General features: G+C 48.9%; 1 protein-coding gene and 2 long non-coding RNA genes across 10 annotated transcripts in view; 2 read left to right on the top strand and 1 right to left on the bottom strand.

Annotated features, from left to right (window-relative positions):
* Positions 1–21,924, top strand: part of RGS9 (regulator of G protein signaling 9) — an 88,005-nt gene extending 66,081 nt beyond the window's left edge. For 4 of the 5 annotated variants that reach the window (XM_031685634.2, XM_072939461.1, XM_072939460.1 and 1 more), the window contains 6 exons: positions 3,277–3,364; positions 5,345–5,483; positions 8,627–8,712; positions 11,029–11,146; positions 19,672–20,141; positions 21,497–21,924. In XM_031685634.2, coding sequence (XP_031541494.1) covers positions 3,277–3,364; positions 5,345–5,483; positions 8,627–8,712; positions 11,029–11,146; positions 19,672–20,141; positions 21,497–21,644 — 1,049 coding nt within the window. In that variant the 3' untranslated portion in view covers positions 21,645–21,924. Of the gene's footprint in view, positions 1–3,276; positions 3,365–5,344; positions 5,484–8,626; positions 8,713–11,028; positions 11,147–11,354; positions 11,537–19,671; positions 20,142–21,496 lie in introns of those variants that run through there. The other variant, XM_072939462.1, reaches the window with a different exon arrangement.
* Positions 21,925–52,373: 30,449 nt separating this feature from the next.
* On the bottom strand, positions 52,374–61,131 carry LOC140686341 (uncharacterized). The gene is made up of 4 exons (XR_012060083.1): positions 60,940–61,131; positions 59,298–59,426; positions 57,026–57,082; positions 52,374–52,614 (listed from the first exon to the last, which is right to left on the bottom strand). It is a non-coding gene; the product is annotated as an uncharacterized lncRNA (long non-coding RNA).
* Positions 61,132–68,480: 7,349 nt separating this feature from the next.
* Positions 68,481–70,794, top strand: part of LOC140686340 (uncharacterized) — a 3,587-nt gene continuing 1,273 nt past the window's right edge. Inside the window, exons 1-3 of one of the 4 annotated variants that reach the window (XR_012060080.1) lie at positions 68,481–68,612; positions 68,685–70,043; positions 70,213–70,268. This is a non-coding gene — a long non-coding RNA (uncharacterized lncRNA). Of the gene's footprint in view, positions 68,613–68,684; positions 70,044–70,212; positions 70,287–70,794 lie in introns of all 4 variants that reach the window. The other 3 variants (XR_012060079.1, XR_012060082.1, XR_012060081.1) reach the window with 3 other exon arrangements.

Genomic DNA, 70,794 nt, shown 5'->3' with positions numbered 1-70,794 from the left:
TTCTGCTCACAGAATCCACGTTAGCGTTACTCACGTTTCCAAGGCTCTATGCCCTCCACGGGCCTCACTCGCTCACTCTCACCCCTGGGTCACCTGCCCACAGGCTTCTGTGTCCCCTGCGCTTGGGGCAGATCCTCAGGGTTAACTGACAAGAGCTCAGGCCAGAGCTCACAGCCTGGGGCTGTTTTAAAACATGTTTGCCTGGATCCCATCCCCAGAGGTTCCTTTTTCAATTGGTTTGGGGTGGAATCTCTGAAGTTTTGAGAACTCACCGAGATGATTCTAACGTGTGGCCGTGATGGAGAGCCGCTGTCTCAGCTCCGGGTCTGCCTCCTTAGAGGGTGAGGATTTGATTGGAAGGGGTGGGGTCACACTTATAGCCCAGCTCGGGACGTCTTATGATTGCGAGCACCTGCAGCTTCTTAAATATGCTGCCCCGTGGAAACATCTGGGAAAGGCAAAGACCAAATTAGAACCGATTTTGTTACGATGGGCATCCCACTGGCTCCACCACCTTCCCTGAAATATTTATTTTTATGGGATTCTGTTGCTCGTGTACCGAGTGCCCAGCCACGGAGAGCATCGCATTGGAGCCCTGACACTTGCTCTCCAAGACTACTTGTCTGTGAGGTTGCACCTGAAAACTAACCCACGGGACATCCCATTATCCTGTTTGACTGCTTGATGCAGCGCATTACATTATAATAGGGATTCTTGAAAATCCCCTTTTTCCAATTAAGCCTAATTGCCGTGTGATACATTAAAACCCGGAACAGATGGGTGGGAGAAGGGACGTGCACAGGCCAGAAGCAACTGGTGAATAAGTGGATAGGGTGCCATCTCGTGGCCAGACGACAAACTACACCCTGAGCTTGTCTCACCCACGCATTTCTTAGCGAGAATCCATCTGAAAGATTTCCCTGCGTCATTCAAATATTACTACTGGGGATCTCCTGACAGGATTCCAGGGACTTCAGGGATGAACAGAACCCGCAAACAATCAGTTCACTTAATTAAGGTTTTTTTTTAAAAAAATTGAGAAATACTTCCCATGCCATAAATTCACATACCATATAATTCACAAACCATAATCTGCATACCCTTTAAAGTGTACAGTTCAGTGGTTTTTTAGTGTATTCACCGAGTTGCCCAACAGTCACCACTATGTAATTCCAGGACATTTTCACCACCTCAGAAACTCCTAGTCCACAGAAGTCATTTCCTTTTCCTCTGCTCCCTGCTCCCCCCACCCCCACCCCCAGCCCCAGGCAACGTTCTGTTTTCATAGATTTGCCTGTTCTGGACATTTCATATAAATGGAGTCACACAAAATGTGGCTTTCTGTCTTCTTTCACTTGGCGTAGTATTTTCAAGTCCATTCCTGTCGGAGCATGTAACATTCCTTCTTTTTATGGCCAAATAACGCTCCAGTGTGCGGATGGATATACCCCATTTTGTTCATCCACTCCTCAGGTGGTGGACATTTGGATTGCTTCAACTTTTTGGCTATCATGAGTAGTGCTGCCGTGAACATTCCCGTACACATTTTTGTGCGCTCATTTAATTTTTTTTTTTACGACAGTGAAACACTCATAACATAAAACATAATTGTTTTAACCATTCAGTGAAATTGACATTGTTGTGCAACCATCACCACCATCCATCTCCAGAACTTTTGAAAAATCATCCCAAACTGAAACTCTGTCCCCATGGAACGCTAACTCCCCAGCCCCTGGAAACCACCATCCCACTTTCTGTTTTTGTGAATTTGACTACACTAGGGACCCCTGTAAGTGGAATCTTACTTTTCTGTCCGGCTTATTATTCACTTAGCACGATGTCTTCAGGGTTCGCCTGCCTTGTAGCCTCTGCGAGAACTTCAGTCCTTCTTAAGGCTGAGTAATACTCATTGTGTGTATGCACCACATTTTGTTTATCCATTCATCTGCTGATGAGCATTGTGGTTGTTTCCACCTTTTGACTATTGTGAATAATTACTCATTTAATTTTACGCCTAAGTAAGTAACTGCCTTTTTGCCCTGGGCAAGCTGGTTTATATGGTGTGTGATGTAAGACCAGTGGCTGGCACTTAAGAGCATCGCTGGCCTGGTTACTCATGCCTGTGGTCTCAGTCCTAAGAAGACCTTGAATTTTATGCTGGCAAGGAAGGATCTCTATGGAGTTATGGGGAAGGGTCACCTAGCTTGGAGTTGTGCAGACTTTTCTAGTCTGAAGTGCCTGGGAGCCTTTCAAAGAATACTCTGAATGGAGAGGGGGCGTGGTCTTGTCCATTTCCCCACACAGTGGCATTCTGTGGTTCACCCACACATGTGCACACACATGCACACACGTACACACACACACACATGCATGCACACATGCACACACACGCACACATAGGCTCTTGCTCTCCCACTGCTGTGACTATGTTTTCTCAGGCAAAAATTGCCACCTGGGATGCCTGTAGCTAGGTGTTCACACTACTTCCGGGTGCTGGGGAGAACTGGTTAGAGAAATTCAAGTTGGAAAGAAATGAGGGACCTGGAGACATCTGGCTTTCTTCTGGGCCCAGAGGAACAGAGCCTCTCTGGCTCAGGTGACCCTCTGTTAAGTCCCGCACTGGCCAGGCCTTCCCGGAGAGTCAGTCCGTCAGCATTGCTGCTTGAGCGGCATCTCTGTAAGGACCTTTGGCTGGAATATGCCCAGCGAGGGGCTCTAAAAGATGGGGTCTCTGCACACAAAGGAGGCAGAAGTCACGTGTGGTCACTGAACATGAGCAAAGTCAGCAGGGCCCTTCATGAAGGAAACCTGGAGTGAAGCAATGCCTGCTTCCAGGTCGAGTCCTGCATGAACTTGCTTGCGCCGAACCTGCTGCAGCCACATTCTAGGGCAGAAAAAGAATGTGGCAGCCCCCCGGGGTGGACGTGAGCTCTGGTTCGTGTGCCGTTGGGGGAAGGCGCAGGTTCACAGCAGACACATACGGCTGCGGAGGCCGCAGACCAGGTGTGCCGGCCGGGTTCACTGCAGAGAACACGGAGGTGCCCTTGCTCAGTTAACAACCCTCTCCCGGGCCCTGGAAGGAAGATGGGGCTCATTCTCCCAGGAGTGTCTTGTCCAGCCTTGCCTCGTGCCTCAGCTCGTTGTGCAGAGGGAAGACAGTCACTGCGCCGGGAATGGCGTCTGTCCCAGCTGACCCGTTTCTCTTCTTTCTTCTTTTCTTGTGCCACCCGTTTCCCATCTGGCTTTCATCGGCGTGGACCTCCCCTCCCCGCGCAGGGGAGAACCTGGGATTCTGGGAAGCCTGTGAGGATCTGAAGTATGGAGATCAGTCCAAAGTCAAGGAGAAAGCAGAGGAGATTTACAAGTGAGGACCAGCCAGCTTGTGGGAGAAGCCTCCCCTGGGGCCTGGGGCTCCCGGGACCCCGACCATGAGTTTGAGGTCGGAGACTGAACCGGAGGCACCACCCGCCTCGTGTCCGCATGTCTGCATCAGTCACTGCACCTCGTGCTGGAAAAACCTCCCCACTGCATTGGGAGGTGGGGGGAGGGGGTTCCTCAGAAGAAAGCCTGGTGAGGCATGAGTGATTCCCTGGCTCTGAGGGGAATGTGCTTAGGAGTTAAAAAAGCAAGTGGCCCTGAATTACAGTGTGAAGGGCTTTGTCTTTGACTGAAGTTTCTTAGGTCTGTGTGTGTGTGTGTGTGTGTGTGTGTGTGTGTGTGTGTGTGTGTGTGTGTTAGAGAGAGAAAGAGAGAGAAAGGGGATAATAGGTGAGATGGGAACCCGATTCCCAGGTCATCTTAGAGAAGTGAGGACCATGATGGGAAGGTAGGGTCCCCGGAGGGTCTGGGACAGGGAGCCCGGCTGGTGCACAAGTGTGGCACATCTTTTATTCTGCACTTAATGGCTCTATAAGTCTGTTCCTCTCCAGGTCTGCATCTCCTCCCAAAACCCCAAGAACCGAGGGTTCCCGTCCAACAGGGCTTGTCCTGGCCAGGCGGAGCGGGGAGGAGAGGTGTGATAAGACTGCCAGGGCTGCTGCGAGAATCGGCATCCGTCCCCTCCTCCCCCCGGCGTGGAGGGTGCCTTGTCTGATGTGATCGCATCCCTGCTGGTGCTCCTCTCTGCGCTGGCCAGAGTGGACGCTAGTCTTGGGCTCTGCGGGCCCAGCGTGTTTCGTTCTTACTCACCAGCTGAGCTGTGGTTCCCAGTCCCCAGGCTGAGTTGGAGCCGGCCCTCCTCAGCCATCAGACTGTGGTGCTGAGCTGGGGCAGCTGGCCAGACGGGCCCTCCCCTTTGAGTGCTTATCCATTTGAATGAATGGACTCATACCATCCCAGTTTTCAGAGAGATGCTAACAACGTGGAAGGGATGATCTTGGGGCCCCACTCCTCAAACCAAGAGGCTCCTGGACTTTCTTTAAATGTACCCACCTCGTCCCACGGCAGGGGGACTCTGCACACTAGGAGAAATGGGGGTGAGGGAGGGATGGTCCGTCCACGAAGTTCCTGTGACATCGTTCCCCAGAACAGTGGTGCCCAGCGGCCTCACACACAGCCACACCCTCATCGCTCCAGAACTCCAGAATTTCAGAACTCTTCTGCAGGAAAGTTCGCCCTCCAACTTTGTGTCAGCTTCCTTCCTCCTGGGCTCCCCTGCCACGCAAATCTTAGTCTGAATTCCAGACTCTTAATGCAGAGCCTGGGATTGTGGCAAAATATCCACATAAGGGTTTCTGGCCCCTCAATGAGTCAGAGTGGGCTTCCAGGGCTGGAAATTCCAGGTGGAGCCGCAGGACACACAAAGTGTGGCCGAGTTTGGATTCTCGCTGGGGTCCCTGGTGAGGGTGCCCGAGTTGTCGGATCCGGGTGCTGGGAATGCGGGCTGCCTCCTCTCTCAGCATTTAAGACTCATCCCCAGACACGCCTAGCCAGGGCCAGGGGAGAGCAGAATGGAACGCCTGTCTGAAGGTGTCTTAGCCTGGTTCCAGGTGAGCCCTGGACCCTAGCAAATAAGGAGGCAGAATTTACGAAGTTGGAGGCTGGATTTGTCGTTCTAGAGGCTAGGGCATCACCCAGCTTGGGGCTACCCCACCCACTCTTTGCTCTCTCCCCCAGAGGCTGGGAACACCGACATTAAATACGTATTCACGTTTTCTTGCTTCTGGGAAATGTTGCTTGACAACCAGTGCAAATTCTTTACTGTCTCCTAAAAAAGGGCCGCGTTCCTCCTGGGTGGCCCGAGTCATGTCCGTCACTCACTCACTCCCCAGCAGCTGTGAAGTCTTTGTTAACTGCCTTGGTTTGGCTACTTGTGCTAACATCCCCCACCCACCCCCCGTCTCAGGCTGTTCCTGGCCCCGGGAGCAAGACGGTGGATAAACATAGACGGCAAGACCATGGACATCACAGTCAAGGGGCTGAAGCACCCTCACCGCTACGTGCTCGATGCGGCGCAGACCCACATTTACATGCTCATGAAGAAGGTGGGTGGCGTCTGTGCTGAGCACACATGGGGGTCGGGAAGCCCTTCCCTGCCTGGATACCTGGACGGTTCTTTAGATATGGGGAAAAGGGAGCTCATACATGGTTACTGCTTTGCTGGTGTTGGGAATGCAGAATTGTTGCCGCCGTCTTCCTGTCCACGGCTCTGGCCCCTCCTCATGCTCTCAAGCTCTCTGGCCGGGGAGGACCATCTGCAAGGGCTGTGTGTCTTCGTGTGGTTTCTCATCTGCCGTGGGGGTGCAGGCAGTAATGACATTGGTAATGGTAGGATTGCCATAATGGTTGTTCTTGATTAGGGACTTGGAGGTGCAGTCCCTGTGCAAAGTGCAGAACTTTGTACCCAAGGACGACACAGTGGACCCCAGGTCTCTAGAGTCTAAAAGTTTGCCCAAGGTCTCACCAGAAGTGGAGCTGGGGTTTCAACTCGGGTCTACGTGAGTCCAAAGGCCAAGCTTTTAGTCTCTGCTGTAGATCGGTGGTACTTCTGGTGGCCTTGGCCCTAAGCACCTGTAACACAGGGTGGGGGGTGTGAGGATTTAGTATCTGAAAGAGACAGACTAGGTGTGGTTATGGTAAAAGCCTTCGAGAATTCAGATTGCCTTCTGGATTATTAATAAAAAGCAAACATGTTGGAATTTTCAGGGAGTTGCTAAAAAAAGGTAAAGGGAACATGGAAGAGAATCAGTCACTTTCTTAAGAAATTAGAATTTGGGGCTGAGAGGTGGCCTAGGAGAAGCTGTCTGGTTTGGTTGCGAGGGGGTGCCATGCCCAGCAAGACTTCCCTGGGTAGCTTCACGTTCTTGTGATGGTAATTATTTCTTTGATGGTACAACATCTCTAGGAACTTCATTATATGATGTAGGCTTATGTAAGTGACAGACTTTTATTAGCTTCCCTCATTTATGTATTTTTGTTTAGTCTTTTATGTGGGTTATGTTATAAAATTTTTTAAACTTTGCTTTTAAAATATGTAATAGTTTCTGATTATTACCAAGCTAGAACAGCCTTTTTTTTTTTTTTCATCATTTGTTTTTCATCAGTGGGGTTTCTCTGTGTTTATCCTACAAGAAAATTCACAGCGGGGCTTCTTTAATAATGAATTTTAAAATGCATTTTGATTCTTAAACATGGAGCTTTCATACAGCCTTGCAGGGAGACCCCCCCAGGGAGGCCAGCTACTAGCCAGAACAGAACAGAGTTGTGGGTAACTTTAGAAAAGAATACTGTCTATGCCCATTGGGCCTTGTGTCACTGCAGGTAAACTCAACATGACCCGTGTTTCCATAATCCCTACTCCTCTGCTGTCTCCTAGTTCTCCTTGCATTTTTTTCTTTTCTTACTCTTTTTTTTAAATTGAACTATAGTTGATTTACAATATTGTGTTAATTTTAGGTGTACAGTAAAGTGAGTCAGTTTTATGTTCATATATCTGTGTGTGTGTCTGTGAATTCTTTTCCATTATAGAATATTTCAAGATACTGAATATAGTTCCCTGTTCTACATAGTAGGAATTTGTTGTTTATCTATTTGATGTATAGTGGCGTGTATCTATTAATCCCATACTCCTAATTTATCCCTCTGCCCCACTTTTGCCCTTTGGTAACTGTAAGTTTGTTTTCTGTGTCTGTGAATCTGTCTCTGTTTCGTAAATGAGTTCATTTGTATTATTTTTTAGATTCCACATGTGAGTGATATCATATAGTATTTGTCTTTCTCTGTGTGACTTATTTCACTTGGTATGATAATCTTTAGGTCCATCCATGTTGCTGCAAAGGGCAATGCTTCATTCTTTTTTATGGCTGAGTAATATTCCACTGTGTGTGTATATCTATATATCTATATATATCTCCTCTTTATCCAGTCATCTGTCGATGGACATTTAGGTTGCTTCCATGTCTTAGCTATTGTAAATAGAGCTGCTATGAACATTAGGATGCATGTATCTTTTCAACTTAGAGTTTACATCTTTTCCAGATAAATGCCCTGGAGTGGGATTACTGGATCATGTGGTAACTCTATTTTTAGTTTTTTTAAGGGACCTCCATACTACTCTTCATTGTGGCTGCACAAAATTGCATTTCTGCCAACAGTGTAGGAGGGTTCTCTTTTCTCCACACCCTCTCCAGTATTTGTTATCATAGATTATATATAATTACTATATATGGATTATTATATTTCTATACAGATTGTATAGGCTTTTTGATGATGGCCATTCTGACCAGTGTGAGGTGGCACCTCATTGTAGTTTTGATTTGCATTTCTCTGATAATTAGTGATTTGAGCATCTTTTCAGTGTCCGTTGGCCATCTATGTGTCTTCTTTGAAATGCTGTGTATTTAGATCTTCTGCCCATAGTTCTCATAGCTTTTACTACTACAACTTAGTCTTTAGAATGGTGCTGTTTCAATAAATTTAAAAAAAAATCTTAATTGGTTGTTGAGAAATTTTCACGTTTGTTTCTGTGGGCTTTGTCCCATATTTGTTGTCACTAGAGTTTCCAGTTGGCTTGGAGGTTGCAGGCATTTAGAAAGCAACTTCTCTGAATCTGACCAGGGTCCTGGGAAATAGACACACAAGTGGAGTCTGAGACTGTTTTGTTTTTTTTTTTTGGTTTGGTTTGGTTTTTGTATTTTCTTGCCTTTATGCTCAAATTCAGGGCAGAAGGGGTTGTTTGTGGGCTTGGAGTGGGCGGTGCTGGGCGGGAGAGAGGTTGGGGGCAGGTGCCCTCTGTTTCATGTGCACTTGACTGGAGAAGCCCCGAGATTCTGTGTGGGCGGCTGCAGACCGCGGTTCTCCAGCAGCAAGTGTGGCGCCGTCACCTAGAGGCTTGTTAAGACTCGGCGTATCCCACCGCCAGGGTTTCCGGTTCAGCAGGACTGGGGTGCCTGAGAATGTGCATGGCCAGCAGGTGGCCAGGTGAAATGGATGCTGCTGGCCTGGGGACCACACTAGGGAACCGTTCGTTGCTTGAGACCCACACACTGGAATGCCTTTCACACAAGGATGCAGATTCTCTTAACCTTGCCACCTCACTGCCGAGGGAAGGCTGGAAAACCAGCCAATTTATTCGTTTGATTTGACACTTCCTCTCTCATAATTTCTGTTTTTCCCTTGTTCCCGCTAGGACTCTTACGCTCGCTATTTAAAATCCCCAATCTATAAGGAAATGCTGGCCAAAGCGATTGAGCCTCAGGAAACCACCAAGAAGAGGCAAGTGGAATGGGCTGCAACTGCTCACTGCCTGCTGTTCTGTTTACAGAGAAATGAGGGTCTCCTTCAGCCAAATGGCTATGATCAGGGTACTCGCTGGATGAAAATACTGGGCACTGGGAAGTATTTCTTAGGGTATGATTTGCCTCATTGGCTCCATAATGCCCTGAAATTAGGCTTGCAAGATGTACATAGTAATTACCGCCAGTAAGTTTTGTTTCCCTAATACTAGTTTGAAAGAGTTTTGATTAGCAGATGGGATAGTTACCTTTATCACAAATGAAAGCATCTCACTGAGTTGTTTTTTTGGGGTTTTTTTTTTTGCGGCGAGAGGAGGTAATTAGATTTATTTACTTATTTATTTTCAGTGGAGGTCCTGGGGATTGAACCCAGGACCCTGTGCATGCTAGGCTTGCGCTCTACCACTGAGCTGTACCCTCCCCTCCCCCATTGGCCTTTTAATTGCTGCAATTCGTTTAGCAATGCCCTGATATCCTTGTAATGGCCTAAGACCTTGGAGACTGCACCCCAAGAAAAATGGTGCACTACTACGGGAAGTGAACAGGGACACTTGAAGCATTCTTACTGTGTCCAGGGGGGACTGTCCTTTATCAAGTCCCTCAGTTACTGGGTTCATTCTCATCTTCCTCACCTGAAGAGCCCTCGGGCAAAGGACGAAGTGTTCGGAGGGGGCAGTTTGAACTCTTTTTATTGAAGGAGGGGGAAGAAAACTCTACAGGGACTGAAGATCCAAAAGAGTAACCAACTGACAGCTTGAACAAAGACTTGGGACTTCGGCTGAGGCTTTCCCAGTGCCAGTGCGTGTCCTGTCCGCTCCCCACCTCCGCCCCGTTAGTAGACGTTCCCCTGTTTGCTGGCTCAGCCCACGCTGGGCTCTTTTCCAGCGTCTCCAGTCAATTCAAAAGAGGGGTGGTTGGACCAGAGCCTTTATCAAAGGAGCTTAAAAAAAAAAAAACACCCAACTTGGTTCCATTCTTGAGGATAATGGCCGTGTTATGAAAGGAGAGAAAGGAGGCCTTTGTGGTGCTATTCTTCTAGGTTTACGGGGTAAGGAAGGAGTTGGGGGTCCCTGGGGACTTGAAAGTGTCTTCTTTCAGCCACAAGGAAGGCCCGTAATAGTTCCAGAAGTCCTGCCAGAAAGTAGTGGGGAAAGGAGGGGAGTCTCGTACGTCTCTCTCCAGAGACCTTTTTTGGTTGGCACTGACCTGAGGAATCAGCTGGGGTCTTTTGCGGGGCACCCCGGGCGCTCTGAGAGCCGGGGTGGCACGGGACCGCAGGCGCAGAGCTTGGCTGTGGGGTGGGGTGACGCTGTCACCGCTGCTGGGAGGGAGAGCGCACGTGGAACTGCTTCTGGAACGTGGGATGCTCGGCCTGTGACTCTGCACGGGTGGCAGAGGGTGTGAATTTGTCCCGTGACGCGCAGGCATGAGACGATGTACAAAGCTTATTTTTTCCAGAACAAGTTAGATCTAGACTCAAGCAGGCAGGGCTGGTGGGAGACCCAGTCTCAGGCACGGCTTGCTGATAGGGGAGCCCTCTTCCTCGCTAGGGTAGACACGTAAGTTCCAGGGGCTTATGTGGTCCTGAAATTTGGGGACGTCCTGGGGTTGAAGTCTACCCTTGGGGCTGAGATGCTTATTTTCCAAGCCTGCTCACCATCGCCGGCATCGCCTGGAGCTTTGTCCTGGCCCCCAAGGCCGTGACAGAGAGAGTTTGGTGTCGGGAAGCCATGTTTGGCTTTGGTAGAGGGTTCCGACTTGTCCAGTGCCTGCGCACAGTACCGCCAGCTCACCCACCCTCCCCAGGCCCCTTCCCCTTTTCTGTGCCTGCCCAGCCTAGCTCGTGGGCAGCCCAGCTCTTTCCTTCCTTCCCAGAACCTTGGCTTTTGCAAGCAAATGCTCCAATTCTCCCTTGAGGCAAGAACCCTTGGGCTTCCAGCAGCCAAAGCCTCCTTGTCCCTTTCACGAAGAGCCTCCAGGAAGTTAAGCTGTCACACTGATTTCTAAACACTGTAGAAGGTAGTCTGTGCTCGGTCCCATCTGAGCAGTCTTCCTTGCGCCTAAGCCTGAAATTTGATGGCACCGGGTACTCACTCTGGTCCCATCCTCCCAGAGGGGAGAAAAGAGCTCAGGTCTGAAGGTCCCCCTTGAGGCTCCCCGGGAGGATGAGGGAACAAGTCTAGAGTTTGATCCCCCAGCCCCGGCCTCACCTCCCACCGAGTGGGCTGTACCAGGTCACTGTTGAGCAAGCAAGCATGTGGCTTTCTGCTAATGCCAGGCCTGTCCTTCCTTTCAGCTCGAGCCTCCTGTTCATGCGGCGTCACCTGCGCTCTAGCCCCAGCCCAGTCATCCTCAGGCAGCTGGAAGAGGAGGCAAAGGCTCGAGAAGCAGCCAACACGGTGGACATCACCCAGGTCATGAGCAAGCTGGACCGCAGGAGCCAGCTCAGAAAAGAGCTGCCTCACAAATAAATCCATACTTGGTCTCCCCAGGGGGTGAGGGTGGGGGCGGGGCATGGGGCGAGGCCAGCAGAGAGAGGCGGAGTCTGGAGGGCTTGTTCCTTTTCTGTGGGGTGGTGGACTAGCCAGGCCACCCTCTGATTCCTCTGACTTCCATTCCCAGGCTTCCTCCTCCCACCACAACCCCCCACAGGGCCTGGTCGCATGGTAGGGGAGGGCCCCGACTCAGTGGCTGTGAGATGGCCTGTCGCACCCTAGGGAGTTCCTGGGGTGAGAACCAGAGAGAATAGGCTGCTTTGTGTACAACCATTGGCTTTGGAAAATTAATGAGAAGGTCTCTCTTCACCTCCAGGGCATAGTTCTTTCAGGCACGTTTGTTTCCAGTAGCTTAATGGTGCTCCTCATCCTGTCTCCCCAGTTCAGACTCTGCTTCTAAAGCAGCCAGGGGTCCCTCCGAGGGGCTGGCTGCAGGCCCCCTCTGCAGCCGCACTTCCCAGGCTCCGCTGTCACACCTGCCTGGGAATTCCTGTTGAGCGTGTTCTTAGTCCCAATTATCGGGGGTTGGTGGCCTCTCTCCTTCCCTCTTGCCTCCCCACCCCGTTTTTACATGATGCTAGGAGAATTCATAGCTTGTAGTAATGAAAGACTCAGGTCACAGGCGTCCAGAGTATTCAAGGTGAAATGGCCTGCTGGGAGCATCTTTTTGGATAAAGGACAAAGGTGCTGATGTCTTCATTCATGGCAGAAGGGATGGTAGAGGTCTGTGACATTTCCAAAATGAATCAGAGTCAAAGATAATACTCTTTGGGATATTGTCTAGATGTGGTGCTTCCTCCTCTGTAGTTTTAGATCAGGCCAGCCTGTGGTCAGGGTGGGTGGGGATGGGGTGGGGGTGGTCAGGACAGTTCCAAATCTGACTTTGGAGGCCTAGAAGGTAATTCTAGAAATTGGGTTTGCCCCTGTATGTCTGTGTAGTAAAGCAAAGGAGATAAAACAAGTGGCCCCTGCCTCATGGAGCTTAGATCTAGGACTGACAAAAAATAATGAAGCCAAGCATATCAGGCAGCCATTGCTGTGTAACAAACAACCACAAACTAGAATGGTATACAAGAATAAGTGTTTCTGGCTTATAAACATAGGGTCATCTCTGTGGCTCTGTGGCTCTTGGTGGGGCTCCCTCCTACACCTGGTAGGGGTTGACCCAGGCCAGGATGAGTGAAATGATTCTGTTCACATGTCTCTTTTCCTTCAACATCCCTAGGCTGATCCTGTGATGGTAGTAGAATTGCAAGGGAGTAAATGGAAACACATAAGGTTCTTGAGATGAAGGTTTGGAACTGGTGCCTCATCTTATTAACCAAAGCAAGTCACAAGTCCAGCCTAGAATCATGGATAGAGAAATTGATTCTACCTCTTCAGTGAGGGAAATTTCAAAGTCTTGTGGCAAAAGACAAGGAGTCAGGGAAGGCTGAAGAACTGAGACCATCACTGCAATCAGCAGGTCAAACAAATAGATGATAGAATCTGGAGAAGGTGCTTTAAAGGAAATGGATATGGTGCTGTGATAGGGAAGATGAGGGGTGTGTAGACTAAGGAGGGCTCTCTGAGGTGATGACAGATGAGCAGAGGATGAGAAAGAGCTGACCATACAAGGAGTTTGGGCTGGGCAGGAAGAGCTTTCCAGGCAGAGGGAGCTGCATGAGCCAAAGCCCAGAAGTGGGAAATGGCTCAGAGTGGACTGAAAGGCCAGATGAATGGAGCCTGGTGGACCAGGGTGGGGAAGTGGTACAAGATGAGCTTAGAGAAGTGGGCAGGCCAGGCCAAGGAGGACTTTCTAGGCTGTTGTAAGGAGTTTGAGGCTCTTGGTTTCATGTTAGCAAAATGATTTTATTACTCTCCCCGTTTTCCCTAGTCATAGACTAGTTTACACTCTGAAAGAGTAACTAGAGAGTTCATCTCACTTTTGAACAATGTTGGACTTCTCCAACTCAGGGAGGGAACCCCAAGCAGAAATTCCAGGTAATGAACCCTTGTAAACTGAGTATCTCACTCACCATTTGGAGTCTAATGCCTGAGATCTAGATCTGTAGAAACAAGTATTACGTGGATGGATGGATGAATGGATGGATGGATGGATAGATGGGTGGGTGGATGAGTGGAAAGGGCCCTGGATTTGGAGAATGCCTCCTAGGCTCTGGTCCTCATTCTACCATGAACCATATGGTCTTGACCAAGTCACTTCACCTCTCTGCTTTCTGATTTGTGAAATGAGGGGTTGGGACCAGATTCATGCTTCTCAAACCAGACTCAGTGAATTTCAGGAAGATACCCAGCCTGGAGCATAAGTTTGAAGATTTGGAATGGGAGGAAAGTTAGATAATTCTTGAAATTTCACATAAAAACAATCATGAATATATTATGAATTAGACCGCAAGATGTACATGAATTTTTTAAGATAAAATTTGAGACATCAAAGACATCTCTTGCTTGGCTGTGGCAGATTGAGGCTTTGCCCTCAGACTCCCAGGAGAACATAGTTCCATGGCTCTCCTGCTGTTTGGCCTACTTCCATGGGAAACTTTGAGAAACATGAAACTAGAGGTATTTGCCATCCCTCCTAGTTACCCTACGTGAGCTGAGATTACACACCTAGCAAAATGGGGATGGGGATGGTGGGAGTGTCGAAGTAAGTCATGAATTCTTCAGGGCACAAACTACGTCTTGTTCAGTTTTGATTTAACCCATCCCGTCCTCCAACAGACTTCCAGGTGCTCTGTGTCAGACACATAGTAGGTATACCAAACTTATTGATGGAAGCCTTCTCAACGTCAGACACACAAGGATCCCACAATCTAAGGAGAGGCACAGGCATGTCAAGTAGGTTATCATTCTTTATTAGATGGATGAATAATTAAGTGCTTCAACATTACTCATCTAAAGGCAGGGAGGTGATAAATGGCTTCCCTTCTAGATAGCAGGAGCTACAGTCTACAAATGTATTTTATTTTATTTATTTTTCATTATTGAAGTATAATGGATTTGCAATATTACATTAGTTGCAGGTGCACAACATAGTGGTTCAATATTTTTATAGATTATACTCCATTTATAGTTATTGTAAAATATGGGCCGCATTCCCTGTGCTGTATACTACGTCCTTGTATCTTATTTATTGTATATCTAGTAATGCGTGCCTCTTAATCCCCTCCACAGATGTATTTTAAATCCCTGTTTTGTGTGAGAGCAAGTGGTGGTACTCAGTGGTTCTAGGACAGAGATGCAAAAATGGACAAGATGTTCTCTTGTCCCTCAACCCTCAAGGGGCTGACAAGGGTGCATAGATGCCAACAGCCACAACATGAGATGGAACGTGATGGAGGCTGGATGGTGTAGAGCATATGCAACATGCTAGGAGAGCACAGAGATGGGGCAGTTTTGTTTGACCTGGGGGATTGAGGGAGAATCTGCCAGAAAATTCTCATGTTTTGTAGGAAAGGAGCCACAGGTCCCTGCCCCGTTTTGAGGTTTTGTGAAAGTGTCTGCTTCTAGACTCCAGCCTGTGGCCCCTGCGCTCCTGCTAGCTTTGTTTCTAGGCATCAGACATAATAGTAGCCCCACAGGGCCCATTTGAATCTCAAATAGCATAAAAAATAGTATTTATTTGGACAATGTTATTGTTACATTGAAATCATGATATTCTCTTGTTATGCTATGTACTGAGGCACATCTTAATTCCTTACTGCTATGCGTTAAACAGCTTGAGTTTCTCTCGCCATGGTGGTGTATATCTTATGCTAGAATATAAGGTATGCTATAAGGTACCGGGATTCCCTTGGTAGAATTTCATTTTCAAGCTTGGCTTTTAGAGAAAATACTGCTTTTGTTTTGAGGGTTGCGTGGAAGTACAAGGACTCAGGACGAGAAAATGCAAGTAGAGTGCTTAGGAAAATGCCTGGCGTACAAGTGTTCAGTAATGCTAGCTGCTGTGATCATCATCATAACCATTGTTATTACCATCACCATCACTGCCATCCTACCATCCTCACCATCACCATCACCATCCGTACCACCGTCACCGTCATCATCACCACCATCATCACCATCACCACCATCATCCTCACCATCCTCATCAGTATCACCATCACCATCATCATCACCGTCATCATCACCACTACCCACCATCATCACCATCATCCTCACCATCACCCTCCTCATCAGTATCACCATCATCACCACTATCATCACCATCACCACCATCATCCTCACCATCACCATCATCATCATCGTCATCATCACCGCTACCATCATCATCACCACCATCATCCTCACCATCACCCTCACCATCCCTAGTAGCTTCCTGATCTTAAAGTAAGCTTGTGTTTTCTTGCATCTGTCAGTGTTGCCCAGAACAGTGATTCATTATTCTTTATTATTCAGGGCATTTCCTGAGGTGCGTTTAAAGCATCATTGACCCAAACCATCTTACTTCTCTTCTCTCTCAGAGTTGGACTCCCCAGGGACCATTAGGATATATTTGAGGGGAGGGAAGCAGGGTGTTGATGTCATGTCATCTGTCTGCATCTCCCATGAGAGGGCTGAGCAGTAACAGTACAGTGACTGGTCAGTCCATTGGTCCCAAGTTTCACGGCTGAAGTGAGGGTCCGTTCAAAATGGGAAGGTCTCATGCTGGGCTGTGACAGATGAGACGACTGGTAGGAGAGATGGTGTGTTCACCCATGTGGATTTTTTCTCCAAGGGGCCAACTTCGCTCTTTTGCTTTTGGGGGCAGTGGGGCAGTGGGGAGAGGAAGTGGGGGCTGGAAGCGGGGATGGTTCACTGCATGCTGAGCCGGAATGCAGCCATCTGCTCCTGCCTGCTCCCAGGAAGTGGGAGTTCAGGGGTCCACAAGGTCTCCTTCAAATTCTCAGCCAGTTTCTGGACAGGAAGTGAATTGCATCTCTGTGCCACGTGCTTTGCCTTTCATTAAAAAGCCTTGATTGTCCTCTCACGGCCACAACCCTGCTCCATTTCAAGCTCCTTCCCCAGCTCTCCTGGTTCCCTTGCATAATAAAGCAGCAGCACAGAGCCAAGCCGGGCTCTCCTTCACTGTGTCTGTGTGTGTCATTTCTTTGTGCCATGTGCCTTGCATGCCACTGCTTCGCTGCCACACGCTGATAGTGGGCGTGGCCTGGGCTGGGGGCGGGGTCTCCAAGCACAAGCCCCACGCCCCTGTGGGAGGGGCCAGGGTCATGGTGGGAGGGGGTAGAAAAGGCCTTTTGCTTGGAGTGTCCAGGGCCATTTGGGCTAACAGGCTATTTGCCCAGAAGAAAGGACCTTCTCGGGCCAGGTAAGTGAAGCAGGATGGTGGCCGCCTTCCCTACCTGTCCTGTCATTCATCCTGGAAAAAAGAAGGTGCTGGGGGAGGCGTGAGGTGGGGAGGAGGGCACTGAATTTGGTGGGGGATACGGGTGGCTCATCCTGTCATAAAGCTGTATAATCTTGATCAAGTGGCATCATTTCCATGAGCTTCTGTTTTCTCATCTGTAAAGTGTGGATTAGAACAGGCGTTTATCACATGCTCTGAGTAAGTGGGCTTTAAGTTAATGAGCTGGGGCTGGGGGTGTCCTCAGTCAACTTGTTGAGGGAGGAGAACTTTGATGCCTCCTGTCTCTCTTCCCTAGTTTGCTGTTTCAGCCCACTCCCCAGGACCCCAAGTCCTGTCCAGACCCCCCAGGCAACGGGAGAGCCACGTGAATCAGTAGAAAAAGCAAGGGCTTTGGGGTGACTCGCACCTGGGATCAGATTCTTATTTGGCCACTGTATTCGTTTTCGATTGCCATGTGACAAATCAGCACAAACATCTATTAAGTTCACGGTTGGCCAGGTGAGACCTGGCTGGGTTCTCTGCTCAGGGCACACAGTCAAGGGGTCACCGGGCTGTCTGTGTTCTTACCTGGAGGCTCCTGGAAATAATCTGTTTCCAGCCTTCTGCAAGTTGTTGGAAGGATTCAGTTTCTTGCTATAGGACCGAGCCCTCCCCCCTTTTCTTTTTTCAGTTGGTTGGTAGCCGAGGGCTGCTCTCAGCTTCTCGAAGCTGCCCGAATTCTTTGCCACATGCTCCTACCCTCCATCTTGAAAGTCAACAATGGAGAACTTCTCCCTCATTGAATTTTTATCATGCTTCAAACCTGACTTCTGTCTCTGGCCTCTAGACTCAGTTTTAAAGGGATCATGTGATGCGGTCAAGCTCACCCAGATAATCCCTTTTGAAAGTTACCTAACGCCGTGTCACATAGCCTGACCATGGGGGTGACTCTCCCTGACGTTTACAGTGCACACCCATCCTGAAGGAATAGGACAGGAATTTTGGTGGCCACATTAGAGTTCTACATTCCACAGTCACTGGTTTCTTGGGAGAGCCTGGGGGATGGTAATGAACCTCTCTGGGTCTCAATATTCGGTTCTCTAAAATGGGGTGATTATAGATTCAAAGAACATAGCACGTAGTAGATCTTAATAAATTATAGGGCCATACTCTTTCACCTAAACATCGACTCCCAAATCCTTAACCAGGGCCCAACCTCCCCCACTACTGGTATTATTGTTCTTTGCAGACTTTGTCCTAAATGGGGGACACGTGTCCCTGGAGGTGTTAGAAGCACAGTGCTGAGCTCCTCAAACTTACTGGGCAGAAGAACCAAGCAGTGCCCTCGGGTGTCTGTGAGAAGATGCTTTCCTGAGTCGCACCCCCTGCGATTCTCCTTCAGTGGGGCTGGGGTGCGGCTGGGATCTACACTTATAACAGGCACCCTGGGTGCTTCTCACCTGCAGGCGCCCTGAGCCATCCAGGTAGCGTTACACATGCAAACTATGGAGCCAGCGAGCCTGGTTTCAAAGCCTGCCCAGCGTTCCCAGCAGTCCTGGGGCTTGGCTCCTGGAAGCATTAGTTTTCTCATCTGTGAAATGGCCATAATAATAGTTAGCCGCCTCACTGAGTGGCTCTGGGAGGTAAATGCAATAATCCTCACAAAGGGCTCAGCCCAGAACCTCACGTGGGTTTGCTAAATTCCCGGTGCATGTTACCAATAATAGTGACGATACTATGAAACCCTGTGGCCTCAGGTGTGGGCCTCAGCTCGGGTGTGGCAGCCCGTCTGAGCAGTGGAGCAGAATCAGTGGCTCCGAGCTGCTGTTTCAGAACAGGATCTTACTTGAACTTCAAGGAGCTGGTGGGAGAGAATGGAGGCCACCCCCCTGTCCCCCACAACAAAGCCCTCTGTGGCCGCCTGGCCTTGCTTTTCCTCCCAGGGATGCTCTTGGATGTGCCCGCCCTTCCCTCTTTGGGTCGGGACTGGCCGCACTCCTCTGAAGCTAGCTGCCCCCAGCTCCGCGCCCAGAGCTGCCCTCCTTTGACCCCAGGGCGGTGCCCAGGCCCCGGCGGCAGGCAGCTCCCTCTGAGCGGGATGTCCGGGTGGCTGTGGCATTTCAAAGAGGGTTTGTTTTGCCCTGAAGTCATTTCCGAGTCTCTTGGAGACAGTGTTGGTCCAACAGTCCCGGGGGGTCCCCCGCCCCACCAGGACCAGCACATCCTCCAGTTCTGTTCACACGGGGCTTTGATGTGGCATGTGGCCACGGCAGGCCTTCGGGAGGAGACAAGAAACCAGGTCCAAGAGAGGTGAGGGCGGAGAGCCTCCCTTTAAATTCCAATTTTAAGTTCCTCTGTCAGCCCAGACCTAGCTCTCTCAGGCTCCTGCAGCTGAAACACACCTGGTCCCACACTCCTTCCGCAGCGCACCAGGACACGGGCCACCGTGGCCCGGAGACGTTGACGTATGTCCTCTTTCTCCACCAAGTAACCTCCTCACCCCCTGTTTCCTGCCTGCTTCTCCGTGGCTAGTCCAGGTTCCGCGGCTGTGCCTGCGGGAGGCACTGAAAAGTGCGGGGCTGGGCCATCCCCGAGGTGTGGTCAGTGTGGACGTGGTCAGGGTCCAGGACGAGGCGGGTGGTCTCAGGCCTGGGAGTCAGCGCAAGCATGGCGAGGGCTCCTTCTGCTCTGTTAAAAGAGTTTTAAAGGCCTCCAGCCCTTAGGTGGCACCAAGGACAAGGACAGACGGGTGAGATGGGGTGGGGTGGGCACTCAGCATGGCTCCCTTGGGGCACAGTTGGTGGGCGATTGGGAGTTCAGCCTGGCCACACCCCAGCAGCCCAGGCCTGGAAGAAGGCCAGTCGGTGCTCTGGGATGCAACCGCCCGGCTCTGGGGACGTGGCCAAGGCTTGAGACAGGCTGAGCCCTTAGCAGGACGGCTGTGTATGACTGTGCCGTTGTCTTGGGTGGCATGGGGCACCCTTCTCACATCCCTGGGAAGCAGCTATACCTGGCCTGTGCTCCGGGCACTGGAAGGGGCTAAGTTAGCCGAGGGCAGCTGACGGATGGGGGACCAGCCACGCACTCACCCTGAACTCTCTTTCCTTCTCTGCAGCCGGGCCAGCACACGGCTCCCAGCCCCCACCTGGCCGTGTACACCGGGACCTGCGTGCCCCCCTCCCCTTCCAGCCCCTTCTCGCCTCAGTGCCGCTCCCCCAGGAGGCCCTTCCCCTCGCCCTGCCGCTTCATCCGCCGGCCCAGCACCATCTGCCCCTCACCCATCAGAGTGGCATTGGAGAGCTCCTCGGGCTTGGAGCAGAAGGGGGAAGCCAGCGGATCCGGTGCCGGCCACGGGTCCTCGGATGCTGAGACCAGCGAGACCTCCAGGGACCGGCCCCGGCCCCGGGCCCCTCCCCAGGCCCGCATGGCTCTGTCCTTCAGCAGGTTTCTGAGACGAGGCTGTTTGGCCTCGCCAGTCTTTGCCAGGCTGTCACCCAAGTGCCCTGCTGTGTCCCATGGGAAGGTGCAGCCCCTGGGGGATGTGGGCCAGCAGCTGCCACGGCTGAAATCCAGGAGGGTAACAAAGTAAGAAGAGAGGAGAGAGAGAGAGAGAGAGTGTGTGTGTGTGTGTGTGTGTGTGTGTGCATGTGCGCACGTGCACGGATGTCTGTTGAAGACTGAGGCTCTGTGATGCAAACGTGGTGATCTAGAGCCGGGCGCTGGGTAATGAGGATTCTGGGAGAGCAGACGCCTCTGATGGGCCATTGAAACCCCTTGGCCACTGGAGGGTTTCCAAAAACTCAGTGCTGCCCTCCTCTGTCTTCCTGAGGAAAAGAAGGGTATCTTTCTTTTCCATCTTTTTTCCCTCTTCAATGCATTTCCACCCACCCTGCCCCCGCCAAGAACGTTAGTCTAATGAATCCATCGCATTTTTAAAGGTCAGCCGTGGAACCACAGGAGGTGGATGCAGCGGGGGTGGTACTGGGGCTCCAGCACCCTCTCCCCTGCCTTAGGCGCCCTCGCCTCCCCCACCCGCTCCTGCACACACCTGCACAGTTGCTCAGAAGGGCTGGCAGCTATCCTGACAGTGCCCAGTCTCTGTCCAGGGGTGGCCTCTCTAAGCTCCGCTGTGGGTGACGCTGTCAGCCTGACCTCCGAGACCCCCAGTGTCCCGAGGCAGCTCTCTGGGTGCAGAACAGAGGCTCTAAGGGGCACTTGATTACTCCTGGACCAGTGGCAGAAAGAAAAGTTGTAGTCAATGCAAAACAAAGAGTCAGCCCCCACCTTTATTTTGTTTAAGGGGAAACAGTGGGGGGGGGCACCCCTGCACCAACCAACATGTGCCTGTGTTTGGCCCTGCCTGGTCTTGGAGAAAGAAGGCGCCTTGCTGAGGTCTTGGGTTGCCATGGATACCCAAGTCCACGGCCTCTGCTGTGCAGATGGGGACAGCCGGGAGGGAGCGCAGGTTACTGCTCCTCTCCTGTCTGTGGCAGCTGGGGAAGGGAGTAGGGTGTCGGGATCCAGGGTGAACTGGCCTTGCTGAGGGAATGTTCTAGCTCTGTGGCCACAACTGTGCTGCACATACAGGCTTGGGGCTTTTTAAAAGCTCTTTCCTCAGCAGCCACCACTTCATCAGAAGGCAGTTTAAAGGGCAGAGGATTAAGTCTCAGTATGTTTTCTCGGGACATCCTGAATTCATCAAAACCGTGAAAGCTCAAGTCCCTTGAAAATGAAAATAAACCATTTTCTGAATTACCCATAACTCAGCAGGAAAATAAGAGTCTCCATCCCCAATGAAAAGGATTGGCCGAGCCCATGGCTGCACCCATGGCTTTTGGCAAATCACACCTGTGTTCACTTCTCTTTAGGGATGTCAGGGTGGGCTGGGGATGAGGTGACCCTCCTGTCCCCACACACTTGCTTTCCTCTTCTGCCTGAAGCTTTTTCCAGATCAAAATGGATGTGCCGACGGGGAGCGGGACCTGCCTGATGGACTCGGAGGACGCCGGGACAGGAGAACGGGGTGACCAGGCCATAAAGGAGGTCATCTGCCCCTGGGAGAGCCTGGCCGAGGGGAAAGCGGGCTGAGCCCTGGACCTTGGGCCGGGAATTTGTTCCCACAGACTTGGCTGGATGGGGCCACGGGGCATGCTTACTTGGGAACCAATGTGTATTAAGATCACTTTTGAGGGTTGGGGAGACACAATGGGGTGGATTATGGAAAAGAGGGCTCTGGCTGGGCTCCCAATGGCCAAGTCCTTCTCTTTCCCCCGACCTCTCCTCCCTTGGTCAGAAGAAAGTCATGTGAACCAGAGGACTTTACTTACTGCCTTAACTCCAATGAAAGGTTAACTTGTAAAAGTGTTTTTGGATTGGAATGTGAGTGTTTGTCTGGTTTTATTAGCTATTTATGAGATCAACTCATGTCTCCTTGGTTTTTTCTGGACAAAGGAACTGAATCTCTTCCAAGAACTCCCTCCCTGTCTAAATTGGTTTGTGCATGATGCTTTCATCAACAGAGATCCCCAGGGGGAAGCCCCAGGGTGTGGCATCCCACAAGAAGAGAGGACTGGGGAAAGGCATCTTTCTAGAATGCCAGGTGTGTTTTTCAGATCCACCAAGAAGCAGAGGCCAGGATGGGATTAGGGGGAACACCTGTGAAGAATCAAGGGTGGGAACTGGAGAAGGAGGTCAGTGAGGGCTTTCAGACCATGGCACGGTGGGCACGTCTGAGACCAAGAAGGTTTTGTCCAGGCTGCCGGGGTGTCCTTGAGCCTGTATCTTGGGAGAATGGATCTGCATAGTACTCCCACCGTGCAAGGTCACTGGCTGGGAGCACCTGTGGGCAGCCTGGCCCTGGCGTGCACGTGCTGGGGGCCTCAGTCCATTGCCCCCCGAGCACACATTTTCACATCTGCCGCACCAGTGCAGTAGGTGCTTCTGGAGGTTTGGGCCTTGGTGTGCCCCTCCCACCTCCTCTTCTGTTATTCACTCAACAAGCGTTTATTGAGCCCCTCCTAAGTGCCAGGCACTGTGCTGGGTCCTGGAGATGCAGCTGTGACGTCTTTCTTCATGAGATTCGTCTAGACCAGAGGTTCTCAGTCAGGGCACAGCTTTGCCCCCAGAAGACATTAGCAGTGTCTGGAGACATTTTTGGTTGCCAAGACTGGGGCAGGGAGTGTTGCTACTGGCATCTAGTGGGTAGAGGCCAGAAACGCTGCTGAACATCCTACCACACACGGGACAGCCCCTCCCCCTCCACATCAAAAGACTATCTGGTCTAAAATCTCAGTGCCACTGCTGAGAAACCCTGGAAGAGTGGTTACAGGTCACACCCTGTGTGGCTGGGCATGTGCCCTTGTCACTGGTTTCTGTCCAAAGCCCTGAAGCATTGCCCCAAAGGGTCCCACTGGGACCATATTTGGATTGGACGGTGGGTTGAGATTAAGGGTTACGTGGTGAATAAAACATTTCTCACAAGTTGCATGGAAAGTCCTCGTAGGAAAAAAAATTTAGGTGGTTTGCAAAACCACTTATTATGCTTCTCACCTTTAATCCTTAGCTTCGTCAGAATTCAATGAGCAGATAAGAGGCCCTCACCTGCTTTTAATCCAGTACAATTTACCTCATTTAGCCCATAAATATTAGGGCTGCTGTGCCATGTCTCTGCACGCATCTCCAGGTGAATGGTGGGTGGGTACCTGGGTGCTTGGCCAAACCTGGACCCACTGACCCTGCAGGGAAACACAGATGCTTCACTGCTGAAAGAGAGTCTCATTTTACATTCTACAGAATCCACTCCTTCAGGCTCACAGGAGTCACTCACTTTGGGGAAAGGAAACTTTTCTCCCAGAGGGTAAGCAAAATCAGCCAGATCTTTCTTGGAAAGTGAGCAGGCCAATTAGTTTGATGTCTATGTTTGCAAAGCTGGTCTAAAATGAGGTTAAAGGCAAATCCATACCCCACCAGCAGCCAGGGTGTCTGGAAAATAAGGAGAATTTCAAGAATTTCAAGCCTGGACTTGCAAATTCATGTTATGGGGCTCGACTCCTAAGCCCCCGGGGTCTTACAGAGAAATCAAGCCCACGTGAATCCCCGGCATCAACGACTGAAGGCTGCAGGATTCAGCGGTTGGACTAGGTGAGGCCCAGTGACAAGTGCAGTAACAACTCCAGATGGAGGGCAGCAGTTCAAACATGAAGGAGCTTCTGTTTCTGTCACATAATTATTGAAAGGCAGGAGGCAGCCCAGGGTGCGCAGACTGCTAGGAAGAGAGGAAATTCAGGGACCGATATGTTTTTATCTTGCTGCTCCACGCATCCCCTAGTCGCTGGTATGATTAGCCTCTGTCTTGTCTAGACATAAAAATTCTCTGGGGAACCTCGAAAGTCCCTGATGCCCGGGCCATACCCGGTCCAATCAAGTCAGAAGAGATGGAGCCCTGGCATCAAGATTTTTTTTCAAAAAAGTCTTTTCCTGGTGATTCCAGTGTCCAGACAGGATTGAGAACCACTGCCCTGGGGCAGTGACTGAAGCTGATTCACCACCCCCAGGTCCCAGTTCATGCCCATGGAGACTGTGGGAAAAGAGGAAGAGAGGGGAAGGCGGTTTCTTCTTAAGTTCATAACCTGTAAGTAGCGCGTGTCATTTCCACTCACCTCCCATGGTTCATTGCTTGGTCACATGGCCACACCTAGGTGCAAAGGAGGCCGGGAATTGTAGTCTTTTGTGAGCAAGGTCAGCTTCTGAACAGCTGAACTTCTGGAGGCTCTGATACCAGGAAGGGAGATGGGGAGAGCGGACATTGGTGGGACACTTAGTCACTCCCACGCTGGAACTGTTACACGGTCTCGGTTGGGGGATGGAAAAATGGGAGGTGGTAGTGGGTGGGGCAAGAGAAGATGAGAGTGGCTGATTCATTTTAATTGAGCCAAATAGTTCGTCAACATCTATGAAATGCAGCCATGCTCCATTTGATGGCTGAATGTCTTTTCATTCATTCAGACTGAATGCCTGCTAGGAGCCAAACACCAAGAGAGGTGTTGCAAGTAAAGCTGATTTCTTCATGGCGCTCTGTTGCTGCTCAGAAGAAGGTGGAGAAGTTGGTTTCTAGTGGGCTACTCTCTGGGTTACTAGTGGGTCCTAAGTTTGTGGGATGCTTGAGTCCTACCCCGCCCTTTTCCAGCTTGGGGCAGCTCCTTGATTTCTGTGAATTGGAGGTAATAATTTGACCTTCTTCATAGGGTTATTTGGAGGTACAGAAAATGAGATGGTGCATATATAACTTTTTGCCTGTTCTGATCTTTAGAGGGTGCAAGAAGAAAACAATTTTATTTTTCCCCCCAATTCTCCCTTTAAACCTATGGCGTTCCTTAGCTCTCTTCTTAACCCTGAATGAAAGCTCTGGCAAGTTCCATAACATTTCTGGTCCCTTTCAGAGAATAAATCCTCCAAGAACTGTCAGTGACAAAAGCAATCGCGATTCAGCTGGTTCACAGTTCAAATGTCAGCGTAACGAGCAGCCTCGGAACGTCACCCCGAGGGCCAGCGCCTCCCCGTCTCCTTGCTGAACTGCTCCCGGCTGGGGCGGCGCAGGTGCCGGGCTGGGGGACACGGGGCTCAGCTTCTTCTCTCCTCCCCGCCTTGCCCTTCTTTTCTTCCTTCCCTGCTCGTTGTGTGGCCTCTGGCTCCTGGAGGGGTGGGTAGGAGATCAGGGAAGTTCCTAGGTGACTGGCACAGAAACCACCCGTGCCTGTGCTCGTGGGACTCCCCTGCTGGGTCTCACTTAGTTGGGAGTTTTCCTAGATTCTTGGAGGCTTTATGGCCTTGGCTTCCTTGGTCAGAAGGGCCCACGGGTCTCCTCCAGCTGGCTGCATGAGGACCTCTCTTGTCCCTTGAGCAACTGATGGTCGTCATGTCTCCAGTTGCTTGGGGCCAGATTCTAACGGATGCAGGTCACTCCCTTCTGTGCTGCCCCTTTGGACCCAAGCATCCTTGTCCCAACAGGGAAGCCCTGTTCTCTTTCTCTCCCCTCTGCGTCGTGGCCTCAGCTGGCCTCAGCTTTCCTCCAGTTCTGCCCCTCTCCCTCTGGAACATGAGTCAAGCCCTCTGCATCGCCCTGTGAAACCTCTCACTTAGCTCCAGAGAGGGCCAAGCTCCCTCTTCCCCAACAGGTGGCATTGCAAGAATGACTCTCAGGCCACCAGGTGGACCCACATGTCTGGTGGCCCATTTGGACCTGGGCAAGAGATTGGCACCTACTGTTTTGTTCTCAGCCTTTGGGGCCACAGCAGAAACAGAAAGAATCCGGTTTAACATCTTATTATATTTGTCCCAGTTTCAGAAATGTGCTTATTTTTCTTCTTTTGAAAATCTACCAGCAGAGCAATTTCTCCTAAGACGGTTGTCCCTTTGCCCTCCAGGGAGGGGACCCTTGGTGGCTCACACTCGAGGCTGTGAACTCATTGACCCTGAATGGAGACAGGGCTGTCCCTTGCTATTTGCCAGGAAAGGGGAGAAGGATCATGTAGTCTGCACCTGCCAAGGGCGCTGGGGTCCTTGGGTGCAGGGAAGGTGAGCCAGGGAGGGAGAGGGGACAGGGGCCTCTGGGCACAGCCCCCTCCCCATTCTTCACCAGAAGAGGGAGTCGGAGGATCACGGATCCCCAGAGAGAGGCGGCTGGGATTCCCCTCAGGAACTCAGAGCTTTTGTGGAGAAAGGAGAGGGACTTGGAGAAAGGTACTTTACTTGTTGGAAAGTCAGTTTAGGGTGCCATCCAGGGGCTGCAGAAGGGCTCCTGTATGCACTCTGTCCTCCTGTCCTCGGCCTCAGAGCCCCTGGGGGCTGCCCAGGGTGGAGGAGGATGAGAGAGAAGGGGAGGGGAGAGCCGCAGGGTTCTCCTGGCTGCTGTGCTCAGATGGGGACAAGTGGCTTGTGCTGTTTCTAGTGGCTTTGGGTGAGTGTTGAGACTGCAGAAAAACTCCTGCAAGAAGAATGCCCCCTTCCTCGCCTGTGGAGCACGTCCAGTAGAATTCCTCCCTTGGAGGGTCATCCCTCTGTGTCAAGCTCCGACTCCTGGGACCGCAAACTGATTAATCCTCATTCATCTTTCACTCCTCAGCCTGAGCGATTTGTCAGCATCTCTGTTGAGCAGGCACGGTTGGAGTGCTGGGGCATTGCCTTACGGGGTGATATGTAGGGGAAATAAATGGTATCAGAAAGCAAGCTTTTTCCACTTCTGGTGGGAGGGGCCCGTATGGACACACGGCAGGAGACTGAGGGAGGAGCAGGTTCATTTTCTTCTCAAGAAGTAGAGCAAGGGTATTGGAAGAACTCTGTGAGTAGGAGTATGTTAGGTACGGCTAATAGTATATGAGTGTATTAGAGACAGCTGGGTGAGCTTATAGGCACTGGTTTACCAGCATCAGGCACATCTAAGGAGGGGAGGGAGCTCGCCCGTGTGCATGGAGGTGCGCACAGTCACACGTGCATGCGCAAGCACCCGAGACCACGTGTGTACACCCTGCCTGTGTGTGCATGGAGTGTCTGTGTGGTACATGCATGGGATGCCGTGGGTGTGGGCCAGACACTGGTTGCAGTGGAGACACCACGCACACCCTAACACAAAGTAGCTCAGCGGTGAACCTGGAGACCACGAGGCACGTGGAAATCATCACAGGATGTGTCCTTGACAAGCCCGATGTTTATGAAGAAAGCCTCTGTCTCCCTGACCCCAAATGTCTGGGGAGATGTGACCATAGCATGTTGCCTAGGGTGCTGGGATCGGCTGAGGTTCAACCGACTTGAACAAAGAAAGCCATGCTCTGAGCTGCAGAATTACTGCAGGACTCATCTCAGAACCTTTAGAAAAAAAATCCTTTTTTCATTCTCCAACTTCTAACCAGTTTTTGTACCCTGTGCTCCTCCTCAGCCCACAAGTAGCCACCCAACTGTCTTGTCCTGAAGTTCTTCGTCTTGAGGAGTTAGGGATTTACACAACCACAGCTTACAGGCTTACAGAGCCCCTCCATGAATTCCTGACCACATTTAATCCTCACTACAGCCCTGTGAGCGGAGAGCATCACTGCCTTCATCGTGCAGGTGTGATTTCCCCACTTACAACAGGTAGAAACACTCCAGTTGAAGTCTAATGCACTTTATTTTCTTTGTGTGTATGTGTGTGTTATTTATAATTCAATTTTGGAATTAAAAAATGCTTAAAAATACAGTGATTAATATAACGAACATCCATATACACATCACCTAGAATTAGCTCGTGTTAACATTTTGCCCAAATCACATTTAATACTTAAAAAAAGGCAAAACAATATTTCTTTCTGCCTCTCCTCATCCATCTCCCCTACCATCTTCTATGTCAGCAAGGTATGAATAGACAATAAAGACATGAAAAGATGCCTAACACCACTCATCTTTATGTAAATGCAAATTAAAACCACAACGAGAGATCACGTTACAATCGGTTAGGATGGCTGCTTGAAAAAACCCAGGAAACAAGAAGCACTGGAGAGGATGCGGAGAAATCGGAGCCCTTCTGTGTTATTGGTGGGAAGGTAAAATGGTGCAGCCACTATGGAAAACAGTGTGGAGGTTCCTTAAAAAATTAAAATCAGAATTACCATATGATTCAATTGCTTGGTATATGCCCCCCCCCAAAGAACTGAAATCGGGGACTTGAACATATATTTACATACTCCTGTTCATAGCAGCATTATCCACAATAGCCAAAAGGTGGAGACAACGCAAATGTCCATCTGTGGATGAATGGATAAACCAAATGTGGTCTATTCATATAATGGAAATTATTCCGCCTTAAAAAGGAAGGAAATTCTGACACATGCCACAACAGGGATGAACGTGAAGACATTATGCTAAGTGAAGTAAGCCAGTCACAAAAGAATAAATACCGTATGATTCCAATTATATGAGGTCCCTAGGGCAGTCCGAGTCATAGAAACAGAAAGCAGAATGGTGGTTGCCAGGGGCCCGGGGTGGGGGGGGAGAGGGAAGGAATGGGGATAGAGTTCCAGTCTGGGGGAGATGAAACAAGTTCTGGAGATGGGTGGTAGTAATACTGGTGCACAATGTGAATGTACTAAATACCACTGAATCGTACATTTAAAAATCATTAAAATGGTAATTTTAATGTCATGTCCACTTTACCACCATTAAAAAAAAAAAAGGTGAAAACTATTCTTACCACGAGAGCCATATGAAAACATGCTGTTGACTGAGTGTAGCTCCAGGGTCAAGGTTCACCAACCTTTGCTCAGTGTTATTATTAGTTTCATTATGGCTTTAAACAAATGAGTCATTGTGATGGTCATTATTGTTTATTACTAGTCAATGCTCATTCAGCTTCAACTACATGTTGACCTAATTCTTTGCTCATCACTATCCCTAGGATCCCACTTCCTCTTTCCAGGTCCACTTTTCTTTGTGTTGAAGTGCATCCTTTAGTGATTCTCTCATTGATGGCTTTGAAAAGTAAACTGAGTTTTTGTCTCAAAATGTCTTTATTTTACCCTTATTACTATTATACCCTAACAGTATTTTTTATTATTATTGTTAAATGATTGCTTAACTGAATAAAGAATGATTGGTTGAGAGTAATCCTCTCTGCATTTCGGATATTGTTTCCTCCTTTCACCCTGTCTTGTTGCTGATGAGAAGTCCAACTGTTGTTGCTTTATAGACTTTTCTTCTCCGGTTCACTTCCAAGAACAGGTCTTTGTCTTGAGTGTCCTGCAGTTTCCCTGCAGTGTGTCTAGAGCTGGAAGTTTGCCTCTGCATTTCCTGCTGGGGATGGTGCTGCTTCAATCTGAGGATTCAGGTCTTGTTTCCATTCTCATCCACTGTCTCTTTGAATAATGTTCCTCCTTCCTCTCCCTTCTCTCTGGTGTCTTTGGCAGCTCCTATTATATGTTTGTTATACTTTAGAGAGATGTCCCGCCTTTTTTCTCAGTCCCCTTTTCCTGTCCTGGGCAGCCTTTCAGGTATTCTGGCCTGATGGAGGGGACTTAGTTCTGGCCCTTCAAGTCTCTGGGCCTCCTGTTGCTCTCCCTCAGGGACTATGTAATTGTTATCTTCATTCAGATTTATTTCCACATTTTATAACAGGGGAGTCCATGGTAGCTCGGCTGTCCTGTTGCGGTAACTAGTTCATCCAAAGCCTTCTTTTCCACTGTAACACAGCTGCCTACCATATTTATATATATATATAATATATTATATATATATAATATATAATATTATGTATACACACACATATACATATATTTGTGTATGTACATATTTATGCATGTATATTATTATGTACATATATTTCATATATTTATGTGTATATAGTTCATATACATTTCTCAAATTGTCACATTATACCATTTCCTGCTCCATTGTAGCTCCATTTTAACAGAGATATCTGGCTCAAGAAAATGCATTTCCAAACTTAGAATTGTAGGCACCACAATTTAGTGGCAGAGAGCTTTACACTCCCTGAGTGACTCTGGCTCTTGCCCTGCCCTGAAATACCTCTTCACTCCACACCCTACACACACAAATGAGTCTATACCATCCACTGTCATCATTCCACCCACCCATTCATCTGTCTATCCATCTGATGGTCTCACTGATGTGGTACGAACTTTACTTTAAGCTGAAAATATCTGAACAAACAGAAGTGGAAGAAAAAGCCCTTACTTAAACTTTTTTTTTCCTGACTTAAACAAAGCCTCAAAAATACAGCTGCCACAAATCCCCTCTCTGGGAGGTTTACATCCAGAAAGAAGATGGACCACTTGCACCTGGATGAGAAATTCCATAAACAGAATCTTTCCAAAACTTTCTATACCCTTTGCTTTTTTCTCCTATTTGTTTCTCATTAGTTTCCCATCATTTGCCTTCCCTTGAAGTCTTAACCCCCCTTTTTATTAAGATGATATATAAACCCTTAACCCGTTGTACAGGATCCATTTCTTTGTGTGCGCTCATGTGCGCGAATAAACTTGATCTTTTCTCGGTGAATCTGAGAATGAACTTCTGACCATTAATCTGCTCACCTGTTCTTGTCAGTTAATTGGCAAATCCCCAACCACTGGACATAAGTTGATAGGGTGAAAAGTTTTCTCCTTCCTAACATTTATATCTGTCTATCCATTCAGTTTCATAGAGGGCCTACTAGGTATTTGGTATGTTGCCATGAAAAAACTGAGGTCCTCCTCTCAATAATTCATAGTGTAGCTGGGGAGCACACTTTTTTATTGACATACAGTTGATGTGCAATATCATGTAAGTTACAGGTGTGCAATACACCGATTCACGATTTTGAATGGTTATAGACCCCATTTGTAGTTATCATGTTCCCCGTGTTGTACAATATCCCCTGTAGCTTATTTTATACCTAATGGTTTATACTTCTTAGTCCCCCTACCCCTGTGTTACCCCTTCCCGCTTCCCTCTCCCCACTTGTAACCACTAGTTTGTTCTTGGTACCTGTGAGTCAGCTTCCATTTTGTTATATTCACTAGTTTGTCATATTTTTTTAGATTCCACATATAAGTGATATCAGACTCTATTTGTCTTTCTCTCTGTCTGACTTATTCCACTTAGCATGATGCCCTCCAAGTCCATCCATGTTGATGCAAATGGCAAAATTTCGTTCTGTTTTATGGCCTAGTAGTATTCCATTGTGTGTGTGTGTGTGTGTGTATACACAACTATATATATATATGTATATATGTATATATGTATATATATACACATACACAACAGTATATATTAATTAAAAGTATGCATAATTTTAAGATCAATCCACCATGTCAAATCATCTTTTAAAGTCTATACAAATCTAGACGTCTACCGACATGAAGGTCTGAGGGCAGTCATTTCCTTGCATCCTGGTCAGAGCTGACATTGACTCTGTCATGTCATCTGCGCTGCATTTACTCAGCAGAGAGACCATCTGGGGTCGAGCACTTTCTTCTAGAGCCAGGGCACAAGGCTGAGTGTGCTGGGGCCCTCATCTCCCTGCACACTTCTGACCGTGGGAAGACAGGACAGTGGGGACGGTCACGGAGAGCAAGAGGCATGTGCCTCCCTGCCTGTCCTCTGGGGCAGCCCAGCCTCGCTGGGGCTTTGGGTGCTTGTTGTTTGGTGCCCCCGTCACCCGTGGTCTCAGCATACAGCTTCACAGGAAGTGAGGGAATCTTTATTATGACCTCAGTTACAATCCACTTCGTGTCGTTTCAATATGTGATTTATTTTCCCAAGAGGTGGTGATATGCTTGGGATCAGGTACTAGTCATCTTTGCACGGATGCAAAAGATAGAGGAAAGCTTAGGTTCCTGGAGGGTAGGGACACGATGATCAGTTTTCAGCCTTCTTCTGCGGGTTCTGCCCTTGAGGCGGCCAGTTCCCCCCACTACCTTCCCCAGCAATGCACTCAATGCCTGGAGACATACATGTGACACCTCCCTCCTCCCCCGAGCCCCCTTACCAGGTCTCAGGATATCAGCTACCAGGTCAGGCCATCCTAACCCCAGAAAATGACTCAGGTCCCTCAGGTGCACCAGGGACCCTCTTTGTGGGAAGTCCCACCCAGGAGAGGCGGGCTCCAGACTTGCTGAAATAGAAGAGGCAGGTTCTGCCGATGTCTGCTTAAAATTCCTGTTGCCATAGCAGCGTGGCATTAGGCCACGGGTGATCCGGCTGCACAGAGCTTTGATCTCAGGGAAGGCAAGGTTTCTTTTGCTCTTGAGCTGGTTCTGAGGGGACACCGCCTTGGGGTCAAGCTTTGGCTTTGCTCCTGGGCCTGGGGATTGTCCCAGAAGTGGAAAGCTGGGGAAAGGAAGACAAAGAATAAGACCCTCAGAAGTCGGCTAAGCCCTGAGACTGAGGCTCTATTCTGGGGGAGTTGGCTCGAAACCCTCAGGGCAAGAGATCTGGGTCTGAAGAGAGAGCAGTTGGATGGGTCTGTAATGAGGGGACGGTATGCGCTGCTTGACTTGCAAGGAAATTGTAAATGAGATGGTTTGTGTGTGTGTTTAGCAGCCCAGGTATGGAAGACAGTGGTTTATCAATAGACGCGGCCTGGCTCATCAAGTCTCAACAATGTTAATAATTTAAGGATTCATTGAACAGCCATTCTGAGGACTTACTGTGTGTTTGGTGCGAAGATTCAAGAATGGTTTGTGTCACCATCAGCCCTCAAGGACTTCCTGCGAAGTCAGGGCACTAAAACACGCATGAAAATGATACAAAACAGAATGAGATAAATTGCCCAGAGAGTACAGAGTTTCAGAGAAGGGAGATCACCCTGCCGGCGCCATCAGGGTTTTCACAGATGAGTTGAGGTTGAACCTTAAATGAGAGGGGAAGGAAGAGCAGAGGAATGGTGCTTTATGTGGACATCCTTGTAGACATAATGGAAATACTGATAGTCTGGGAGTAGGTGAAAATATTGAGAGACAGAGCCGAGGGCGAGAAGAGGAGATAGAAGAGCAGAATCTAGAAGAGTGTGGATGTGAGAGTGGACGAGAGGAATTCAGAGGGATGCTTGGCAGTGTTGAGGACCCACGGGCGGTTACACAGCATGAGCCCCGGAGTGGGTGTGAGTTGTCTGGCTGCTCCGTGTCACGAGAGTTCTCACAGCAAATGACAACAACTTACCCTGCGTCTAAAGGTATGTCCTTCCGTCCATTCTCCCCCCACGCTGACTCTGCATATTCGACCGACAGATCCTACCATGGAGAATGACCACTGTGACGCCCTTCAAATATACTCTCCCTTGTGTGTGTGTCAAACACAAATGAGACAGTACTGTAAACATCTGCTTTTGAATTTACTTTAAACTATTCTCAAATTTAATTAAATTTGAGAATAGTTTTAGATTTACAGAAAAGCTGCAAAGTAGTACAGAGAGAGTTCCCGTATACCTTTCAACCAGTTTAATACCTACTTTTTCACTTAATTTGCCATGAACACTTTCCCACGACAACACATATTCATCTCAACATCATTTTTAATAATAGTGTTGTATTCAATTATAGGGGATACAGCACATTTATTTAATTAATCCCACTTTGTTGGATATTTGGGGTATTTCTAAGTTTTCACTTCTGCGGGTGCTTCTTACAAAAAGAAAATTCCTAGAAGTACAACTGCTTGTCAAATGAGAGGAAAATTGTGAATGCTCTTCACTTCTGTTGGTCATTTGCCTTCCGGAAAAATACTCTCCGTAGAATATATGAGCTCGCATTTGACCTACTGTGGGTATTATGACTTTAAAAGGGCATTTCAAAAAAACCCACCACGAACAGAGCTGTGTTCCCTAGACACAGAGTGCCACTTCCTCCTTCCAAAAATTTTCTCAAGCTCTTCTACCATCCTGCCTGGTAAACACCTATTTTTCCAAGACTCATTTCAAGCGGTGTCTTCTCTAGGAAGCCCCGATATACCCCTCTTCTGTCCCTTTCCAGCCGCTTACTTGGCCTGTCTTTTTCTCCTTTGTGCCCAACTCTTGGGGTCATCTTAGGCAGGGCCAAGTTCTCATTTTCTAGTTTGCCAATGTTAAAAGAAAATGTACCATAGGGCCTGAACGTAGTGAGGGGACAGAGTCTAATTATGTGTTCAGTGCAACCACTCAACTCAAGAAGACGGTGTGGGTGGGATGGTGTGGGTGGGAAAGAAGGGATTGATTCTGGAGCCCAGAAAAAGGTGAAGCCAAAGAGTTTGGTGAGCAAGTTGTGAGGGGGTGAGGGTAAGTGAAAAGGGAGAATGTAGGTGTTATTAATTGGTGTTCTCCAGAGAAACAGGACCAGAAGGAGATATGGAGGTAGGTAAGTAGATGGTCATCAATTTTGATATAGATGAACAGATAGATAGAGATCTAGAGAGAAATTGTAAGAAATTGGCTCACATAATAGTAGTCATTCCAGGCTAAATACTGTGCTGGGCTCATTGACCTACGTGGTCTTATATTGTGTCAACATCACTAACTTGTAAAGTACATGTAGTCAGTGAGTGCATGTAATTAATACCTCTCAAGAAAAGTCTAGAAGGCTTAGAGAATATTTTAGTGGTGTGGGTGATGCCTCTCTTACTTTTATCTGCCAGGGCAGGGATGTTCAAACTCTTTTGACTGCAATCCATGATTAGAAACACGTTTTACATGGTGGTGCGGATGGTGTAGGTCCTCCATCTATCTTCCTGAGGTCACTGCAGACAGTTCCTCCTCTCTCTGTTGGCTGTCCCATCTCTTGGCCTGAAGGTGTTCTCTGGCCATGGGGGAATACTTGGTCTGTGCATAGAGAAGCCTAGAAGTTCTGGGGAGCTGAAACCCAGGCAAGACCCTGGGCAATGGAGGACCAGCATTTGCAGGCCAACGCTCCAGCTCCCTCATTTCTGGCAGGATGACTCCAGTGGCCCATGGTGGTAGCCCACCCCTAATGCACACTTCATTAGCTTCCTGCCTTCCTATCTCATTTACCCCATGACCTCACAGTGCTTTCTGGAATCACCCCCCAAATAAGCAACTTGCTCTCAAATCCTTGTCTCAGGGTTTCTCCGACACGGAAAGGGGGTGGTGGTGATGATGTATGGTGACCCGGGGCATTCACATCCAGAACAGAGTTTCAAGCAACAATGCTTACCCTCATCCATCAAATGCATTCTGATCCTTTCTTTCCTCTTCTCTTCTGCTGGACGTGATCCTCTAAATTGATCTGATGACCCACTCCTGGGTCTCAGCCTGCAGTTTGAAAATCATCATCCCAGAGGGTAAGTGTATTCAAAAGAACTGGGTCTCGACCGGAGGGGCAGTTTGGTAGCTGAAGGCTCCCTTGGGAGGCACAGGGAGCAGCCGGGGTCAGCTGGGAGGGTTTCTAACAGCCCGTAGACGCCTCCAGTCCATCAGATTTCAAACCAACCCTTCTTGTCGAGGGGTCACTTCATGGGCCCCTACTGACCATTCTGGCCTGAAGCCAGATGGAAACAATGCCCCCGTTTTCTCTGTAGAGTCCTTCGAGTCACCCCCGAGAAGACCAGGGCTCGGAGTGAGGGTGGGGAGAGCGATTAGGAAGGAGGAGGAGGAGGAGGCGTTGTGAATTTTCAAAGGTCAGCTGGAGTATGACTAGCGAACGCTTGGAGATTTATTCCAAGTGCCTTTCCTGACTGGATAAACAACTATAAAAGAAAAAAAGGAAAAAAACCAAAGCCACAAGTGGGGTAGAAGTTGAACACTTTAATTCATCAGGAAAAGGACTTGAATAATTGATGCTGCCGTCATGCCAAAGATAATTTCAGCGCGCTCCCCATCTCACAAAGACATTTAGCATTGATTGAGATCAAAGTATCTAGAACCCCTGCTGCTCGGCTGAAAGGCGAGGCTCGCCTCAGCCTTTCTCCACTCTGATAATGTCGTCTTTATGTAGTTAATAAACTGCACACTTCAGTCAAACTATATCATTACAGAAGACTTAGGGAGCTAATAATTTAAAAGCAAAGAATTGCCTCTGTTCTTCACTTTGAACTAAACAACATTCTGTTGAATGAGGAGGGCATCAAAGTCTTGTCACTATTACCAGTGTGGATTGAGCAGAAGGCCTCATAGAGTGGGTACTTCAGTCATCAAGGAGAGAGAGAGAGAGATGTGATGAAAGATACTAGCTTATCAACCCAAAGGCAGTACCAGGTGTTTCACTGTTATTATTTTTTCTACTGTGCAAGCATCAGGTGGTTCGCTTATCAATGAGTGTCCTGTTAAACGATGTACTTGAACTAGGTCAGACTGTTCGATTTTCACCTTGGCCCCAATCTGAACTTTGTCTCGATTTCGTTCAGCCTGCCCACCCTTCTCGCCTCTCCTGGCCCCCCACCCCCACCCCCAGGTTCAGTGCGCCGGCTTCCTTGGCTGCTCTTTGGGGAAGAGCAGCAGAGGTCCACATCGCCGCCTTTCAGCACTGGCTTGTTTGTTATGGAACAGCTTGTCTGCCCCTCCTTTGCCTCTGAGACTCACTGGCTTGCTGGGTGAGGGCATCCTGTACACACGTGTCTGGGGAGATGCAGCCACTCAGAGCAGGAATGTCCTGGGACCGAGAACCCCATTGCGCCAGCACACGCCCTCCTGCTGCCAGGCTCTGTTGTCGTGTGTTTTGAAGAATGACAACTACAAAACACACCTAAGACCTCCCACCTGACACCCCCCACCGCCCCAAACTGCTATTAGATGAGTGTTTCAAGATGGATTTTCTAGAGGAGGTTCTCAAGTGAATGATTTATTTATAGTGGGAGGTTCTTAGGAGAAAAGCCTCTAAGGAAGTGAAGAAAGCAGAAGAGAGGAAGAAATCCAGCCAAGAAGTCCGGTCTCAGCCCGATCCCACAGGGAGCCGTGGAACATGAATAGAACCGCAGGTGGTTCTACGCATGGGCAAGGGGGCTGGCCTGGTTCCCGGTGCCAGTCGGCCATTGGCTGCGGGCCGCGCTGGGGGCGGGCTGACATTCCAGGCACTTCCCAGACGGGCGGGTCCTCTAGGCCAAGGGCGGTTCTCCAGATAACTGCACAGCCGTGAGCCTTTGCAGTCAACACGCCCAACTGGTGGGATCAGCCTGGCAAAGAGGTTCTGGGCAGGGAGCATGCAGGGTAAATCAAAACAGCTATCAGAAGATTTCAGAAAATACATATCATTTAACCTAGCAGAGTTGCTTTTAGGTTTTTATCCGGAGGAAAATATGGGCTACCACCACCACCACCACCACCACCTTCATCATCCTTGGCTGAGCATGTATTTGGTGGGCACTATACACCTTTGCATCTAGTATCTCACTGACTTCTTCCACTGATTCTGTGCGGTATGGCTAATGTTTTATAAATCAAGAAATGGAGACTTAGAGAGGTTATTACTCTTGCCTTAGATCCCACAGATTTAGAATGGCATGCCCATGAGACGTGCATGGCGGTGTTAGTTACGGTAATAAAGATTTGGAAGTTCAGACAGTCCCCAGCTTACAACAATCTGACATGATTTTTCAACGGTACAATTTCGAATGCAAATGGCATGAGAGATTCAATGCTTCATTATAAAGTAGGCTTTGTGTGAGATGATTTCGCCCAACTGGAGGCTATCATAAGTGTTCTGAGCCTGTTTAAGGTCAGCTAGGCTAAGCTACGATGTTTGGTTGCTTTTTGACGTAAGAGATGTTCAATTTACAGTGGGTTTATTGGGATGCAAACCCATCACAAGTCAAGGAAGATGTGTGATGTATTTCTCCAACACTGGGTAGAGTCAAGTAATGCATGACGGCATGCAGTCAATAAAAAAAATACCATAATGATACAGGGATGGGTTCATAACCCATCACTATGTGGAAAAATGAGGCCACAAAGCCGCATCGTACTGGCGTGTGTGTGCGGGCACGTGTAGGCAATATCTTTCCAACATGAAGGGATATTTTTGTATCTCCATTGCCTTTTACCCTTTGCTGAACCTCCTCCCAGCCCACTCTCTTGGCATTAAAGTTCAGCTCTTTGGTGTGTTTGGCCTCGGGGAAGGGATGTGACCCGGAGAGCAGTAGAAGGGGAGAGTGGTCAGGGTTGGGGGCTTGAAACACAGAATGGTCCTCAGAGCCGAGACATCAGAAGACATGATGACAAACTTTCCCCCAGCCCCACCCCAGACAAAGATCCCCTGGCATTAAGATTGGAGGGTGGGGGATGGAGGGATGGTGGGGGGGTTGTTGAGGAGAGGGACAGAGGCTGAGAGTTTAGACGCTGGAGGGTTCCTGAGGAAAAGTCCGGCACTTTACCCTCACTTGGCCGAGCCTGCTGAGGGCTGCGTGTAGGTGGGGGCTACTTCAAAGGCTCCAAGAACCCAGGGGATCTGAGGTCAATTCCTCAGAGGACTTTGACTCTGGAACAGGGATGCTGTGTGGAGAGGATCCTGTGATGCGCCCTCGACGGCCACTATGGTGCACCCTGGCTTACCCCCAGCTCCAGGGGACCCATGCGGCAGAGGTGCTGGACCACAGGGCTTGCAGATGGGAGAGAGGGGTAGTGGGCAGTGAACCACGTAGCTGGATGCCACGATCCATGGACCAGATCCCCTTGCGCCCTGTTTCCTCCTCCTCCTCTTCTCTTCCTCCTCCACCTGCCGTGGGCATTTGGATACAACTCCAGGGAAAAGAGGAGGATTGAAGTGATGGGATTGAATCCCTGCCTACAGTGGCATGGGCTCGTAACAGAAATCAAGCTTAACTAAAGGAAATAAAGACCTATTTCTCGCCAACCTGAAGCTGTGGGCCAGAATTTAGGCACAGGAAAGGAGTAAGAGGACACATTACAAAATTATGATTCAGTGGTTTTCACGGAGTGATTTCTCTGTCCTTTGGGGTGCTTTCCTGTGTTTTTCAAGTGTTTGGCAATAGAACATTCATTAATTTTGAAATTAGAAAAAACAATTTATTTCAGATCCTTCTCCAAGAACAACAATAATGGCTCACACTTACTGAGGATGCTTGACATGCCTGGTATGGGGCTGGCCACTTTACATGACTGCATTCCTTCCTCACAACTGCCTTATGGGGTAGGGACTGCCAAGCATAGTTCACAGATGAGAAATCTGAGGCTCAGAGAGGTTAAGCAACTTACCTAATGTGGCAGAAATATGTTCATGGTGTAGGTCTGACTCCAAGCTCTGTGCTTTTCCACCCCACCTCACTGTCTATCAGAGAAGGCTTTTTTTTTTGTTTTGTTTTTCCCTGCTAAACACAAAATTAGCCAAAGCATCTGGGATAGGGTTAGAGATTCCAGGCGAGCACAGGTGCTGAGCAGAGCTGGCCTTGCCAATAAACAGAAGAGTCCGTACAAAGGGCTGGCCAGCATGAGGCCTGAGGACACAGCTGTCTGTACAGTGGGAAAGGAGAGCTTGCCATGATGAATTATACTGATGCCACAATGAAAGAATCGTTTTTGAAAGAATTGAACTGTTTTTAAAAGACAGAGGCACATGAATCTCATCAACATTGATCTACTCAGCGTAATTCTGGAACCAGACAGTATTTTTTTTTAAGGTACATTCTGATTGAAGTTTGACATAAATAGAGAAGCTCATGCGGTGAACCAGGGCACTGCCTGATGCATTTACACAAAGTGAGCACGCCCAGTAACCAGCTCCCAAATCAAGAAACAGGCGTCGCAAGAACCCCAGAAGCACCGCCCCCCAACCGTATTCCCTTCCAGTTCCCTCCCCCTTGATAAAGATAATAACCCCCCTGACTTCTAACACCTTAGGTAAGTTGTGACTGATTTGAACTTTATGTAGATGGAACTTTCTGAACATAATATAAATGGATCATACAATGTTTATGAGATTATGATGTTTATATGAAGTCTGTTCAAGCGGATGGACACACAGTATCCACTGAGTGACTGACTATATACTGTCCAGCAGAACTTACCCATTCTCCTGCTGATGGGCATCTGATTGTTTCTAATTTTTTTTTTTTCATGTTGTTTGGTGAATGTGTTTCTTTGGGCCATATACCTAGGTGTGAAATTGCTGGGTCACAGGGTATACGTATGTTCTGCTTTGGTAAATACCATCAAATAGTTCTCCAAAGTGGTTGTACCAAGTTATATCCCAGAGTGGGTACGATTTTCCGACTCTCTGCTTCTTTGCCAGCTCTCGGTCGTTTCTGTTTTGATAGGCACATGGTAGCATGTCATTGCCTTAATGAAGCTGAGGACCTGAATACCTCTTCACAAGCCGTTCGGGTATCCTTTTTTTGGTGACGTCCTATTCAAGTCTCTTGTAGAAAGCACTGTTTTGAAGAATAATTACTACAGTCCTCTGCATGTGGCAGCATGCTGATTCTGTCGGTTAAGTTGGACCCTGTGGTGTGCGGGCTATGATTTTTTACATTTCCTTAATCAAAATATATGTACCAACTAGTTTTTTCACTGATGCCTGAAATGTCTACATCACACTTTCTTTTAAGACAGGTACGTGTTCGGGGGAGAGAAGTGTATGAGAGGTTCTTTTATGTCGTATGCAACACGTGCATGTTCAGGTTGCCATGGTTCATGGGGTTTATGATAAGGGAGCCCAGAGAATCTAGAGAGACAGCCAATATCTTAGCAGCTGCCTAGACACATCCCACAAAGCACGGGATCACCTTATACCATAACAGGAGCTACGGTATTTCAACAGCTAGAATTTTTTCAGTAGGGTATTTCAGTAGTTATGGCATTTCCATAGCAACTCCAATCATCTAGCAGAGTGACTTGGTTACATCCTTGCCCTCTGAGCAGAAGGCAGAAGTTAGCTGCTTGGCCAGTAGGTTCCTGCTCCTATTGACAAAGTGGCATCTGATTTCTGCCTTCCCACTTCCTGGTTGGCTGTGTTAAGGCTCCTACAATCTCAGATCATCTATGGCATCTTAAGTCTTCTCTGTGTGTCTTTCAGTGGCTTCCCCCCACCCTATTAATCACATCTCTTTCTCCACAAGCCTCATTTTTCACTGAGAGAATCTGATTGGACGACCGCTCTAGGGCACCTGATGAGCTTGGAGCTAGAGCTACTTGGTGTGCAGCATCTTCTGTTAGGTTCCATGCCTAAGAATGAAGCTGAAACTGAGGAAAGTAAGGCTGAGAGACGAAGAGAGAGAAAGATTTCCGGTCACATTGTTTACAGACCTGGTTTCAGCCATATGCAGAGGCAAATCCACCCCTGGAGCTGGTTGACAGATGCCACCACTGAACTCCCTTTGCGTCTTATTCCAGGTTGGGTTGAGTTTCTGGCACTTGTAACCAACAGCGCTTTGATTAACATGGTGCGCTTCCCACATAAATATTAACGTGAAGAAATTGGATCAGAAGTTTGCAATACTCTCCTTGGAAAAAAGATTCAAGGTTCCAAGGACATCAAATCATCGTGTAAAATAGTTCCTCCTCTTCCAGAATGGACAAATCAGGGGCAAGGCTGGGCTTGAAAGAATTGGACCTATGGTTAAGGGAGACGTATATGGCCAAGGAGCTGCCTTCTGACAGCTTCTGACACCTGCTTCTGAGCCTTTTTTTTGTGATATCAAATCCTGGGCAGGTTGGAAAGCATCTGTTCGTCTGACAGAATCTCGATCCATCCGTTCATTTACTCATCCATCCGTCTCTTCATTTGCCCATGAATTAAACAAATATCAATGGAGTTTAAACAACTGGCACAAGGCTTTGTGAGAGAGAGGACTTGAAGCGCAAGGTCAAGGTCAAATTAGCAAGACATTTCTGTGCCTGGAGGCTGGGGCTCAGTCAGATGCCCTCTTTATCTTTTTTTCTTTAAAAAAATATATTTTAAAGTCTTCCTTGGGGGGGGCATTCGGTTTATTTATGTGTTTATGTATGTATGTATGTATTTATTTAATGGAGGTGCTGAGGCTTGGACCCAGGACTTTGTACGTGCTAAGTATGTGCTCTACCACTGAGCTGTGCTTACCCCAGATGCCCTGTTTTTCATCAGAAAAAAAAATGAGGAAATCTAACTAGATACTTGCTCACATCCCTTTCAGTGCTATTCCTTTGACGATTCAAACAATTTTCAAAATGAATGGTAACTTTAAGTGTTATCCGGTCCAATTTTCTCACGTGCAGGATGAGAATACTCAAATGTCTGATACCCAAAGCTTGGAGGGTTTGTGCGAAGACCTGAAACCCACTTCGCTCCCCCAGGACTTCATCACTTGGTGATGGCTGGTGGGCAGGGAGAGATGAAAGACTCTGCACAACCGCAGCAGGGTGTTAGGAAGCAGTGTCGGCTGGCGTGGGGATGGGCGCAGGAGGTGGGACCCACACAGGCATGGAAAGTGGAGGGAAAGAGCCAGGAGCCACGGAAAAGCTTCCTTGAGGTTGTCTCCCCTAACAATGGAAACACAGAGCCTATCTGCATAGGCTGGAAAGGAATCAGGCCCAGTTGCCTTGCAGGACACGATTCTGAGCGGTGGCCCCAGGAGCATGTGAAATGCCTGCTCCGGGCAGGCTCATGGAGGGCGCCAGGCGGCTCTGCCCAGTAGCTGTGTCCCTGACTTCCCTTCTCCAAAAAGGAAATTGCAGACTTGTTACTGCTTTGCTCAGGACCAGGGATTATGGAGCTTAAACTCTCTCCTTCCAGCCATGTTCAAGTTTTTGACTTAAAAGGGAAATGTTTCATTTTGGGCCAAATGCATCCCCCTCATTCCCCCTTCCTGGACCGAGAACAAAGCAATTCAAATCAGAAAACAGAGGGAACTCCATGCGCACTGTCCACAGGGACCGGGCTCCCAAATGGATCCGACGGAATTTGATTGAAGTACTACTGAACCCCTCCGCGTTTGTTCAAATGTCATTTAAATAGAAATGTTTCAAATCTCTGCCAAGGAACGGCCCAGGGGGTGGCGTGGAATGGAGGTGGGCCCCCACTGCTCTGCGGGGCAGCTCGGGCAGGAGACCGCAGGGGCGGGACCCAGTGGAGACCGGCTCAACCCAGCTCAAAGGAGGAGGAGGGGAAGTAGTGGGAAAAGAAGGGAGGAGGGAGGGAGAGAGGGTGGAGGTGGACGTCTAGGCAGCTCTTATACTACAGATACAAGATATAAATGAGACACAAGATGCCTGGGGTTTTGGCATCCTATTGTACTTAAAAAAAAAAAAAAGATGCAGATAAACTCACAGCCTGGAAGGATTCCTGCTCAGGAGAGCCATGAGGCTTCAAGATTTGGCTGGCTACCCTCTTAGTGCCATGGCGATCCAACGTGAAGACACCATGCTTATCAGTTTGGAAAGACGATGATATATCTGGCTTGCCTGGGCTTTGTTAAGGCATAGGATTTGGTTTGAGGTTGGGGCTGAGGCTGTGGGTCTTGGTTTCGTCACTCTGAGTGGTAAAGTTGGCCATGAGGTCAGGGGCTTGATGCTTTTGGTACCCAGGCCTGGGAGTCGGTAAGCATAGCCATGGCGGAGCTGAGGGAATGCCCAACAGGGAGGAGTTTGGGTGCCCCAACAATGATGCCCCCCTCAACTGTAATGGCTCCTCTTTCATCTTTTTATGTTTTGTACTTCTGGGTAAAATTTTGTGGCAGGAGGAAATCTGCTACGAACAACACTGTTTAAGAATCACTGAAGTGGACATTTCGAAGGGGCCTTGGTACTGGCATTCTCTGAGATCAAAATCAAGAAGAAACTGAAGTGGTGCCATTCCCTCATCCCTGGAGACGCATAAGCACGGGAAGGACTGCATCAGGACCTCCCTTCCCAAGGCGACAGGCTTACCTGGCTGTTGGAAAAACCACGCTGACGCCAGGATGCAAGTTAAGCAACTCATTCAGTATGTGTGATTCATGTCAAGTCATCGTGACATGATTATGTCTGATGCCTTTGTTTGCCCTTCAGCCTTTGCTCACGGGAAGGCTATCATGTCGTGGTTCCCACATTTCTCAGGGTGAGGACACCTTTTAACTCTCAAAGGCGTCTTGTGGACTTTTCTTATCTCTGGATAAGAAGATATATATAGTGAAAGAAGTCCAGCCTAAATTGAATGATTCTTTGAAATAAGCTTGCCTTCTATTGCTACATCTACTCGTATTTGAAAAATCATTGCACGTATATGTGTAAAGCATGATTCATCCTAGAAATAAGAATAGACAATTATTAGACAGAATAAAGACAATTTGAGCATCTTTACTTCAGAGTTCACAGACTGGTGAACAAACATGCTGCTGTATATAGCTGAGAGGTGGCAAATGTGTGGGGTCTATGCCTCCAGGCCCCTGATCTGTGCACACTCCATCATTCCACTTCTTTCCGGCTGAGTCTGCAACTCAACCTCAGAGTCCTTCTCAACACAGCCCTCTAAGAAATCACTACCCATCTGTGAGAGTTGGCACCCAAGGTCACAGGAACTCATTTCCTTCCTCTGAAATAGACTGCAAAGTTTTAAGAGGGTAGAGGGGTCAGAGGATGCTTGCTTGGCATTGTTCTGAGCCTCAGGACAGTATTGAAAGACTTCTAGGACTTGGGGAGGGTCCACCTGGGCCTGGTTTAATCAGGCTGGTCAGTGACTTACGCAGACGGGCTTATGAAGGTCTGAGAAAGCGCAGTTTGGGTGATCTTGCAGGATGAGCCTCCCCCTGAGTTGCAAGTATTTACCTAAAGGTATGAGAGAAGAGCAGTCCAGGAGTCACTACAGTGAGTTGTCCCCCTCTCTTAGAGACCTCTGTTCTCTTATCTTAGAGAAACGCATAAAGCAGCAGGAGGATCTCAAACAGGATCTGCCTCCTTTCGTCACTCTGTTCAGCCGAGAAAACCCCTTTCAATGAGGGCCATCGCCGAAGTGATGGTTCCTGCACTGAGAAAGGACCCAAGGGGTGAAGGCGCTCTCACCATAACTTAGCCAATTACTAAAACCGTAGGTCCTCAGAGCTGAAAGAGACTCAGTGATCATCTCTGTTTACAGACGAGAAAGCCGAGGGCCACCTCAATGTATGCTCACAGACAATTCACTGGTGTCTTAAATTAACAGTGATCTCTACAGTAAGAGCAGACGTCTATCACCTTGGTCAAATTTCCGTGGCTTCAGTTAAAAATCACGGGAGATACACTATTTAATTTCAATATGGTGTGCCAACCCCCAAATCAAATTCATTGTGCGTCTTGACTCTCTCAGTGATAGATTCCATTTGACGGAAATCCGTTCATTCCTTTGCAAGCGGCGAAGGAATGGTGGACAGGAAAACGTAAAGTGCTCCCCCACTGCGGTGGTTTAGTTAGAAATCCCATGTCGTTCAGCTGTTATCAAAGTCACAGCCGTATCATCTTTTATTAGCTGGTGTCAGACAATTAGTCTGGAGGACTGACATTGTCCTGTTCCTACTGTCAATGTGCTAAGAAAGCTCTCTTACCTGCCTGCAGCTTTCCCTCCCCCTTCCCTTTTCAGAGATAAGAGGCCACGTGGTGAAAATCCTAGCTGGCCCTTTTTGTGGAAATTGACAAGCTGATCCTGAAATTCACATGGAAATGTAAGGGACCCAGCACAGCCAAACAATCTTGAAAAAGAAGAACTAAGTTGGAAGACCCATGCTTTCTTCAAAACATATAGAAAGCTACAATGATCAAAAATCTATGCAAAACTCTAGGAATCGAGACTGTGTGATTCTGGCGTGTGGACAGAGCCACGGGTCAACGGAATAGAACTGAGGGTCCAGAAGTAAATCCATATACTGATGGTCCGTTGATTTTAGACAAATGTGTGTTAGTATACTAAAACCCACTGAATTGTATACTTTTCAGTGGGCGAATTGTATGGTGTATGAATTATATCTCAGTTTTTTTTAAAGGCCGTGGGGGTGAATTTGGAGGATGGATTCGGAAAGCTAAGATGGCAAGTGAGAGCTGAGGAGGCATCAAGACCAACTTCTCTTGGCCACAGTAGGATTTTTCCTTAATTGTAAGTGAGGCATGCAAGAGGTCACTTGTGCATAGTGACAGTGGCCCAAACGAGGTGACCGAGACATGCATGTTTTGGTCTCGTTTCTTCCACGGCTGAGGGACTTTAATCTGGTCATTGGACATCTCCTGATTTTCTCTTATACATGTAGGAGGCTCAGAAGGGAAGAAAGAACAAGAGTTTCAGAGCCAGGCAAAGTTGTGTTGAATGTTGGTTCTGTCCTTCGTCCACTGGGAGACCTTCAGCAGGTTACTTGCCCACCCCTCCCCCAACTGAATTTTCTCATCGACAACGTGGGTTGGTGGGAAGACGCAATGTCTGTTCCAGGCACCTGGTGCATGTCCAGTCAACATTAGTGCCTTACTTGTCCCTTCTCTTTGTCTTCCTAGAGTCGTGTGTGGGAAGGCTGGGTGAAGAGACAAATTGTACCCACCACGTGCCCTCACCCAAGCTCTGCCAGCATCCTGCCCGCACCCTCTCCTCGCCTCCAACAGGAAGGGACTCTGATCACAGCCAAATCCCCTAGGTCTAGATTCTGTTTGAGGGCAACGAACGTCCCATGAGTCCTACAAGAATTCAGCTGACTATACTCTTCCTAGGGCTGCCTCAATGGATGGTGAATAATTGGTTCCAAATCTCTTAGGTCTAAACTTTGAGGGCAACTTCCCATGAGCTGTACAAAAATTCAGCTGTACCATAAGGCTCAGGGCTGGATGCAAACCACTATACACCAGGTAACTACAGAGAGTCTTCAGGAACCCAAACCTCTGTTGCCTCCTTTCCTTCTTTGGAAAAATTCTGATCACTTGCCAGGTTCCTAGGTGCCTGTACCATTGCACTGGCTACCATGATGCCACTGGACTTCCCCTAGAGACGTACCGACCACCCCCTCCTTAACATCAGAGAGAGCCCTCACGGGGGTGGAAATTGAATCAGATGGTTCTTTCCAGAAATCAGCTCCCCGTCTCCTTGCTCTCCCTTCCCACTCTCTGACCCGAAAGCTGGTTTTCATTCTCCGTCTCGCAAGCTGCAAAGGGTACCTCTTCCTAACACTTGTCAAAAATTAAAGCGAGACCTGCTTTCAAATGTTCTGTCTGTACTTGCCGGCCGGGAAGGCAAGTCTGTCTCCAAAGAATCTGCATTTACAATTCCAAATATGCACTTGTGCTAAGACGAAAGAATGTCTTCCCGCTTTCAAGCTGGGTTTGGCGTGACCTCTAGGTTTTAATATTTTCAACAAAGTGTCATTTGACAATTCCACCACATTCAGCAAGAGGAGAAAAGTGAATGTCCTTTCACATGCGTGCCGACTGCATTGAGAGTCAGATGAGAAGACAGCCCAGAGCCATCTACTTGATTTTATCATTTGCTTTCACTCTTTATTTAGTTTAAAAAATCTCCACGGAAGCAGTCTTGTTTTCATCTCTAGGTTTTAACTTCTGTTTCGGTTGAGACGGTCCACATGAGTTTTCTTAAGAAGACCAAGAAGATTCCTACCACGAGAGCATCAAGTCAAGCCCTTTCTCCTGTCTCTCCATCTCCCGCCTCCAACCCAGCATCCTCTCCACACCCCCTCCTCAGTCCCAACAGGAAGGGAATCTGGTCACAGCCAAACCCCCCAGGTCCAGATTTTGTCCGAGGGCGATGAACGTCCTGTGAGTCCTACAAGAATTCAGATGGCTGTACTCTCTCCAGGGCTGCCCCAAAGGATGGTGAGCAGTTAGGTTCCAAATGCTCCATCAGAGGGGCCAGGTCGGGGCCACCCCCAGACTGGGAGCCCTGGAGCGGCGGAGACAGGTGCAGTCCCACGGGAGGCCAGGAGGAGGGTGTCTTGTGCTTCCGAAGTCCTTTTTGTGAGCCACGGTCCCGCCTGCTTCTTTAGCTCTGTTCTTCCTCCTCCCTCTTGTGCACAGAAGGCTCCATCTTGACAAATAGGTGGCTGTCACTCCACGACTCAGCCCGTAGATCAGCTTGTCCCAGGAATCAGTGCTGGCCCCGGCCGCGCCGCCCAGCTCCGTCTTACTTAGAAGTCGGCCGAACAGTGGGATCACTTGCGACAGCTTCACTCAGCACCCTGACAGGGCTGTGGGTGCAGGATGGGGCCGGTTTACACAGATGGAGCCTCTCTGGCGCACCCAGCAGGTGTGTGATAACCTCATCAGACCACCCTCACAGTAAAAAGAGCCCCCCTCGGGTCTGAGCGGTGAGAGGCCAGTCTTCAGAGAAGACCTGGGGAGGATCCGCTACCTGCCTGGGGCCACGGGCTGGCTGGGGTGTGAGGACTTGGGCTGACGCCGGAGGACCGTGACTCAGGAGCGCCGTGTCTCACCCTTCACTGATGCCTCGTGGCCACTCCTTGAGATATTAGTGTTCCCATTTATACACCAGGAAACAGGCTCAGAGGCTCAGATCCATGAAGTCCTTCACCAGAGGTCACAAAACCGGTAGGTCACGGAGCCAGTGCCCGATCAGGGGCCCCCTGAGCTCTTAGCCCGGGCCTGTGCCTCTGCCCCACCTGTACAAACAGACGTGACCCCGTGGAGGCAGAGGAAATAGCCAACCGTCATCACTTGCTTTAAACTTGTAAAAGCCTTTTCACATCTACTTCCATTATCTTGTTTGCTTCTCCCACTAGATCTCTGATGGTGTGGTTGGGAGAGATGCTAGTCCTGGCACTGGGCCCTCCTCCCTGCTGACCTCTCCCCCAGGGGACCCCAGCAACCGTGTCGGGCAGCCTGCTCCCTGGAGCGTGTGGGTGGCCATCCTCTCCTGAGAAGGCCGCCTGGGCACAGTGGCCTTCATTGGCACTGTGCACCCATGGGACTCACCTGTACCAAAGAGGAATGAGATCCGATGAGCCTCAGAGCACCTGGAAAGGCGACTGCTTGGCCCTGGATGTGCAGAGCATCGTGACAGGTTCTGCCTACCTGTGTGTCCTAAACAGCAGAGGAGACTGAAGACGTCTGAAAATTCTTTGAATTGTTATATTTTATCTAAAGAAAAAAAATTCATGGAAAGTTACATTCTACTTGATCACATATCTGCTTCTCCCTTCTCTTTCTCTAAAAAAAATTGTAGTAAAATGCATATAACATACAATTGACCGTCTTAACCAGTTTTAAGTTCAGGGGCTTTAAGTACATTCACACTGTTGTGCGACCATCACCACCATCCACCTCCAGAACTTCGTCGTCATCTCAAACTGAAACTCTGTCCCCATGAAACAATAACTCTCCGTTCCCCACTCCCCCCAGCTCCTGAAAACCACCATTCTACTTTCTGTTCCTGCAGATCTGACTACTAAGTACTTGTCACGAGGGGAAATCATACAGTAATTGTCCTTCTGTGCCTGGTTTTTTCACTTAGTGTAATGTCCTCAGGGCTCATCTATGTGATGGCATGTGTCAGAATTTCCTTTTTTTTGAAAGCTGAATAATATCCCTGTGTGTGTGTGTACACATTACATTGTGTTTATCTGTTCATCTATATCTGTTTCTTTTAAATAAAAAGTCTTAAAATGACTTACTGGTTAAACGGATTTTTTAACACCATAATAAAGCCTGGCACATCGGCCAGGGGTTGATAGACTTTTCCTTAAAGAGTCAGGTAGCAAATATTTTAGGCTTTATGGGTCATGTGGTCCCTACTGCAATCAATCGTGCTGCTCTGTAACTGTGCTGTGGGAGTGTGAGCGCCACTGACCAAACACACGAATGAATAGAGGTGCTTGTGTTCCAATAAAACTTTATTTACAAACACAGGAAGTGGGGTGGATTTGGCCTGTGGTCAGCGGTTTGCAGATACCTGTTCTGGGAGTCGATGTGTATACCATTAAGATCACAGGCGGCAGTGTCAGTGGGATGATTCAGTCACTGCTTTCCTCCTCAGGGCTCACATGTGGGACAGGGTCAGGACCCAGCCAGCGTGCTCTGCCCTGAGCTACCCTTAGCCCTGATCTTCAGGTGGTGTGGCTGAGTCTGGCACCCTCTGGCCAAATTCCTTCTCCCAACATGACTTTATTCTCAGACAACCCGGTCCTTCCCAGCACCACCACCCAATGTTTGCCAAATATATCTGCCAATGACTGGATGATGATTGTGTACCAGAAGCTTCTCCCCCAGGAGGCCCTCAGTCTCTCCATAGACCCAAATGGAAAGAGGCACTTGGGGGACTGGGTGTTGCAACTCCAGGTGCCAGGAGAGCCAGGTGCACAGCACTGTCCCAAACAAGGACTCATGTCGCTCTGCCCCAGTAAAATCTCTGTAGTTTCTTGCCAAGTATCCATGTCCCCTTCTCAGAAGGGGTTTTACCTGGGACACTTGGCACGTTGCCTTGGGCTCCTAAGGATGCTCTCTCTGAACCAACAATGCTGAGCTGTGTATCTGATGCCTTTCACCAGTGTCTCGTGAGCAGAGCACATGAGCCCGATACCAGGCAAACTGTGCAACTGGGAAGACAAGACTTCCAGGTGGAGACTTTCTCCTCTGACTTCTGGAAAGCCTTAAGACGTTTTTAAGAACAGCTCTTTTGAGGTTTAATTGACATAATAAGCTGCACATAGCATGTACAATTGGACAAATTTTGACATATATGCATGAACCCATCACCACAACCAAGAGAGGGAACATTTCTCTCTCCTCCTAAAGTTTCTTCATGCCCCTTGTTAATAACTCCCTCTCTCTCCTCCCCACACCTTTCTCCCTAAGTGACCACAATCTGCTTTCTGTCATCATAGACTAACACTAGAGTTTTATGTAAGTGGATTCATATAGTATGTACTCCTTTTTAGTTGACTTCTCTTGCTGCACATAATAATTTTGAGATTCATCCATTTCATTGAGTGAATAATAGTTTATTCTTTTTTTAATTGCTGATGGCATTTCACTATATGCACATAGCACAACTTGTTTATTCATTCACTGTTGATGAGCATTGGGGTTATTTCCAGTGAATTAGGTCAAGCTGGTTGACAGTGTTGTCCAAATCTGCTCTATCTTTGCTGATTTTCTGTCTACATGATTTATCCATTATCAGGAGAGGAGGATTGGAATCTCTGATTGCAATTGCAGCTTGTCTGTTTCTGCTTGCACTTCTATCAGATGTTGCTCCATGTGTTTTGAAGCTCTGTTATTAGGAGCATAAATGTTCAGGACTGTTATGTCCTCTTGATAGACTGATTCCTTTATCATTGTGAAATGTTCTTGTTTATCTGGTCCATGGCCCAGAAGGCAGCATTTTGATTGCTTTCACTTGGTTTCACCAATTGTGGGGACTGAGTCCAGCCCATGATCGGAGGCCAAGTCACTTTAACACTTGGCCCACTCTGATGAGCTGTGCAAAGCACCATCTCCAGTTTCCTTTCCATGTTTCTCCCCGGGAGGGACTCAATGGATGCCAGATCCAGGGTGGGGTTGTGTTAAGGTTGGGGGTCCAGGACTCGGAACATCTTGGTTTATCACTGGGGCACAATCCCCAACCTGATGATATATGAAGACCCAGGGGTAGCAAGGAGGTCCTGGTGACTGTGTCTAGACTCTGAATTTATTTTTAAGAGACAATTTTGTTGGAACTAGGTCCCAGACTGCTCAGTGTGTTCTGAGATGGTGCTAAAAGGATCTTCTGTACAGGGGCAGTGTCCTAGGTTTACAGTTTCCTGACTAATTCCACCATAAACTTAATTGCCTTTTCTTTGGCTTTGAAGCCCTAAGACTCCCCTTGGCACAGGACTTCCTCCCCCCCACACACACCCAGACTCTTGGCAGGAAGTAATGACTGAGGATCCAAGTGCCAGGGTTCCTTGACTCACTCTCTAAGCGGTTACTTCTGCCTGGCCCAGGAGCTGGACACTCCCTCTTCAGGAGGTGATGTCAGGGAGAAACCACCTTGCCAGCAACACGCTGGAGCATTTGGAAGCAAATGCCCAAGAGTTGGTGCTTCTAGATCTTGTCCCGTATGTGATCTTGAGCACTAGGGATTCCAACTCATCATCTGGTCCTCCAAGCCTACCCCTCTAGGATGTAGGAGCTCCACTGAGTCTGCCAGTTGCTTTGCCCACAGTGGCTTAGATCTCATTTCATTCTTACTACAACCCAGGAAGCCAGATAATCGTGTACCCATTTTACAGAGAAAGACATTGAGGCCTGGGTGAAAGTAAAGGAGTTGAGCAAGGACACATGGCTGGGAGGTGTAGAGCTAGGGCTTAAATTCAGGTCATCTTATTCCAAATATAGGGTTTGTTCCAACATGCTACACGCATCTGTGTTTGTTTCTTACGGCCGCCATAATAAATTACCTCAAACCTGGTGGCTTAAAACAAGAGGAATTTATTCTTTCTACAGTCCTGGAAGCCAGATGTCCAAAATCAAGGTGTTGGCAGCATAGGTTCCTCCTGGAGGCTTTACAGGAGAATCTGTTCCGTGTCTCTCTCCAAGTTTCCGGGGGCTGCTGGCCATCCTTGGCATTCAATGGCTTGTGAATCCCTCACTTCAATCTGTGCTTATCTTCACATGGGTCCTTCCATGAACTTCTTCTTTGGAGAACAGTGAAATAAGTTGGAGAGTTGGAGGCACTGTGGGAAAGACAATCTAAGACGAAGGAGGATGCAGAGTCAGGGACCTCTAGGCTGAATCCTGGGCAATCAACTCAGGCTCTCCAAGCCTGAACCTCCTCATCTGTAAAATGGGGCTGGTAATGGTACACACCTCGTGGGGGTCTTGTAAGAGTTAAATGTATGTAAAGTGCTTAGCCCCATGCCTGGCCCCAAGGAAGAGCCCAATTCATAGTAGTTATGGAAACAGTACAACCGATCAGATGCCTCCCGTCTCACTGTGCGACAAGCCCTTCCATGATACAGACCCAGTTCTTTCTGATCCCATTTCTGACCTCCTACCCTTCTGTTCTCTGCATTTCAACTGCTCTGGCCTCATGGCTGTTCTCTGTGTCTGCCTGACACCTTTGCATTTGTGGCTGCTCCTGCCTGGCTTGAGTCTGGTCTCTCTTTAAAGCTCATCTGATCTGAGACCTTCCCCCGCATCCCTATTTAAAACGCTACCCAATCAATCAATCAGTCAATCAATCAATTTCCACCCGGGTTCTGCCATGTGTCCCTGTTTCCAGCACTTCTGGCCCCTGTGGGCTGCTTGATTTTTTTTCTTAGCACTTATCATTAATTGCTGTATTAAATACAGCTGACCTTGAACAATGCGGGGTTTAGGGGTGCCACCATGTATAACTTTGCAGTGGACCCTCCGTATCCCTGTGTCTTATTCACTGATTCAGCCAACCACCGATTGGACAGTGCTGGAGTATTTACTGAGAAAAATCCACATGTAAGTGGACCCGCACGGTTCAAACCCATGTTGTTCAAGGGTCAACTGTATTTATTGATCTGATGATTTAATTCTGTCTCCCTCCATCTGAGTGCAAACTTCTCAGGACTCTGTTTTGTTCATTGCCAAATCCTTCGTGCCCATGACAGTGGCCGGCAGGCAGTAGCTCTCAATAACTATTGGTAACATACATGAGTGAATGAGTGAATGAATGAATGAATGAAATTTCACCGGTCAGCCCCTGTTGGTAGTGCAATCCATGTATACAATCCCGCCCCATTAGCCATCTTTTGAAGTGAAAAAGACAGTAAGCATCTACCATGTACTCTGGGCACTGTATTGAGTGCCTCTGTTCAGTTTACACCTACTTTTCTGTGTAAAGAAACAGGCCCAGAGAGGTTAAGTCAGTTGCTTAAGATCACACAGTTCATAAGTGGAGAGATGGAGCCTGCCTGTCTCGGCGTCTGTCTGTTTGCCACCAGCCCAAGCTGGGGTCTCCCTCAGCTTTGAAGTCTAGAAGAGGAAAATGGGTAGACATGGAATTTGCCCACATCAGGGGGCTCCATGGGAAACTCTCCAACCTCAGCTCCCAGAAAGAGGGTCCTGGCCTCCGGAATTCTTGGCAGGAGGCATGAGATGTGCCTGGATCCTCCTGTCACTGACCTCGAACAAGTGTCTTCAGAAACTCTTTTAAATCTAAAATCCCCTGCAGCTTCCAGCCACCCACATCTTCAATCGTGTCAGCAGAACCCTCTCATATTTGACATTCTTTCCCGGAGTTCCTGACCCCAGCATTCTCCAGCACAGCCCTCTTCTGTGTTCCCACCTCTGTGCTGAGCGGTGTGATGGGGAAGGAGGGGTGGAGGGCGGGAGGGACCTGAAGACTTCAGCCACTCCACCGGGAACGGGGAGCAGCAGTTCCTCTGTGGTTTCGTCTCAGAAAACCCGTCTCCAGGAAAGGCTCCAGAAGCTGCTGCAAGAGGCTGGAGTCCTCCGGGGGGTGTTCAGAGTAAGGGGCCACAGGACGGTGGCTCAGCACGTGCTAGCCCGATGTCAGAGGCAACTGGTCCATCACACAGGCCGGCAGAGTCATCGCCCCACGGTCAGTGGGTCTGTGCTCAGCCCCTGGGACCCCACACCCTGCGTCTCCCAGTCCACCCTGCATCGCTTCCAACGCCGCCATGGGTTCCAGCAGAACCCAATTGTAAAGGTTCATGGAACCAACATACAACTCGTTTGGGGCTCTAGGCCCTTTGTGCCCACCTGGCATGGCCATCCCTGCCAATCCGTCACCTGCTCAAGGCCTGGCTCAGATCTCAAATCCACCCTAAGCCTTCCCAGGTTAACATGCCTCAGATTTTGACACAAATTTCAATACGCGAGGGTTTCCTCTCACCACCAGCAATTCTCTGCGACACCAGCTGGGTGTCCTACAATTCAGCCGGACTCTGACACCACCTACGTGGAGATGGCATCAGATCCCACAGGTGAAGGGGTCAGCCCTGCGAGACTGCCCCTCACCCTTCAGACACCAGTTGAAAAGTCCAGGTTGTCACCTGTGCTTCTGACCGACTTGCTGTATAGTTCAGAGGTTCCAAAGATCCCCTCCTTGGGTTTGATTAATCTGCTAGAGCGGCTCACAGACCTCAGAGGAACATTTTCCTCACTAAATCACCAGCTTGTTGTAAAAGGATGTAAGTTAGAAACAGCCACATGGAAGAGATGCATAAGGCAAGGGGTGGGGAAAGTTTGCGATGCCTTCTCCAAGTGTGATACTCGCCCCAAATCACCACGTGGTCATCAATCTGGAAGCTCTCCGAACCCACTCCTTTTTAGGATTTTATGGAGATTGCATTACCCACACATGATTGATTAAATCATCAACCGCTGGAGATTGATTCAACCTCCAGCCTCTCCTCTTGGGGTAAGAGGGGGAGGTGGGGGGGGGGTGGATGGAAAGTGCCAGCCGTCTAATGACTTGGTTAGTTCTCCTGGCAACCTGCTCCCATCCTTAGGAGGGATCCAAAATCATTTCATTAACATAACAAAAGACACCTTCATCGCTCTCATCACTTAGGAAATTCCAAGGATTTTAGGAGCTCTGTGCCAGACACGGGACAAAGACCAAATATTTATTTCTTCTTATAAGTCACAGTATCACACAGCTCAATTCAGATCCCTTCAAACTGCATGCCCTATGGGGGCCAAGGGTCTCTCTAGAGTGAAGACTTGGTCAAAAGCCTCACTCCCCGGCTCAGGATAAGCCCTGGGCTTTCGAATTTCCTGGGATACCCCCTCAGTATCTCTGCAGCTTCTCTTTTTGCTTCCTGATCTCCAGGGCCACCCAGCCACGCCGTCCACTTTCTTGGCCTGGTTCTCTCTTCCTCCTTCCAGGCCTTTGCACATGCTATTCTCCCTGTGTGCTGGACTGAATAGTGTTTCTCCCAAACCTGTGTCCTTCCCAGAACAGCAGGAGGTGAACTTATTTGGAAATAGGGCTGTTGCCAATGTAATTCGCTAAGATGAGATCATCCTGGAGTTGGGAGGGCCCTTGATCCAGTGTCACTGTGTCCTTATATGAAGAGACACAGGAAACACACAGGGGAGAAAGCCATGGGAAGACAGAGGCAGAGATTGGAATGAGGCAGATACAAGCCAAGGACCTTCAAGGCTCGCCTGCAGCCACGAGAGGTCAGGATAAAGACAAGGTCGTCTCCTCCCCTCAAGCGTGGCCTGCTGACACCTTGATTTTTGGACTTCTGGCCTCCAGAACTGTGAGAGAATCAATTTCTGTTGTTTTAAGGCATCAGTTTGTGGGGCTTTGTTATGGTGGCCCTAACGAATGAGTACCTCCTGTCGTAGACTGCTTCCCCACCCCGTGTTCACTCCATCTTCCCTTGACCGCCACCTCCTACTGATCCTTCAGCCTCACACGTCACACCAGGTGGGGTCCTCCCCAAATGCATCACATTTGTTCACATTGTAGTGATTTCCTTGTGGTTCCTTGATGGCACCGATAAGGAGTATGGCTCTCTGAGCCATTCCGGGCAGGTGTAAGCATGTTTCCCAGAGCATCTACCAGGAGGAGATCTCCCCTGAAGGAGTTCTGTGGCTGCATTTGCCACGAGCCCATGTGCCTTCTCAGGTCCCCTTGACCGTCCCCTTCTTCCCTGATTTGGGCTGGTGTCCCACCTCGCTCTTCCTCCTTCCAGACCGAGATGGAAATTCACACCTCCAGGTATGGAATCTGGAGTAGCCGCCCAGGGGCCAGATGATACAACCCGTGGAATCAGCTCCTCACATAGGGAAGTTTGACCAGTGGGACATGGGTGGGGGCTGGGCAGAGAAATCCTCCCTCTTTCTCCCTTTGGAGGACTACTCTGGAGTGCCTCTCTTCCTCGTAGCCATTCCGGAGAAATCCGGTGTGCCCAGCAAGCACACTTGCTGAGCATCCTGGTGGCAAAGTGGTACCCAGTGTGATGATGCGTGGTGTGATCTTGGTTCACTTCTCTCCTTGCCCCCTTTCCCCTTCCTTCATCCTTACTGCCCTGGGCTTGTGCCTCACAAATAAAGTTACCAGCACTTCCACCTTTGCCTCCTGCTTTGTTTTCTAGAGGGCTGGTTAACAACAGTGGGCAAATAAGATAGGAAATACAATCTACTTTACCCTGCTCCTTGCTTTGAGAGGCACGGTGCACATGAGCATGTCCAAGAGATGGCAGTTCTGTGGTAAAAAAAAAAAATTTATTTACTTTACAAGCTAACATTAATTGAACCCTTACTTTATGGTAAACACGATTCTAAGCATTTTACATATCCTGACATGCTAAAATTCCACTGCAACCCTCTGAGATAGGTATTATTATGATTCCATTTTACAAACAGGGAAACTGAGGCACGGTGCATTTAAGGGACCTGTGTAAGGTAGCACAGGGAACAAGCAGAGAAGCTTGGCTTCACATCCAGGAAGCCTGGCTCCAGAGAATGTCTGCATAATCAGAATGCTATGTATACTCTTGCTTTAACTCAGAATTGCCCTTGCTCTTTTGATGATGGATTAAAAAAAAATCATATTACCTATTAACATCAGTTCAACTGGTTCTACTGAAAACAGTTTGCTCTAAGTTTATCTTGATTTCCTGCAGAGATATTGTTGCAACCAGCAGCAATCCTTCTCCCTTGATCTGCTCCGAGACCTAGCCCAACCCCCTGTGAACTCACAACTTTGCACTATAACAAATATTTGTAGGAAGGAGAGGGAGGAGAAGAGGAGGGAAAGGTTGTCCTTATCAAAAAAAAAAAAAAAAAAAAAAAAGGCAGGATCCCTGTCTTAAGAGCAGGTACCCTGGACAGAAATCCAGGTGGTACTTTCAACTCTTGGTCGTGGCTCCCACGTTGAGAGAGTCTTCTTCTGCTATGTGCATAATCATCAGTTGCTCTACTGCTTGGTGGCTTTTAAACGAGGAGATGGCCAAGAAGAAAACCAGAAGAGGTTGCTGTGATGATGAGAGCTGGTCCCCAGGCTTCTGGGAGTGGAGCTGCCATGCACAGTTGCATAGGTTGTGCACTGCCCAACTGTGGGGATTGCTGTTCACATGATTGTCTATTGCACAGTTGCCCTGAGCGGGAATCACACAATACAGCAACCACAATGCTGAGGTTTGGGTGGGGTGCAGTGAGGGTAATTGCAGGACTATAATCATTCCAAACACAATCTGGCTTATCTGAGTGGCTCAGGGTGTAGTCCCTGCCATATCACAAAGCACCAGGAAGTTCTGACACTGGCGCCTGGAAGCCTGCCCTGTCTGAGGCGAGGCCTGAGCTCTAGCGTGAGTGTCTGCAGTGGCATCACCCTGACAACCTGGCCCAGAGTGCCCACTTCCTCCCAGCATTCTGTGGCGCTCCGACTTGCCTCTATCCACATTTGCGGATCATTCTTTGCTGTGGGGGACTTCTAGTTCACTGAAGGATGTTTAGCACACCTTTGGTCTCTACCCCCAGATAAAACCAAAACTGTCCCTAGATGTTACCAAATGTCCCCTGGGAGACAAACTGCCTGGGATTTGCAAATCCATGCTTTAGAGGTTAACTCAGTGTTGTCTAGATGTTAGCCACTTGCCGCGTGTGGCTCTTGAGCATTTGATATATGACTGGTCCAAACTGAGATGTGCTCTGAGTGTAAAACTCACACCAGATTTTAAAGACTTAGCACAAAACAAAAAACAAACAAACAAACAAAAAGAGTGTAAACGATTTCAATAGCAATCTTAGAGCACTGATCACGTATTAAAATGATACTATTCTGGATATATGGGGCTTATCATAAAACATGACATTTGTTTCATTGATTTCTATTCACTTTTTTTTTTTAATGTGACCCCTAGAAAACTTAAAATTACACAGGAATCTGGAATTCCATTTCTGCTGGAGATCACTGGGCTAGCCGTCCCTCCTGGAGGCATCCAGTTGTCTGCGTAACATGAAATTAATGTGCTCAGACTGCTTTGTCCCCCGGCCCCACCCCCATGGAACTTTCTGCTGCATCTGAGCACTTAAAGCTTGTGCTCGGGCCCACCCCCTTTAAGTGATTTGTGTGTTGGGGGGTAATTAGGCTTGTTTATTTATTTATTTAATGGAGGCACTGGGGATTGAACCCAGGACCTTATGCACGCTAAGCATGCACTCTACCACTTGAGTTATGCCTTCCCTTCCTCCACCCCCTTTAAAAATGCTCTGTCCTTGAAACTTCACCCTGTTAATAATGCCTGGGAAGAAAGACCCAATAGGCCTGCTCACCTATAACAGCTGGTCATTCAGGGGCCGCCCCCACCCCGCCAGTCCTCCCTGCCCCCGACTAAGAAGCATCTGTATTTTTGTGTCCACCAGTCATGTGGTTTTATTGTTTCTGCCATTCTAGAACCATTCCATCGGCTTCTTACCTCTCGTTCCTCCTGCACTCTTCCAAAGGCATTGCTCTGATTCTGCTGACCCCTGTGTGCGCAAGAGCCTTCAGTGGCTGCTTCGTGACACTGAAGAAGCCCAGACTCCTTAGCTGGGGGTTCTAAGCCCTGTTGCAAACAGGGGTGGGGGGTGGTTATTATCATGTTTCCTGTCGCAAACAAACGGGCTTATTTCCTCGCATGCCTTCTGCGCTTGGCATTCCTCCTCCTGTCAAAGCCTATTTATCCTTTAAGAGCCCTGTGAAACCCTCCTCCTCCGAGAAGCCTTCCATGTTTACACCATCCAGCGTCACCTGTCTCATCGTCGGAGCATGTCTGCACCAAGTCATTGGGAACAATCATCCGATTGTCTTGAGGAAACTCTGAAATCTACCTGCTCTTAAATGATTGTAATCACGTCTTAGCTTCTTGTGGCTTAGATCTTCTTCACTCAGAGTTTGTAAACTCCTTGGACTTGCCTTAGACGAGTACACTCATGAGAAAAGATAGACCTGATGTTTTAAAGTTAGGCATCTCCCTCTCACATTGGCGATGGACGGTGATCCTGCTGAAGCTCCTTGTTATTTCCTAAAACCCCACCACTGTGTGAGAGACACATCTGAGTATTCACAAATGTTGGTTGGAGAATAAGGCCCCGGTTCAGAAGAAGAAATGAATTGGGGAAGAAGGTTCATTCAGACGGGACAGAAGCTTGGAAATACTTTGGATACACCTGGGAAACAACTGCACCCCACACCTACGTGTAATCACTCCGGCCCTCATGTTCTTCTCTAAGGGGGGAAAGGTTGGGGAGTGGTTGTTGCTGGCAGTGGTGTCCCTGCTCTTTGGCAGACCATCTGAGGACGAATCTCCCTGGCTGTCTTAGCTCAGTGATTTCCTAGGAAGTGGTTACTCTCTCCACCAGACACCTTCTAGCTCAATATTTGAACTGGCAAATTGTGGCAATTAACCAGAATGGTGGGTCTCATTTGTCTACATCAAATGATGCCTGGCCCTGGATACGGGGTTGTAAATCCTGATTCAAAGGGAGACAGGCGGCCAGGGAGGACAGTCCCTCGCGAATAACACACTTCACGTCAGTCCAATCGACCTGCGTGAGCTGCGACCCTCCCTCCATTTACATGACAGAAAAACTCCCCTTTGTTTACTTGGCTATAAATGGCTCTGCCCCTCCTTCTTGACAAGCGGACGAAGTGGTGAGCAGCCTGTCATCCTCAGGGGCTGATGCTTCGCAATAAAATTACCTCCTCCCTTTGGCTTGGTCTGCAAGGCAGGGCGAGAGAAAGAGAGAGAGGGAGAGGGAGGAGAGAGAGAGGGAGAGGGAGTAGAGAGAGAGAGAAGAGAGAGGGGGAACTGGTCCTCTCAGGCCTTCTCAGGGACCAGTCTAGCCTGGCCTGAGAGGGGAACGGAACAGACAGAAAACCCTGCCGAGTAGCTACATCTACCTGCCCTCTGAAGCATGAGCCTGTTCCCGGGTTTCCAGGGCCCTGTTCTCAGAGCAGCCAGTAGGTGTCTCTGCTACACACGGTTCACATCCCCCTTGGTTCTTGCAGGAGGACACGCACCAGAAACCAGATGCGGAAAGGCCTCTTTCCCTCTCTACCCAAGTTGTGTCACCCACCTTGCCCAGGGATGCTCTGCGGGTTCCTCAGGTCCTCTCACCTTAGGAAGCAGGAGGGTGGCATTTTAGGGACCGGGAGAAGGCTGAGAAGGCCAGACGAAGTGTGAAGGGAGGGAGAGACCAGAGAGAGTGCAGGTTTGTGCAGAGTGGAAGAGGACCTGGGGAGGTGGGGGCACCCTGTCCCTCAGGACAAGGTGGGTAGGGAGGAGAGAGGAGAAGAAGAGCCTGGTGGAAAGGGACAGGCACTATTACAGAGGAGATAATTACACAGCCCCGGGAGGAAGGGCTGGGTCTGGATTTGCATCCTAGCTCAAACTCCTACAAGCTGTGTGGCTTTAGGCAAATGACTCAACCTCTCTGTTGCTATGGATTCATCTGTAAATTGAAGATACGCTACCTCATAGGGTACTTGTGATAAGATTAGTGCTGGCCACGTAGTAAGCACTCAGGAAATCTTAGCTATTTCTTATTCAGTAGCATAAGCAGGCAGGAAAGGCTGGTGCAAACTCACCGGCCTCCCACTCCCGTTAAAGACGGGAAGAGGAAGCCAATAAAACAGGGACAGTGAACAGGAATGACTCCTTCCCTTCGGTTGTCCAGAAATCTGATACCACCAGGAGATCAGATGAAGTCTCCACGGTGAAGGAAGGCTCACCTGGAGATGGGAAGAGGCAGCTGAGAACTTAGAAGCCAGGTTTATTCAAGCCTGGAGGACGTGTGGAGGTGCCCCTGAGGGGGGTCCAAGGGACTGGGGCATTTTGGGGTGGAAATGGTATCCTAGTGGCATCACTGAGGACCAGGGGCGGGGAGGTGACAAATGCTTGCTCACCTCTGAAGAAAGAAAGAGCAGATAAATCCTATAAGCCAGTGATCAGCAGCTGAACCTTTCCTGGGAAGACGCTGGAGCTGGTCACCACCCATGTGGGGGAAGCATAGGGGTGGTGGAGCTTAGTGACTGAGAACAGGAGCTCTGGGGTTCAAATCCTCATCCCCTCACTGGTTAAGTGGCCCCAGGGCAAGTACGTGCATTTAACCCCTTCAGTTCCTGTTACCTGCCATGATGATGTTGTAAGGATCCAATGAGTTAACCTGTGTGAAGTGCTAAACAAATGATGACTATTACTGCGGGACAGAGAAAAGAACCAAATGATGTTGTGAAGCGCCCATCATCCCTGATCGATTTCATTCCTCTTTAAGGGGAAAGCATGGCAGGTTGGGGTTACCAGGGGAATCCAATCATTTTGCTAAACCAAGGCTCAGACAAAAGTAACTTATCCAAGGTCATAAGCACATTAAAGGCAAAGACGGGATCTGGTCTCTTGATCTTTAAGTCAAGTGCTTTTAAAAATTATTATTACTCTTCAGTCTTATGTCAAGATTTAATCTATAACAGCATTTCTACAAATGTTTCTCAAAGAAATAGTAATAGGTACTTCTAGAAACAGGGTCTTATGGGTAAGTAAATATGGGCAATGTTGAGTTTTAAAAAAATACAGGGTTTTTTTTTCAAACTGCAGGACTTCTCAGAACCTTTAGTATGTCTATGTACATTGGAAATCTCCTAGAGGCCAGTATAGTGAAAGCATTTCTCAAAGGAATTAACAGTGCTACCCTTATATTCTTGGACCATCTCGTGGAGGTGGTATTCATCAAATATTCAGTTGACTCTTGAACAAGGAAGGGGTTAAGGATGCTGACTCACCATGCAGTTGAAAACCCGAGTATGATGTAAAGTCAGCCTCCCTTATGTTGGGTCCGTCTATATCAACAATTTCTCCATATCTCAGGTTCCTCTCATCCTCAGATTCAACCAGCTGTGGATCATGTAAAACTGTTGTATTTACTATTGAAAAAAAATTTTGTATGAGTGGACCCATGCCATTCAAATCCATATTCTATAGAGTCAACTGTAGTTGGGTTCCGTGTGTGTATGTGTACATTATATAAAATAGCTTTCGATTTGGGAATGGCTGTGTAGTAGTTGAGTATGAATAGTAACTAGCTCTCCAGTCATGCTATATGATCAAATGCACAAATAAGGACAAATGTATGTCCCTTAATCCATGCTGATTAATTGTGTGTATATATATATATATACACAATTATATATATATTTATAAATATAAATATATATATAAATAGATAAATATATATATATATAAATATATATATATAAATAAAAACTATATATATATTTAACCAGAAGGAGCCACATCAAATGACAGCACATGCATCTGCATGGTGGGATTACAAGTTATTTTTATGTCCTTCTTATGCTTATCTGCATTTTGTAAATGTTCTGCAAATGAACGCACATTCTACAGCCAAAAAGAAAAGCCACGCTTTATTGCATAATCAGGGCTGTGGCATTTACTTGAAAGGATGCCGCTCCTCTGGGATTAAGTGCCGGGTCTATACTAATGACTTAAACAAAAGGATGGAGGCTGTGCTCATCAAATCCTCACATGATGCTAAATTTGATGGGGTGGCTCACACTCAGAAAGCCAAGAATAAAATTCAAAACAACCGTGACAAATTGAAAACATGACCCTTACAAAAACCGGATGAAATTCAATAGTACAATTAGAAGGTGATATATTTAGGGTTAAAAGCAGTCGCTATATGTTTAGAATGAAGACAGGACCAGCTCCCAGTGGGTCACTGACTACCAGGTGAGTGCCTCCTACGTGTCTGACCTTGAGCTAAGGACTGGGGCCAGACATGGGGTTAGGAGAAAACGTCCTAGTTCTGATCACAGTTCCCAGGCTGAGGACACATGAGCAAGATCGCCACGTGGTCATAGTTCCATGAATACAAACTCCCAAAAGAGTGGTCTGGCATGACGGATAACTCCCAGTTTGCAAAAGGGGAGAGCCTTCGAAATCGAGGACTACCATCATGTGACCTTGCATCAGGATGTCATCTGTTCCCCTGACTTGCTGGGGGAACATTCTAGTGTCACGTCCGTGTATAAAAGGCATGCCGGGACCTGCAGTGTGGAAGCAGAAAGAGTTAGGACTTCTGGGATGTTTTACTGGTTTATGGGGACAATCAAATAGAATATTTGAAATCTGAACCATCTCCAGAAAGCCCGTCCTGGAAACTCCAGGGCATCTGGCCGTAGTCAACAGAGCGCCTTGCCTTCTTCAAAGCCAGCTGGATTCCACACACATAAAAGGCCCGTGACATGCCCCGGCCCCCAGCTCATCCCCCTTCTCAGGTCTTGCATTAGTCAGTTCCTCATTAGGCTGCTGGGTTGAGTCTGTGTCACCCTCCTGAAAGGGCTTGGGGAGGCTGGAGAGTGTCCAGGCAGGAGCCGCAGAAATGATCAAAGGCATGGAAACAAGGGCTTGTGAAGCAAGGTTAAAGGAATGGGAACTATTCAGCCTGGAAAAAGCCAAGGAGAGTCTGAATAACCCAACTCCAGAAATGAGCTGCACAAACCCCGGGGTAGCCTGACTGTCTTCCGTTGGTGGCTTTCATCCGAGGGGCCAACCGGAAGTAATCCCCATAGCTCATAGGGAGCACGCACTTATTATGCTCCAAGCCTTCTGTCCAGAGCTTAGCACAGCTATCTCATTTCATCATCACGAAGGTCCTACAATGGTCCCTGCCTTCAGGCGAGGCCCAGCATAGAACTCACGTAAATGGCTTGAGTCGCTTGCATGGGATTCAAGCTCTGGTAGTCAGTCTAAGGCCGTTTCGGGCTATTCTCCAACAGCCACTGTTCTTTCTGGTGGCCTTTGCAAGAGGCTCCTCGCCCCGCATCGTAGGGCACGAAACTTGTTTAGGTGCTTGCTAACAAGGAGAACTTGTTCAGTGACAGAAGGCACTGAGCTGTCACCAGGTTTGGGTTCAACAATGCATCTTATACATCGTAACACAACCATCTCCTCCTATGTTACATCCGGAGTTGCAGATGGAATTGTGCACCCTCCAAATTCTTGTGTTGGGGTCTTAACCCCCAGTACCTCAGCTTGTGACTGTATTTGGAGAGAGGACCTTTGAAAAGGTAATTGAAGTAAAAGGAGGTCATTAGGGTGGCCCCTAATCCAACATGCCTGGGGTCCTTCTAAGAAGAGGAGATTAGGACACAGACACGTACTGAAGGAAGACCATGTGAGGACACAGTGAGAAGGTGACCGTCTTCCCGCCAAGGAGAGAGGCCTCAGAAGCAACCCAGGGACACCTTGATCTTGGACTTCCAGCGTTCGTTGTTTAAACCACCCAGCCTGTGCTACGCTGTTATAGCACCGGAGCAAATGATACGTCGGGAAATCCTCAACCCACTCCCTTTTCAGAAAGAGAGACTGAGTCCTGAGGGATTCAGCAACTCGCCCGCTGCCATGGACAGAGCTAGTGCCGGAAGCAGATTCAAGCCCCTTTCTTGTGACCCAGAGTCCCGTATGCCTTCCAGTCCCCCAGGGACACAGGGGAGAGAAAGCAGACACACAAATATCGCCTAACACACACCTGGGAGGTCAAACCTCGACTGGTACAAGCTGCATTTTGATGCCATATCTCAGCAAGCATAGGCCTTTCTGACCCCTAATGTGGATTCACAGAGAGTTTTAACAGCGAAGATAAACGTGGGGTGGGGCAACCCTGTTCAAGAAAACAAAACAAAACCAAACCAAACAGGCACCAAAGGCCTGGCGAGGTGCACTTAAAAGGCAAGTCTGAAAAAGCTTCCCCGTCTCCTCTCTGGGGGGGGATGATAAAGCGGATCAAAGCGTGGCAATGCAAATCCAGCCCGTCTAGAACTCCAGTGAGCTCCTTGCAGGTCAAAGAAGAGCACGCTGACTATCATCCCGCCAGGGAAGATGTGGAATTAAGCCTTTGTAATTAGGCCTCCACTGAAGGGCAGGGGAATGGTTACCACTGAATAAGTAGAAATACAGATTAATTTCCCCAGGGCCCGGCTTGGACTCCCTGGGCCAATGTGGGAGACGGGGCTTGTTGGACAGAGCAGCCCACAGTGCTGGGGGCTCTGAGGGGGACCCAAAGGCAACCAGGATCTGGCTTCCCTGGTTTCTGGATGAGCATTGGGAGGAGGCTGGGGGATTTGCTCATGGATCCTGGGCCAGAGCAGCTGAGTCCTCCCATCTCTGCCCACCGAGGGTGCAGTCTACACATGACTTAGTGATGGCTACCACCTACGGCACATGCTGTGTGTACCAAAAACTTTATATCTGTGTTACTTTGAGGCATCACAGAAGGATTCCAAGATATCCTTCTTTTACATGGGAAGAAACAGAAGCACAGAGAGGTCAGGTAACTAATCAGAGGTCACACAGCTCACAAATAGCAATCTCAAGTCTTGAACCCTGGTCTGTCAATTCCAAGGCCCCTGCCCTCTAGAATACACTGTTTTCTCCCAACTCCCTGCCTTCTCTTTGCTTTTCAATCTTCCCAGTGTTCAGCCAGGTACTAGGTGCTGAATATGGGAGCCCAAATCTGCTGGATCAAATAATCATGGTGAAACACAAACCAAAGAATCCATCTCCCTATTGGACTAAAGTATTATTGAGTTTTCTTCAAAATATCTGTTGCACACTGCTCCCTAAAGAAAGGTTCTTGTGGTCAGATATGAGCAGGGATTGCATATTCCATCCCCTCTTTGAGAACCACAGAGCACTTTGGCATGTAAGAGGCACGGAGAGGAGGCCTGCTGTCCCCACTGTGTCCCCAGTGCCAGCCCAGCAGCTGACTCCAGAGGAGCTCAGCAAAAACTTATTTGCTGAACACAAGTGGTTGAATGAATGATGATTGTACTGGAAACTTCCACTCTGTTTAACCCGGTTTGTCAATCTGCTCTGGCTGCCATAGCAAAATATAAACTGGGGGCTGGAAACAATAAAATGCACTTTCTCACAGTTCTGGAGGCTGGAAGCTCAAGATCAAGGTGCCTGCAGGGTTGGTATCTGGTGAGGGCAGAAGTTTGTGGGAGGAGAGAGACAGAGAGGAAGAGACACTCTGGTGTCTCTTCTTAAAAGGACACTAATCCTTTTAGATCAAGGCCTCAACTTTGGGACCTCATTTAACCTTAATTACTTCCTTAGAGGCGCCATCTCCAAATACAGTCAAACAGGGGATCAGAGCCTCAACATACAGATCTGGGCAGTGGGGAAGGGGGCGGGACACATAAACATTCAGTCCATGACACCCAGTAGCTCAGTCTTACTTATCGAGCAAATTCCCCTTTGGTGTGTGACACCACAGATGGTACTGTATGGGGCATTTTCCCAGACAAGCTGGTGGCTAATAATGCTGTCTGATCAGAGACCCACAGAGGCCTCTGCTGTGGAGGTGAATGTCCACTGTGCCAGGTGTTGGAAAGTCTCTGGTGGAGGAGATGGAGACAAAGCAGTGAACGACTCTGGGGGTTAGAGAGGAAATTCAGTCTTGTAGGGGGGCTGTTGGAGGTGCTGGTGGAGAGAGGCAACCGGGAGCCATGATAACAGGGAGGACGCAGGTGAAGTTCAAGGGCATCCTTGGGTCAAGCTTCAGGTAGCTTTGCCAAAAGTGGTTTCTCCCTGAAGCTGAGCGTTGGGTGCCAGGGCTAGCATCCCAGGCAGTGTGGGCTAGGTGGCTGAAACCATGCACAGTCATTTCTCATGGTTCTGAAGGCTGGGACATCCAAGGTCAAAGCACCCACAGATCAGGTGTCTGGTGAGGGCCTGCCTCCTGGTTCGTAGAACAGCTTCTCACTTTGTCCTCACGTGGGAGAGGGGGATGTAGGGGAGAGAGAGACAGAGAGCATGCTCTCTCAGGCCTCTTCTTGCAAGAGCACTAATCCCATCATAAGGCTCCACCTTCATGTCCTAACTCCCTCCCCAGGGTGCGTTTCCGAGCACCATCACACTGGGTCTTAGGGCTCTGACATACGAATTTTGGGGAGACACAAACCTGCAGTCTATAACACTTAGGCTGAGAAGGATCCTGGTTTTTGCTTGGAAGTTGAGAGGAAGGGGAGCGACAGAGGAAGAAGGAGAGAGAGATTGATTGAAGGCTGAGTAAGTGCAGCCTGGACACCGAGGGGTAGGCACCCAGTGACTGGACAGGTGGCCGCCTCCAGAGATCAGGGCAGGAGGCAGCAAGGCCTCCAGCAGGGAGGCGGGGAAGTCAGTGGGTGCCTGTGAGGAATGGAATCCCGCTGGCGCCCTGGGCCACACCCACCTAATGATGGAGGGTCCCTCTGCTGTGAGCTCGGCACCCCTCGTGCCAACGGGTGGGCATAAGGCAGAGGAGCTGAATGAGGCTGGCAGGACGAGGGCTCCGTGTCACGTCAGCGGGGTGCCCACAAACGCCCTGAGTGACGAGGGCTGCAGACGCCCCGGGGGATCCGTCTCTGGGGGGCTGCTCCCCGGGGAGGGGGCGGCCTGGGTCAGCTCCCCTCAGGTCGTGCACTCGGGCGAGAGGAATCCGGCTCTCATCCTGCTTCTGTGAACTTGATGCAACACGGCCCGTTCTGGCCTCAGCATTTTATCTGCTGAGTGACCCTCTGTAATTTCCCTACGATTCCGTGACTCAGAGGGACCCAGGGAGGCCGAGAGCTCATCAGCCCGGAAGCCAGAAGGTCCGGCTCCCGGGGAAGGAGGGCCCACACGGCCTCCGCTTCCTTTCTCGACAGCGGGAGCCCGGTGCCAGCAGGCCCACGGCCTCACAGCACAGTCAGTTGGGAATATTTTTGTTCCATTCATGGGCCTCTAATGGAATCAAGACCAAGCTATTTATATTTACAGATGGTGCAAACGTGAGTGGAACATCAGATGCGCCAGATGTGGTCAGGGCAGAGGAAAAGGAGTGAACTCGGCCGATAGAAATCAAAGACCTCCCCCGCCAAACCCTGGACAAGACTTCTTTCTAGACCCAAGGTGCACAGGACCCCAAACAGCCAGGTGGTAAGAAATGCCAGGATGTGGCACCCCTTGGATTGAGGGTGGCTGCTGCAGCCCGGGGAGGAGAGTGGATCCAAGCTTGCTTGGCTGGGGGAGAAAATGGAACCATTGTCTGTTCCTATTGTTCCTTCTGAGACGACGCGGGGGACCGAGCAGCCGGCATTTCATCTCCAATTATTTTCAGCCAAAGGAGAAAACAGATGGTAAATAGCACTGGAAAAAAAAAAACTTTTTTAGAATTAATATTAATAAAAGATGTGTGGGAGGCTCTGACTGAATCCCGGAGAACCAGGGCCCGCCGCGTGTGTTGGGTGGAGGGATGAAGGTGGCTGAAAGGCCGGGGCGGGGAGTGGTGGCTGCAGAGAGAGAACAGACATGTGGGGCCGAGCCAGCCACTCCCCGTGTGATCCCAAAGGGGCCAGAGGGCAGTGTGGGTGGTGGGGCACCTTTGGGAGCCCAGCATTTGGTGGGGGCTGGAGCCCTAAAGCCACGAGGCGCCTGTCGAGGTCCTGAGATCCGCGGGGGAGGAGAGTGGTGGGGCCAAGCTGCAGGCTGCCCAGCGCTCGCAAGGAACACTGGCGCCACTGGGCCCCCCTTCCAGCCGGGTGTGGCCCAGATGGCTCTTGTACGCAGCTGCAGCAGACAGAGGAGGCGGGCGGGGGTCCTCACCTCCCCGGCCCACGCCGGCCGCGATCTCCGCCCCACTCGGCCCGTCCCAGTGTCCATCTGTCAGCGAGCGCTATTGAATGTCCACCGGCTGCCCAGCTGTCCTCTGAGAATTTGCATTCCACGTTCAAGCAGAGAAACTGATCTGGCTCCTTCAGGATTTGTAGGCATCACAGGGGAGGAAGGAGTGACATGCAGTGGGTCCTGTGTGTGGAGGGGGAAAGGCAGGTTCCTGGGGACAATGGTTTATTCAACAAAAGCTTTGGAGCACTCGTTAGGTGCTTGGGAACAAAACGGATGGAGTCCCTGCCCTCCAGGAACTTACACTCCAGCAGGAGAGAAGAATCGGTCAGATGCACACCCAGATGTACGTGAACTACAGTCAAGTTAGATTATTTCGTAGGAAATGACAAATGGGGACAGTGCCAGGAAAGAAAGGACGAGAATGCCGGGAGAGCTACGCCACTGTGTCGTGGTGATTTACCACGGTCTCCGAGGCTTCCCCAAGCTTCTGTCTCCCTTCACCCTGGCGCTCAGGTAGGCATGAGCTTGGAGAAGCTGGAAAGAAAGTATGTACCACAATCATGAGCTGTAAGTATTAGCATTAAAAAAAAAAAAGCTACCTTACAAGACAGAAGCCCTCACCTGGGACCATCCTGCGGCCATGCCCATCTGATCTTGTTTCTTTCTTTCTTTGGGCCACTAGAAAGCTCAAGGTAGAACCACGGTTCACCTCCAGCAACAAACATGAAGGATGTTGAGGTGTGTCTCTCTACGAAAGTAAGCTAGCTCCCAGCTTTAGTTTTTCTTCCCTTCTGTTTCATTGCCTTCTGTTTCATTCTTAATTTGTATTTTATCTTATCAGATAATGTATGCCCCCTTTTTGGTATGCCAATTTCAAATATATAGAATATATAAATAAAACAAGATGGACATTGATGGGGTTCAGCTAAGACTGAATTGAAAAATAGAATTAATATAAATAAAAGATGTGTGGGATGCTCTGACTGAATCCCGGAGAACCAGGGCCCGCCGCGTGTGTTGGGTGGGGGGATGAAGGTGGCTGGATTCTAGCTGGATTACGAACCAGAAGACAAACATTGCCAGAAAGGACGTTATTGGGATAATTGATGAAATCAGAATATGGACTATGGACTGTAGATAGATAAAAGCCTTGTTTTAACGGAAATTTCCTAAATTTGGTCATTTACTTTTGTTTTGTAAGACATTGTCCTTGCTCTTGGGAAATGCATCCTAAAAGGGGTAAAGAGGGTGTGATATCTGCAAC

The sequence above is a fragment of the Vicugna pacos genome, chromosome 16 (genome assembly GCF_048564905.1).
Source record: "Vicugna pacos chromosome 16, VicPac4, whole genome shotgun sequence".
Lineage (NCBI taxonomy): Eukaryota > Metazoa > Chordata > Mammalia > Artiodactyla > Camelidae > Vicugna > Vicugna pacos.
Note: the sequence above shows the minus strand (reverse complement) of the source record. Positions and strands in the feature narration are given on the sequence as shown.